At 35.0% G+C, this 64381-nt stretch overlaps 1 protein-coding gene across 1 annotated transcript; it reads right to left on the reverse strand.

The window, feature by feature from the left end:
• Positions 1–27837: 27837 nt before the first annotated feature.
• On the reverse strand, positions 27838–57247 carry LOC148949743 (zwei Ig domain protein zig-2-like). The gene is made up of 9 exons (XM_089093084.1): positions 57160–57247; positions 48041–48175; positions 46314–46368; positions 43609–43650; positions 40829–41022; positions 38995–39187; positions 35986–36203; positions 34234–34356; positions 27838–28074 (listed from the first exon to the last, which is right to left on the reverse strand). Exons 2-9 carry the CDS (start codon positions 48143–48145, stop codon positions 28063–28065), a joined length of 942 nt encoding a protein of 313 aa, XP_088949210.1. The 5' UTR covers positions 48146–48175; positions 57160–57247; the 3' UTR covers positions 27838–28062.
• Between the last annotated feature and the right edge of the window lie 7134 nt (positions 57248–64381).

The raw sequence follows: 64381 nt of genomic DNA on the forward strand, positions 1-64381 counted from the left end.
TAGTGCCATTTTTAATAGTCGAAAGAGATTGGCGGGCAACTAACCCCCCTCTCACGCCCACCTTTTCCCCAAACACATTCAATCCAAATTCTGGGATAGCCATTTTGTTGAAAGTAGTTGATAGTTCTGGAAATTGCATCTTTAAGCAGGACACTTCCCCCACAGTCTTCAGTGTAAGGGTTATAAGTTATGCCCTGGGGGTATATATGGTTCATATGGAAGGAATCATCGTATAAACTTCAGAGAGGGCTCATTTGATTGGAAATTGAAAGTTCTAGTTCACTTTTCAAGTGTCAAATGACATCGGAGGGTAACCAGCCCCCCCCCCCCACGTCCTTTTTCCCAAATGCACCTGATAAAAATTTTGAGATAGCTATTCTGTTAAAAATAGTTCAATGACCATATAACAAAAACTCCAGTGTCGACACAACCCCCCAGGGCCCGGGGGCAGGCGTTGCAAGTTTATACCCTGGGGATATATATGGTTCTTATGAAAGGGATGCTCGTATAAACTTTAAGGAGGGCTCCTTCGATTGGAAATTGAAAGTTCTAGTTCAGTTTTTTAGAGTCAAAAGAGATTGGAGGGCAACTAGCCCTCCCTATGCCCCCTTTTCCCCAAATGTATCCAATAAAATTTGAGGTAGCCATTTAGTTAGAAATTGTTCAAAATTCAACCCCCCCAGGGCCCAGGGACAGGCATTGTAAGTTATACCCTGGGGCATATATGGTTCTTAAGAAAGGGATGCTCGTATAAACTTTAGAGAAGGTTCATTCGATCGGAAATTGAAAGTTCGAGTTCAGTTTTTAATAGTCAAAAGAGATTCGATGGCAACTAGCCCCCCCCCCTCCACACGCCTTCTTTTTCCAAACCCATCTGATGAAAGTTTTGAGATATCCATTTCTTTAAAAATAGTTCAAAGGTCAGATAAGAAAAGCTCCTGTGTCGACGCAACCCCCCAGGGCCCGGAGGCAGGCGTTGTAATTAATGCTCTGGGGGCATATAGTTCTCATGGAAGGGATGCTCGTCGAGATTTACGAGCATATAGGTTTTGCTCGTAGGGCTCATTTGATTGGAAATTTAAAGTTCTTGTTCACTTTTTAAGAGTCAAAAGAGATCGGAGGGCAACTAGCCCCCACCCCCTAAAAGCATCAGATAAAATTTTGAGATATACATTTTGTTAAAAATAGTTTAAAGATCAAATAACAAAACTTCGGAGTCGACACAACCCCCCAGGGCCCCGGGGTAGGCGTTGTAAGTTATGCCCTGGGAGCACATATGGTTGTTTTGGAAGGGGTGCTCGTATAAAATTCATAGAGGACTCATTTGATTGGAAACTAAAAATTCTAATTCACTTTTTAAGAGTAAAAAGTGATCGGAGGGCAGTTAGTCTCCTCCAACACTCCGTTTATTTTTTTCCCAGAGGCACTTCATATAGAAGGGGTCGTCATATAAACTTCAAAGGGGGCTCGTTCGATTGGAAATGGAGATTTTTAGAGCCCTATTTAAGAGTCAAAAGTGATCGGAGGGCAACTAGTCCCCCCACCCCAAGCCCTTTTATCCAAATACATCTGCTAAAACAATTGAGGTAGCCATTTTTTTAAAAATAGTTCAAAGATCATATAACGAAGACTCCTTGACGGATGGCCATTTAGTTAAAAATAGTTCAAACGTCAGGTAAAAAAAACTCCTGTGTCGACGCAACCCCCCAGGGCCTGGAGAAAGCGTTGCAAGTATTTCTCTGGGGGTATATATGGTTCTTATGGAAGGTATGCCCGCGAAAACTTTGGAGAGGACTGGTTTGATTGGAAATTGAAAGTTCTAGTTCCCTTTTGAAGAGTCAAGAGATATCGGAGGGCAACTAGCCTCCCCTCTCCATGCCCTTTTTTTCTCAAACCCATCCGATAAGAACTTTGAGATGGCCATTCTTTTTAAAAATAGTTGAAAGATCATATAATGAAAACTCCGGGGTCGACACAACCCCTTAGGGCCCGGAAGCAGGCGTTGCAAGTAATGCTCTGGGGGCATATATAGTTCTTATGGAAGGGATTTTCGTATAAACTTCGGAGAGGGCTCATATAATTGGAAATTGAAAGTTCTCGTTCACTTTTTAAGAGTCAAAAGAGATTGGAGGGCAACTAGCCCCCCTCTCCACGCCCTACTTTCCTCAAACCCATCTGATAAGAACTTTGGGAGAGCCATTTTTTCAAAATGGTTGAAAGATCATATAATGAAAGTACCGTGGCCAACACAATCCTTCAGGGCCCGGGGTAGGCGTTGTAGGTTATGCCTTGGGGGAGCATATATAGTTGCTGTGGAAGGGATGCTTTTATAAACTTCACTGAGGACTCATTTGAATGGTAATTGAAAGTTCTAGTTCAGTTTTTAAGATTCAAAAGAGATTGGAGGGCAACTAGCCCTCCCCATGCCCCCTTTTCCCCAAATGCATCCAATAAAATTTGAGGTAGCCATTAAGTTAGAAATTGTTCAAAAGTCAACCCCCCAGGGCCCAGGGACAGGCATTGTAAGTTATACCCTGGGGCATATATGGTTCTTAAGAAAGGGATGCTCGTATAAACTTTAGAGAAGGTTCATTCGATCGGAAATAGAAAGTTCGAGTTCAGTTTTTAATAGTCAAAAGAGATTTGATGGCAACTAGCCCCCCCCCCCTCCACACGCCTTCTTTTTCCAAACCCATCTGATGAAAGTTTTGAGATAGCCATTTCTTTAAAAATAGTTCAAAGGTCAGATAAGAAAAACTCCTGTGTCGACGAAACCCCCCAGGGCCCGGAGGCAGGCGTTGTAATTAATGCTCTGGGGGCATATAGTTCTCATGGAAGGGATGCTCGTTTAGATTTACGAGCATATAGGTTTTGCTCGTAGGGCTCATTTGATTGGAAATTTAAAGTTCTTGTTCACTTTTTAAGAGTCAAAAGAGATCGGAGGGCAACTAGCCCCCACCCCCTAAAAGCATCAGATAAAAATTTTGAGATATACACTTTGTTCAAAATAGTTCAAAGTTCAAATAACAAAACTTCGGTGTCGACACAACCCCCCAGGGCCCAGGGGTAGGCTTTGTAAGTTATGCTCTCGGGGGATATATGGTTGTTATGGAAGGAATACTCGTATAAACTTCATAGAGGGCTCATTTGATTAGAAACTGAAAGTTGTAATTCACTTTTTAAGAGTAAAAAGTGATCGGAAGGCAGCTAGCCTCTTCCAATACTCCATTTATTTTTTTCCCAGAGGCACTTCATATAGAAGGGGTCGTCATATAAACTTCAAAGGGGGCTCGTTCGATTGGAAATGGAGATTTTTAGAGCCCTATTTAAGAGTCAAAAGTGATCGGAGGGCAACTAGTCCCCCCACCCCAAGCCCTTTTATCCAAATACATCTGCTAAAACAATTGATGTAGCTATTTTGTTAAAAATAGTTCAAAGATCATATAACAAAAACTCCTTTACGTATGGCCATTTCCTTAAAAGTAGTTCAAAGGTCAGACAAGAAAAACTCCTGTGTCGACGCAACCCCCCAGGGCCTGGAGAAGGCGTTGTAAGTATTTCTCTGGGGGTATATATGGTTCTTATGGAAGTTATGCTCGCGAAAACTTCGAAGAGGGCTCATTTGATTGGAGATTGAAAGTTCTAGTTCCCTTTTAAGGAATCAAAAGATATCGGAGGGCAACTAGCCCCCCCTCTCCATGCCCTTTTTTCCTCAAAACCCTCCCATAAGAAATTTGAGATGGCCATTCTTTTTTAAAAAGTAGTTCAAAGAACATATAATGAAAACTCCAGGGTCGACACAACCTTCCAGAGCCAGGAGGCAGGCGTTGTAAGTAATGCTCTGGGGGCATATATAGTTCTTATGGAAGGGATTTTCGTATAAACTTCGGAGAGGGCTCATTTTATTGAAAATGGACATGTCTCGTTCCGTTCTTAAGCTTCAAAATAGATCTGAGGGCAACTAGCCCCCCTCTCCACGTCCCACTTTCCTCAAACCCAACCGATAAGAACTTTGAGAGAGCCATTTTTTCAAAATGGTTGAAAGATCATATAATGAAAGTACCGTGGCCAACACAATCCTTCAGGGCCCGGGGTAGGCGTTGTAGGTTATGCCTTGGGGGAGCATATATAGTTGCTGTGGAAGGGATGCTTTTATAAACTTCAATGAGGACTCATTTGAATGGTAATTGAAAGTTCTAGTTCAGTTTTTAAGAGTCAAAAGAGATCTGATCGCAACTATCCCCCCACGCCCCTTTTCCCCAAAATGCATCCGATAATTTTTTTTTAGATAGCCATTTTGTTAAACATAGTTCAAAGGTCAGATAAAAAAAACTGGTGTCGACACAACCACCCAGGGCCCGGAGGCAGGTGTTGCAAGTTATGCCCTGGGGGCATGTATTGTAAGCCATGTCATGGGGCCGTATATGGTTCTTATGAAAGGGATGCTCGTATAAAATTAAGAGAGGGCTCATTTGATTGGAAACAGAAAGTTCTAGTTTCCTTTAAAGAGTCAACAGAGATTGAAGGGTGATTAGCTCCCCCCCCCCCCCCCGCCCTTTTTCCCCAAACCCATCCGATAAAAATTTTGAGATAGCCATTTTGTTATAAATAGTTCAAACATCACATAATAAAAACTGCGAGGTTGACACAAACCCATTTTTTCGCTTTTATATTGTTACTTTGATAACAGTTTTGATACTTCGATGAACTTGATACTGATACTTTGATGATACTTTGAACGAATTTGATTTTTTTAAAAAAAGCTTGATTTTGAAATAAGGAATTTTTCAAAACTTTAAACTTTTTGCAATCAAAAACAGCAAAAATTAATTAAAACAAACTTTCCGAGAAATAATTTTTTCAAAGAAAAGTAAAGGTCATTTTAAAATTAAGCTCATAAGATACAAATATCTGTTAAAATTCAAACTCAAAACGACCAGAAATTACTATTAAAGAATAAATGAAACCCAAAACGAACAGAAATTAGAAAAAACAATCATTGTAAAAAACATACAACAAGTAATAATATAAATGAATAAATAGATCTTAAAGTGAGTAATGCTTATTTTGAATATGAAAATAAAGCTTAAAACGAAAAAAAAGTATTTTGCTATTGAAGTATGAATGAACAGAAATTAAATAAACAATCAATGCAAAACATACATAAAATAGATATTAATGTAAATGAATAGATAAATCTTAAAACGAGTGAAACTTAAATTGAATATGCAAATCAAGCTTGAAACTAACAAAAATCACTACAAACAAGTGTTTGGGTATCCCCTCCTTTTCTCACTAAGCAAGTCTAAAACCTACTGCGTCATTGACGCTTTATTGAAAACTATATGCGTCTTGAACAGTCTTGGAGAGTATAAACAACATCAAGTTTAATATTTGATATATAATGATATTAATTGTTGAAAGATCATCAGTTCAAGATTTTATTTCACTGTAATTTTTATTTTTATTTTCAATGCTGTAATAACTGGAAAAGAAAATATTTGTGATATAATTCGTTTTCAGTGAAGCGCCAATGAGGCAGTAGGCTTTAGGTTTTTATCATAGGCAGCGCAATCGCGCTGCCTAAGTAAAGAACGATGCTGGAACAATGTATTATTTATTTTTTGTTTTTTGTTTTCTTCAATACCAGGGCACTTCGTATCGAAGGAGTTGTCGTGGAAACTTCGCAAAAGGGCTCATTCGATTGGAAATTGGAGTGGCTTGTGCCCTTTTTAACAGTCGAAAGTGATTGGAAGGCAACTAACACCCCTTCCATGCCCACCATTTCCCCAAACACATCCAATTAAAAATTTTAGATAGCCATTTTGTTCAGCGTAGTTGATTTCTAGATATAAATTATGTCTTTGAGGAGGACACTCCCCCACAACCCTCAGGGCAAGGGTTATAAGTTATGCCCTGGGGGCATATAAGATTTTTATAGAACGCGTTGTCGTAGAAACTTCAAAAACAGCTCATTCAATTGGAAATTAAAAGGGCTAGTGCCCTTTTAATAGTCGAAAGTCATTGGAGGGCAACTAAGTCCCCTCTCACGCCAACCTTTTCCCTAAACACATCCAATCAAAATTTTGAGATTGCCATTTTGTTCAACATAGTTGAAAGTTCTGTAAATTAGGTCCCTGAAGATGACAAACCCCCCACAGCCCTCAGGACAAGGGTTATAAGTTATGCCCTGGGGGCATATAAGATTTTCATAGAAAGCGTTGTCGTAGAAACTTCAAAAAGGGCTCATTGATTGGAAATTGAATAGTCAAAATTAATCAGAAGGAGAATCCCCCCCCCCCCGAGCCCATCATTTCCCCAAACATTTTCGATTGACATTTTTATATGGCCATTTTGTTCAAGGTAGTTTTAAGGTCTGGAAATTATATCTATGAGGATGACAACCCTCCCTCCATAGCTCTCAGGACAAGGATCGTATGTTATGCCTTTGGCGCATTTAACGTTTTTATAGAAACTTTTGTCGTAGAACTTCCAAAAAGGGCTCATTTGATTGGAAATTAGAGGAATGGTGCCTTTTTCATTAGTCAAAAGTGATCAGAGGGCGAATGTTTCCCTCCAAGCCTATCACTTCCTCAAACACTGCCAATCAAAATTTCGATACAACCATTTTGTTAAGCCTATCATAAAGGTCTTGAAATTATGTCTTTGAGGATAACAAACCCCCACCCCCCCGACCTCAGGGCAAGGGTTGTAAGTTTTGCCCTGGGGATATATAGGGTTTTTACATATAGTGCGGCCATATAAACTTCAAAGGGGGCTCTCTGTATTGGTAATCAGACGCTCTAGTGCCCTTTTTAAGAGTCAAAGTGATCAGAGGGCAGCTACCCTCTCCCCCCTACACACACGTCGTATTGTCCCAAAATACGTTTAATAGAAATTTTAATCTATTCAAAACAGATAGCCATTCTATTCAAAATAGTCTAAATCATAGGCAGCGCCCTAGCGCTGCCTAAGTAAAGAACGATGTGGGACACAATGTGTTTTTTTGGGGTTTTTTTCTCCATACCTGGGCACTTCGTATCGAAGGAGTTGTCGTAGAAACTTCAAAAAGGGCTCATTCGATTGGAAATTGGAGTGGCTAGTGCCCTTTTGAATAGTCAAAAGTGATTGGAGGGCAACTAGCCCCCCCACGCCCATCATTCCCCAAACACATCCAATCAAAATTTTGAGATAGCCATTTTGTTCAGCGTAGTTTATTTCCAGATAAAAAATATGTTTTTAAGGAGGACACTCCCCCACAGCCCTCAGGGCAAGGGTTTTAAGTTATGCCCTGGGGGCATATACCGTAAGGTTTTTATAGAAGGTGTTGTCGTAGAAACTTCAAAACAGGCTCATTCGATTGGAAATTCAAAGGGCTATTACTCTTTTTAATAGTCGAAAGTGATTGGAGGGCAACTAGCCCCCCCCCCCACGCCCATCCTTCCGCCAAACATCACCAAACAAAATTTTGAGAGAGCTATTTTATTCTGCGTAGTTGATTTACAGCTAGAAAATTTGTTTTTGATGAGGACACTCCTCACAACCCTCAGGGCAAGGGTTTTAAGTTATTCCCTGCGGGCCTATCAGGTTTGTATAGAAGGCGCTGTCGTAGAAACTTTAAAAATGCTCATTCGATTGGAAATTCAAAGAGCTAGTGCCCTTTTTAATAGTCAAAAGTGATTGGAGGGCAAGTAGCCCCCCCATACACCCATCATTCCCCCAAAAACATCCAATAATCATTTTGAGATAGCCATTTTGTTCAGCGTAGTTGATTTCCAGATAGAAAACATATTTTTGAGGAGGACACTCCCCCATAACCCTCAGGGCAAGGATTATAAGTTATTATAAGGTTTTTATTGAAATCTTTGTCGTAGAGACTTGAAAAAGGGCTCATTCGATTTCAAATCCAAAGGGCTAGTACCCTTTTTAATAGTCGAAAGGGGTTTGAGGGCAACTAACCCCCCTCTCACGCCCACCTTTTCCCCAAAGCCATCCAAACAAAAATTTTTAGATAGCCATTTTATTCAACTTAGTTGAAAGTTTTAGAAATTTTAAGGATGACAACCCCTCCCCCCCACAGCCCTAAGGGCAAGGGTTGTAAGTTGAGCCCTGTGGGCATATAAAGTTTTTATTGAAAGCGTTGTCGTAGAAACTTCAAAAGGGTTCATTCAATTGGAAATTGAAAGGGCTAGTGCCTTTTTGAATAGTTGAAAGTGATTGGATAGCGACTAACGCCCCTCTCAGGCCCATCATTTTCCCCAAACACATCGAACTAAAATTTTGAGATGTCCTTTTCATTGAACGTAGTTGAAAGTTCTGGAAATTAGGTCTTTTAGGATGATAACCCCCTCAGAGCCCTCAGTGCAAGGGTTGTCAGTCATGCCCTTTTTAATAGTCGAAAGTGACTGGAGGGCAATTAGCCCCCCGCACGTCCATTATTCCCCCAAACACATCCAATCACAATATTGAGATAGCCATTTTGTTCAGCGTAGTTGATTTCCAGATAAAAATATATTTTTGAGGAGGACACTCCCCCACAAACCTCAGGGCAAGGGTTTTAAGTTATGCCCTGGGGGCATATACCGTAAGGTGTTTATAGAAGGTGTTGTCGTAGAAACTTTAAAACAGGCTCATTCGATTGGAAATTCAAAGGGCTAGTACCCTTTTAAATAGTCGAAAGTGATTGGAGGGCAAATAGCCCCCACCCCACGCCCATCATTCCCCCAAACATATCCACTCAAAATTTTCAGATAGCTATTTTGTTCAGAGTAGTTGATTTCCAGCTAGAAAATATGTTTTTGAGAAGGACAGTCCCCTACAACTCTCAGGGCAAGCGTTTTAAGTTATTATAAGGTTTTTATTGAAATCTTTGTCGTAGAGACTTGAAAAAGGGCTCATTCGATTTGAAATCCAAAGGGCTAGTACCCTTTTTAATAGTCGAAAGGGGTTTGAGGGCAACTAACCCCCCTCTCACGCCCACCTTTTCCCCAAACCGATCCAAACAAAATTTTTAGATAGCCATTTTATTCAACGTAGTTGAAAATTTTGGAAATTTTAAGGATGAAAACCCCTCCCCCCCCCCCCACAGCCCTAAGGGCAAGGGTTGTAAGTTGAGCCCTGGGGGCATATAAAGTTTTTATTGAAAGCGTTGTCGTAGAAACTTCAAAAGGGTTCATATTGGAAATTGAAAGGGCTAGTGCCTTTTTTAATAGTTGAAAGTGATTGGATAGCGACTAACACCCCTCTCAGGCCCATCATTTTCCCCAAACACATCGAACTAAAATTTTGAGATGTCCTTTTCATTGAACGTAGTTGAAAGTTCTGGAAATTAGGTCTTTTAGGATGATAACCCCCTCAGAGCCCTCAGTGCAAGGGTTGTCAGTTATGCCCTTTTTAATAGTTGAAAGTTACTGGAGGGCAATTAGCCCCCCCCCCCCCCCACGCCAATTATTCCCCCAAACACATCCAATCAAAATTTTGAGATAGACATTTGTTCAGCGTAGTTGATTTGCAGATAGAAAATATATGTTTTTGAGGAGGACACTCCCCCACAACCCTTAGGGCAAGGGTTTTAAGTTATGCCCTGGGGGCATTTAAGGTTTGTATAGAAGGCGTTGTCGTAAAAACTTCAAAACAGGCTCTTTCGACTGGAAATTGAAAGGGATAGTGCCCTTTTTAATAGTCGAAAGTGATTGGAGGGCACCTAGCCCCCCCCCCTCTCCCCCGCGCCCATCATTCCCCCGATAACATCCAATTTAAATTTTGAGATTGCCATTTTCTTCAGTGTAGGCTAGTTTATTTGTAGATAGAAAATATATTTTTGAGGAGGACACTCCCCCACAACCCTCAAGGCAAGGGTTTTAAGTTATTTACTGGGGGCATATAAGGTTTTTATAGAAGGCGTTGTCGTAGAAACTTCAAAACAGGCTCATTCGATTGGAAAGTAAAGAACGATGTGGGCACAATGTATTTTATTTTTTGTTTTTTTCTCCATACTCGGGAATTTGGTATCGAAGGACTTGTCGTAGAAACTTCGAAAAGGGCTCATTCGATTGGAAATTGGAGTGGCTAGTGCCATTTTTAATAGTCGAAAGTGATTGGAGGGCAACTAGCCTCCCAAGCTCATATTCTCCCAAACAAATCTAATCAAAAATTTTAGATAACCATTTTGTTCAGCGTAGTTGATTTCTAGATAGAAAACATGTTTTTGAGGAGGACACTCCCCAACAACCCTCAGGGCAAGGGTTTTAATTTTTGACCTGGGGGCATATAAGATTTTATAGAAGGCGTTGTCGTAGAAACTACAAAACAGGCTCATTCGATTGGAAATTCTAAGGGCTAGTGCCCATTTTAATAGTCAAAATTGATTGGAGGGCAACTAGGCTCCGCCACACGCCCATCATTCCCCCAAACACATCCAATCAAAATTTTGAGATAGCCTTTTTGTTCAGCGTAGTTGATTTCCAGATAGAAATATGTTTTTCGGGAGGATACTCCCCCACAACCCTCAGGGCAAGGGTTTTAAGTTATGCCCTGGGGGCATATGAGGTTTTTATAGAAGGCGTTGTCGTAGAAACTCCAGAACAGGCTCATTCTATCGGAAATTCAAAGGGCTAGTGCACTTTTAATAGTAGAAAGTGATTAGAGGGCAACTAGCCCCCCCCCTCCCGCGCCCATCACTCCCCCAAACACATCCAATCAAAATTTTGAGGTGGCCATTTTGTTAAGCCTAGTTGATTTCCAGATAGAAAATATGTTTTTGAGGAGGACACTCCCCCACAACCCTCAGGGCAAGGGTTTTAAGTTAAGCCCTGGGGGTATATAAGGTTTTATAGAAGATGTTGTCGTAGAAACTTCAAAACAGGCACATTTGATTGGAAACTCAAATAGCTACTTCATTTTTGAATAGTCGAAAGTGATTGGAGGGCAACCCCCCCCCCCCCCCGCACCCATTATTCCCGAAAACACACCCAATCAAAATTTTGAGATAGCCATTTTGTTCAGCGTAGATGATTTACAAATAGAAAATATGTTTTTGAGGAGGACACTCCCACACACCCCTAAGGGAAAGGGTTTTAAATTATTCCCTGGGGGCATATAAGGTTTTTTATAGAAGGCGTTGTCGTAGAAACTTCAAAAAAGGCTCATTGGATTGAAAATTTAAAGGGCTAGTGCCCTTTTTAATAGTCGAAAGTGATTGGAGGAATATAAAGAGTTTACTAAGCCGTTCTGAAATGCTAGATAAACGAGAAAGTTCATGACATCTATACATTCTCTATATCTCTGCATCTTTACAGTTGCATTTGACACTGTTATACTTCTCTCGTAATTACCAAAAAGTATTTGCTAAGCAGTTCTGAAAGGCGAGATAAGCGAAAAATTTCAAGCAATTTCTACAATCTCTATATCTCTGCATGATTAACGGTGGCATTTGTCACTGTTATACTTCTCATGTAATAGCTATAAAGCCTTTACTAAGCCGTTCTGAAAATCTAGATAAGAGAGAAAATTCAAGAGATCTATACACTCTCTACATACCTACATACTTGAAGGTTGCATTTGACACTGGTATACCCCTCATGTAGTTGTTATAAAGCATTTACTAAGCTGTTCTGAAAGGCTAAATAAACGAGGAAATTCAAGACATCTATACACTCTCTAAATCTCTGCAGACTTGAAGATTGCATTTGACATTATTATACTTCTCACCTTATTGCCATAATGCATATACTAAGCCGTTCTGAAAGGCAGGATAAGCAAGGAAATATATATTCAAATTACTCTTCAAACCATTTCTACATTGCCCTGCTTATGAATCAATCAATCAATTTATTTAAAGGAAACAGAGAAAAAAATACAGAACCATGGACCCTTGCAAAGGCTCTTTGGCCTGTGAGAGTGGGAGTCTAAATACTACATTAAATAATAACACTTATAATAGGTGATAGTACACTTACATTAATTACATTAAATAAAAGCACTAAGATATTAAATTAAGTAATAATTACATTAAATAATGGTACATATAAAAGAAAAAACGATTTGAAAAAGAAAGATAGGGGGGAAAAGAGAAGGGAGGAGAGAATTAACTCTCTAGACAAAGGAGGTCGTCAATTAGCTCTTTTTTAAATCGTCCAAAAGAATGATAAAGCAAATTTTAAGTTGTTTTGAGTTGTTTTCATCCTTCCGAAAACAACTCAGCAAACTATTTACGGAAATTGTGTCAAAAGTATAAGAATATCGGATGGAATCTTTAGGTGTGACAAAAAGATGCTGTGATGGAGTGTAAAACTGGTTAGTGAACAGGGAAATAAAGAAATAAACATAAAAATATAGAATATAAATACAGAAATAAAGAGAGAATGAAGAGATAAAATATAATTATTTGTTTAACAAACAAGTTTATAAGCCGGTTTATAAAACAATATCGAATCACAAACTGTGGACCTGGCAAAGTCCCTAATGCTAATCCAAATAATCCAAATGCAACCAATCTTTTTTGCCAACTATGCTGTCCAATATAAAATCTAGATTATGAACAAACTATTCCAGTTGTCAGTCGAACACAATGTTAGGATCTACATTGTCAGAGGAGGGGCATAACTGATGAAAAGAGAAATAAAGAGTCTTCAAAGCTGTCTATAAAAATATACATAAAAGATCTAAACAAAACGATAAATGGCGCAACGTCCAACACAAAATGTCTAGAGTCACTCCATCTATGACTACTTCACTCCCCTGTAAAGAATCCCAAATGCTTGCTAAGAAAATTTTTTGTCTTGTTTCTTGCATCCAATATATAGTGAAAGAATACTACAATGTCCAATAATATTTGGAATCCTTCAAAAATATATACCGTTTCCGTCTGAGGTTTTGTTTGCATGGCTCGCTGATTAATTTCCTATAAAATAAACAACACTCAGTGGATGAAACTGAAGAAAACCCTTGTCTGAAAAGCTCGCAAAAGTACACGTGGCTGTTCTGGTATAAAAAAATATAAAAAAACTAAAAAAACTACTAAAAGATAAGAAACTGTCTTATCTCCTACCATTTGTACTATTTGAATAAGCAATGTCGCAAATTCTTATCGCTCCAAATTAAGATATAATTCGACCGATTCGATCGAACTTAAAAGTGCCAAAACAGTAAAAATGAGATCTATTTGTTTGAATAGTTTATGTGAAAACTTTCACAACCATATATTTCTTGATACAAACATGAAAAATCGATAATTTAGTTTTTGAAGAAAAAGGCCCCAGTATACAGTTATGTCGTTTTTGATGATTGAGGGAAAAAAAAAAAACGCCAGCGAAAAATCAGCAAAAAAAAGCTAGAAACTTATGACACTTAACAGCCTGAGAAGGTCTAAACAAATTCATTTTAGAATTTTTACGGACAAAAAGGGTTGTCAAATTCAACTTTGCTTACTCTTTACTAAGCCTAACTTATTTTACAGACTATAAAATTCAAAATACCCTCATCATTTTCTCCATCTTCTTCAAGGCCACCTGCAATTTCAACTGCATCTTGAGATTTGATGAAGTGTTCTTCTTCTTCTGAAAAACAGTACCTAGAATCCATATTAGACTCCTTTCAGCGTCTAACAGGTTTCTTCTGAATACAAAGTCAACATATCAAAAACCAAGAGCAAAAAGCTCCTTTTTTTGCCTTCAACATCAACGCAATCTTGCTTTTTATACTTTTCTTTTTTTTCCTTTTTTTTCTTACTCAAGCTGCCTGTCCCCAGCAATTTAAGGACTATAGGCCACTGGCGCCAATATCGCTCTTTAGATCCTAAGGATGTCTTTCTTGCCATCTATAAAGCGAAATCTTCTATAATAGAGAACGTGAAGAGTATCCTATAATGTTACAAAGCAATATTTTCTTTTTCTTATTTAAAAAGACAACTGTTCATTGAGACGCATAGGTTTCTTCAACAAAAGGTTTGGCAAGAATCATTAACGTTAGAAAAATGGCCATGCCAGCGTAGTATTATTTTTCTTTTTTTTACATAAGAAAATTTAAATAAAATAAAATAGGTAATACAAAAATACAATAAAGACAACATTCTGGAGGTAATGTAAATTCTAAAAGTTTTCCAGTTACGGATTTTTCTGTAATTCTTAATTGTCCTTTGTCAGTTTTAAAAAGTCAATTTTTTTCTATTTTATTGATTAATGCGTCAAGTAATATGAAGCTAAATTTTAAAGAAAAAAATACATTTTAGAGGATCTTAATTAAGTTTAAACTTTTCTTCCGTGAAGCATATGTATTTTTGTCTTTCATGAGATGAAATTTCTTCTCCAATTTTAAGGTATGACTCTAAAATAGGAGCCCTCCTCCAAAAATGTTTTAAGGGACGATGGGAGGTTTGAAAATAAGGAGGTTTTTGTATTAAATTAGTAAATTATTTCACTTTGGTATTGCGACATAGGAAGTTTCCGACTTTTTCTTCTATAAGCTCAGGGCTTGCATCAAATACAAAATGTTGTAAAAATCTTCCTAAATTTTGAGATATCTTCCAGCACTCACTTTCCTTCCTTGCTTCCTTGCCTTTCCCAAATTCCTAAATTGCAGGCTTCCTAAAAATAACACACAATAACTACAGCACTAGTAAGCCTACATTGACCTTTGGCTTTTTACATTTGGAAATGCAACAACACTAAAAGGTAAACTAGCCCATTGACTATATATATATATATACATAAATACTAATTTTAGTGATGCACTTACTTGTTATCACCATTTTAAAACTGCGATTCTTTGTCAGTTGCGGGATCACCAGTTAGTAACACTGGTATACAAATGTTTGAATGACGGTGCACTGGCATATTTCGTGGAGTATTTTCTACTAATTCTGGTTATCATTCTTATCATGCTAGGAACATGCATAAGCTAATATATGAGAAGGGAAATATAGTGAAGTCAGCCCAGGTGTTTCGTCACTCGAGTGTAACCCTCTGAAAAAGCCTTCCGGACAGTATTGGGGACTCTGTGTTCGTATCTTCATGCAGATCCAAGGTCGTAAAGTTTCTCGTTAGTCGAGCTGCAGATTTTAATTTTTCATTAAAAACTAAATTCATGATTTTTATAATATTTGAATCGTGATTTTTTGAATCGCAAGCGGAAAGCACTTCAAGTTCCATTGCATTAGTTAGTACGTCTTGATTTGAACCGATAAATTTTTGCAGCCCTACTTATTAGTATAAAATATAAACTATTATATAATACAAAGTATAATAGTATAAAATATAAACTATTATATAGTATAAACTATAATAGTATAAAATATAAACCATTATATAATATAAACTATAATAGTGTAAAATATAAACTAAAATAGTATATAAACTATTAGTACAACTAAGCATTAAGAGATAGGGCATTTTTTTTTATCTTTTAGCTTTACAATACCAAAACAGCCGTATGTGCTTTTGGCGAACTTTTCAAATAAAAAAAAGCATGGATAAAGAAAGATAATCCTCTTGAGCGTTTACGAAATTAGTACCACTGTTAGATTAATTTGAATATGTGACAGCCACTCCTTCCTCCCACACGCTTGCTTACTTACCACCATCAGTCATTGAAAAAAAAATTCACATTTCACGGTACATAATAACAATGTGTTTGATTTTTTATCCAAGGCTGATTTTCAAAGGCCTATACGCATGATTTACCTATGATCATTTTAATCATTAATATGACCTATGCACAAAGTGCTGCTGATACTGAGAAATAGAGGGACAAATAGGAATGAGTGATTAGCAAACAGTAATAAGAGACTTTTATGCAACAAAACTAACGTCAAGCCTAGGCTACAAGGAAGAAGATGAAATATTAATTTTTGGGCTGCGATTCCCCGTGATTTCTAAACGATTGAAATGGATAATGTGTTTGATTGTAAATTTGAAGATGTAGAAGAACTTTCTTCAAAAAAATGTGCAATCCTTTTAATTTGACTTAGTAATGTACACCACATATGATACACCTATATAATTGTCAACACCACATAGTTGTCAACACCACATATATCAAAATTATATAGGTAACTTGTCACCACGCAAACCCACCTGAGACCACGCCCCTGAGGCCAACACAGGACAAAGCTACACTAGTTTCTTGGATCAATTTACCTAAACAGTCCCCGAGGGAGAAGGCCTCGGTATAAGTGGGATTCAACTGCAATCTCAGAATTTTGGCTTCCCTTTGAACTGTTTTCCGTAATTCAACTAAGCGTGTAAAAAGGCTTATGAGAAAAGCTGTTCACTAAACATAAGCCACTTTACATATATAAATACCAAGGACATAAAAATAATAACATTTTCTTCCACTTTATATTGTGAGTTTATATTTATGAAATTATGAATTTATATTGTATATAAATTCATAATTAACTCCCCAGTATATAATTAACTCCCCAGAATTTTGGGGAGTGTCACTTTTTTGTCAGTGTTGCCACGTTAAACCATAAAAACAAAAAAAGTAAAGCTAGTACATGAAACTAGACACCACTTTTTGTCCGTAAAAAAATTGAAAATAAATAATAGCCTGTTAAATCCAAAAGTCAACTACGCCTTCAAAGAAAATTTACACCTCCTCAGGATGTTTACTGTCATAAGGCTCTAGCTTATTTTCTGCTGATTTTTCGCTCGCAGTTTTTTTTTCTTGGGCCCCCCACAATCACCAAAAACTACATAACTGTATACTGGGGCCTTTTTCTTCAATAATTAAGTTCTCGATTTTTCATATTTTTATCAGGACATTTACGGCTGTGAATGTTTTCACTTAAACTATTCAAGCAAACAAATTTCATTTTTACTGTTTTGGTACTTTAAGTTCAGTCGAATTAGTCAATATATCTTAATTTGAAGCGATAAAAATTTACAACATTGCTTGTTCAAACAGTACAAAAATTAGGAGATGAGGCAGATTTTTTTTATCTTTTAGTATTTTTTTGTAGTTTTTATTTTTTATTTGTTTTTTATACCAGAACAGCCGCGTGTACTTTTGCGAGCTTTTCAGACAAGAGTTTTCTTCAATTGCATCCGCTGAGTGTTGTTTTATTTATAGGAAATTAATCAGCCAGCTCTGTAAACAAAACTTCAAAATGATAAGGTATTTATTTTCTAAGGATTCCAAATATTATTGGAGATTGTGGTATTCTTTAAATTAAATAATATCCGAAGCAACAAACAAGACAAAAAATTTTCTTAGCAAGCATTTGGGGTTCATTACAGGAGAGTGCAGTAGTCATAGAGGGAGTGACTCTAGACATTTTGTGTTGGATGTTGCACCATTTATCGTTTTATTTAGGTCGTGTATGTATATTTTTATAGACCGCTTGGAAGAATCTGTATTTCTCTAATCATCAGTTATGCCCCTCCTCTGACAATCTAGATCCTAAGATTGTGCTTGACTGACAACCGAGAAAGTTTCTTCATAATCTAGATTTCGAATTGGACAGTATAGTTGGCAAAAAAGATCGTCTATTTGGATAAGGGACTTTGCCAGGTCCACAGTTTGTGATTCAATTTTTTTTATATAAACCGGCTAATAAACTTGTTTGTTAAACAAAAAATTATATTTTTATCTCTTCATTCTCTCTTTATTTCTGTATTTACATTCTATATTTTTATATTTATTATATTTTTATCTCTTTATTTTTCTGTTCATTAACCAGTCTTACACTCCGTCACAGCATCTTTTTGTCACATCTAAAGATTCCATCCGATATTCTTACACTTTTGACATAATTTCCGCGAATAGTTTGCTGAGTTGTTTTCGGAAAGGTGAAAACAACTCAAAACAACTTAAAATTCGGCTTTATCATTCTTTTGGATAATTTAAAAAAGAGTTAACTGACGACCTCCTTGGCCTAGAGGGTTAGTTCTCTCCTTCCTCCTCTTTTTCAACTCTATCTCTCCTTCTCTCCTCCCCCCTCTTTTTCCCCTATCTCTCCTTTCCAAATTGTTTTTTTGTTTTGGTTGTGCTGTTATTTAATGTAATGAGTGCTTAATTTAAGGCTATTAGGGCTTTAATTTAATGTAATTAATTTAAGTGTGCTATTATCTGTTATTATTTAATATAACATTTAGTCTCCCACTCTCACAGGCCAAAGAGCCTTTGCGGGGGTCTAAAATTCTATAATTTTTTCTCTGTTTATTTAAATAAACTGATTGATTGACTGATTGACAAGCAGAGCAATGTAGAAAGGGTTTGAAGAGTGATTGAAGGTATATTTTCTCGCTTATCTCGCCTTTCAGAACGGCTTAGCAAATGCTTTTTGGTGATTACTTAAGAAGAATAAGAGTGTAAAATGCAACTGTCAAGCATGTAGAGAGTGTGGAGATGGCTTGAATTTCCTTGCTTATCTCGCCTTTCAGAACGGCTTAGCAAATTCTTTATGGCAATTACGTGAGAAGTATAAGAGTGTCAAATGCAACCGTCAAGCATGTAGAGATGTAGAGAGTGTTGATATGGATTGAATTTCCTCGCTTATCCCGCCTTTTAGAACGGCTTAGCAAATGTTTTATGGCAATTACGTGAAAAGTATAACAGTGTCAAATGCAACCGTCAAGCATGTAGAGATGTAGAGAGTTTGGAGATGGCTTGAATTTTCTCACTTATCCTACCTTTTAGAACGGCTTAGTTTATGCTTTATGACAATTACGCAAGAAGCATAACAGTGTCAAATGCAAACGTCAAGCATGTTGAGATATAGAGAGTGTAGAGATGGCTTGAATTTCCTCGCTTGTGTCGCCTTTCAGAACGGATTAGCAAATGCTTTATGGCAATTACGTGAGAAGTATAAGAGTATCAAATGCAACCGTTAAGCATTTAGAGATGTAGAAAGTATGGAGATGGCTTAAATTTCCTGGTTTATATCACCTTTCAGAACGGCTTAACAAATGCTCTATGGCAATTACGTGAGAAGTATAACAGTGTCAAATGCAACCGTCAAGCACGTAGAAATGGAGAGAGTGTGGAGATGGCTTGAATTTCCTCGTTTACCTCGTCTTACAGAGCAGATTAGCAAATGCCTTGGCAATTACGTAAGAAGTATAACAGTGTCAAATGCAAGCTTCAAGCCTGTAAATATGTGTAAATAACATGTAAATGGCATGCAAGGATTCCAAAGCCGAATTTTAATTTGTTTTCATTCTTCCGAAAACAACTCAGCAAACTATTTACGGAGATTACGTCAAAAGGGTAAGAATATCGGATGAAATCTTTATATGTGACAAAAATTTGCTCTGACGGAGTGTAGAGCTAATTAATGAACAGAGACATAAAGAGAAAAAAAGATAATAACTATAAAAATATAGAATATAAATATAGAAGAGAACTTGTTGTAAACTGATAAAGAAAAAAATCCTTTTGAATAGTATTGGTTTGTGTTGGGTTATACATACTCAAAGTCGAACAGTAATGTTCGGAGGGAAAAAAGATGTATACTCCAACTTGAAACAAGGATTTAGGAGGAATATTAGGAAAAGAACTTGTTGTGAATTGATAAAATAAACCTTTGAATAGTATTGGCTGGTGTTGGGGTATACATACTCAAAGTTGAACAGTAGTGTTTGGAGGAAACAAGATGTGCACTCCAACTTGAAAAAAAGAATTTTTGAGGAATTTATAAAATAAAGAGTTTTGAATAGTATTGCTTGGTGTTGGGGTATAAATAAAGTTAAAACGTAATGTTGGGAGTGAAAAATTATGTGCACTTTGCACTCCAACTTGAAAAAAAGGATTTAGGAGGAATATTAAGAAAAGAAATTTTAATAGTAGGCCTACACATACTCAAAGTCGAAGAGTAATGTTGGGAGGGAAAAAAGATGCGTACTCCAACTTGAAAAAAAGGATTTAGTATGAATGCTTAGAAAAAAACTAATTGTAAATTGATAAAATAAATCCTTTTGAATAGTTTTGGTTGGTGTTGGGGTATACATACTCAAAGTCGAAAAGTAATGTTGAGAGGGAAAAAAGATGTGTACTCGAACTTGAAAAAAAAGGATTTAGGAGGAATATTAAGAAAAGAACTTGTTGTAATTTTATAAAATAAATCCTTTTGAATAGCATTGGTTTGTGTTGGGGTATACATACTCAAAGTCGAAAAGTAATGTTAGGAGGGGAAAAAAGATGTGTACTCCAACTTGAAAAAAAGGATTTAGGAGGAATATTAAGAAAAAATCTTGTTATGAATCGCCAAAAGAAATTCTTTTAAATAGTATTGGTTAGTCTTGGGGTATCAAACAGTTCATGGTAACGAACTTCATAGTTAGAGCGACCCGGCTCAATAGTAACCGAAACTCAGTTTTTTTTTTTTAAATACCAATAGATACATCAAAAGAATTATATTTTTATGCAGATTTAAATTTATAAGTTTCGTCAAGTTTAGTCTTACCCATCAAAATTTACGAGCCTGAAAAAATAGCCTTATTTTCGACAAAAGGGTGAAACAACCCCTAAAAGTCATAGAATCTTAATGAAAATTACACAATCAGATTTAGCGTATCGTAGAACCTTACTGTAGAGCACAGTTTATATAATTATCCAGTATGATCATTCCCTATCTCACCCATTATAAAAACCCGGACCGGGGTGCGAGTGCTCCGGAGAACGTTTTTGCAGATAGAAACATAAGCGGCATCAGATCTTTTCACGGGTAGACAAGTCAGACGCGAAACAATCGGAAACAAGTGGAAATCTGCTATTACGACTAATGCACTATGTAATCATTTCTCATTGATAGACGCAAACACACTGATCCATAAGTGAAGAAAGAAGTGGGAGGCGCTTTTTGTTCGCACCGAGAACGAAGACCAGAAATGATGTGCGATAAGCTTACTGGATAATTATATAAACTAGGCTGTAGAGGTTTCAAGCTCCTATCTGCAAAAATGTGGAATTTTGTATTTTTTCCAGAAGAAAGATCATAGATGAGGGTTTAATTACTTTTTTTTCTTCAGGGGTGATCGTATCGACCCAGTTGTCATAGAATGTCGTGAGAGGACTCGTTCGACGGAAACTAAAAGTTCTAGTGGCCTTTTTAAGTGATGAAAAAATTGGAGGGCAACTAGTATCCCTTTATTCAAAGAACCGCATTTTCATGTACAAGCTATGCTTACCGTTCAACCATCGGAGACTCTTGACCATTCTAGAGTAGCCTACAGTAATTGATTTCTCGAGCATGTACCAAATAATTCTTAAATTGAGTACCAAAAACAAAGGGATTGATTTTCTCGTATAAACCATATATGACTTAAAACGTTTATTTTTCAACAAGAATTTTATATTTTATTTCTGTTCTCAGTTCAGGATCGCTGAAGTTATTATTTAAACTGCAAAAAATGTTTATGATACCTGAGGAATAATTTGAATCTTTTAATTCAAACTAGAAAAATTACAATAAAATTTTGAAATTGGTTTTATTTTTGTTAGGTTCTAACTACCCGACGCGGGGTTTAATGTGTGTTCCCATACAAAAAAAATCAATTTTTTTTATTATAGTTTTCTGTTCAGAATCGCTAAATTTATAATGTAAACTTCAAAAATATTTAAGCTATCTGAGCAATAATTTTAATTTTTTAATTAAAACTAGAAAAATACCTGACAATTTTAAAGTAAGTTGTATTTTTTACTAGGTTCTAGTTACAAGACGCGTGATTTAAATAATGTGCATTACCGTAAAAAAAGTTTTATTGCAATGATATCACAAGAACGAAAGAACAAACTTAAGGAAAAGGAAAGATATGAAAGTCGAGCCAAACAGGTCGCTGGCAAAAAGAAAGAGAACTATGAGAAAAATCAGGTTATTCTCAAATTGATTGCCAAAAACAAATATAAGCAGGATGAAAAAGCAGCAGCTCTAATCAGTTTTAAAACAAGTCGAGTGTTAAAACGACACAGAGATGATGAGATTTATCGCCTGTATACTATCAAGTCTGCATCAATCCAAAAAAACAAAACATCAAATACAGAGATAATGAAGAGTGTCGCCAAAACTACATCAAATCAGTCTCTAGGAAACAAAGAAACAAATACCGGAGTTATGATTTGTATCGTAGAAATCACATTGAAAAGGTTACTGTTTACAACATTTTGAAAAGATACAAAGGCATTAATCTTTCTCGTAAGGAACAGATGAGAAAAACATCATACAAAGTCGTCAACTTCTACAAGAATTGTTATAGAAGCCAAAGATTGATGAAAAAACATGACGAAACATTCTCATATCACTCAACTCTGCCTGAACTTGCAATGAGATCTACCCAAAAGAAAGCGAGAAGTTATCCTTAAAAAAAGATACAGAAAAGTCAGAGTCAAGCACAAACCAGCTCCAAGTCTTTTGATGTCCTTTTTATAAGCCAGTCCAAGCATAATTCGACTCTGGCTGTTAACAGGCAATCCAGTTTACTTGTAAGAAATTATAGGAAAATATGGGTATATAGGTCCAGGACTATAGCAAATACAAAGTCAGATTTAGAAAACTTAATTACTATCTTTGATAGGTATAAAAAAGCAATAATAGAGAGTATTCAACCATTGAAATTAAACTACTATTAGAAAAATCTAACGCGCTCATTAATGTAGCTTAAAATTCAGAAGCAAAGTTACATGCAAGCATCCAAAAGCAGTGTTCAAAGTTTTTGGAGCATCTACCAAAAACACATTATGTCCCTGATGTTGAAGAATTCCCCCTCGCAATGGAAAATGTCAGGGAATATTTTGTGTATAATGAAGCATATCATCTCGAATCCGTGTATAATACATACTCAAAGTCGAACAGTAATGTTGGGAGGGAAAAAAGATATGTACTCCAACTTGAAAAAAAGGATTTAGGAGGAATATTAAGAAAAACACTTGTTATAAAATTGATAAAAATAAGTCCTTTTGAAGAGTATTGGTTGGTGTTGGGGTATACATACTCAAATTCGAATAGTAATGCTGGGATGGGAAAAAGATGTGTATTCCAAGTTGAAAAATGGATTAGGAGGAATTTTAAGAAAAGAACTTTTGAAAACTTATAAAATAAAGCCTTTGAAAAGTATTGCTTGGTTTTGCGATATACATAAAGTCGAAAATTAAAGTTGGGAAATGACAAAAGATTTGTACTCCAACTTGAAAAAACAGATCTAGGAGGAATATTAAGAAAAGAGCTTGTAGGAATTTATAAAATAAAGGATTTTGAATAGTATTGCTTGGTGCTGTGGTATAAATAAAGTTGAAATGTAATGTTGGGAGTGAAAAAACATATGCACTTCAACTTGAAAAAATAGATTTACGAAAAATATTAATAAAAGAACTTGTTCTGAATTGAAAAATTAAAGCCTTTTGAAAAGTATTGCTTGGTTTTGCGATATACATAAAGTCGTAAATTAAAGTTGGGAAATGAAAAAAGATTTGTACTCCAGATTGAAACACGGATTTAGGAGGAATATTATGAAAAAAAGTTGTTATGAATTTATAAAATAAAGTCTTTGAATTATATTGGTTTGTGTTGCGGTATAAATAAGGTTAAAAAGTAATGTTGGGAGGGGAAAAAGATGTGTACTCCAAGTTGAAAAAACGGATTTAGGAGGAGTATTAAGAAAAGCAATTGTATTGAATTTATAAAATAAAGCCTTTGAATAATATTGGTTGGTATGGGGTATACATAAAGTTGAAAAGTAAAGTTGAAAGTTAAAAAACATCTGTGCACCAACTTGAAAAAAACAGATCTAGGAAAAATCATAGCCAGCGCAATAGCGCCGCCTAAGTAAAGAACGATATTGGCACAATGTAATATTTGTTTTTTTTTTTCCCTTTAGACCAGGGCACTTCGTATCGAAGGAGTTGTCGTAGAAACTTCGAAAAGGGCTCATTCGATTGGAAGTTGGAGTGGCTTGTGCCCTTTTTAATAGTCGAAAGTGATTGGAGGGCAACTAGCCCCCCCCTCCCCCAGCCCATAGTTCCCCCCAACACATCCAATCAAAATTTTGAGATAGCTATTTTGTTCAGCGTAGTTGATTTCCAGATAGAAAATACATTTTTGAAAGAGGTCACTCCCCCTCAACCCTCAGGGAAAGGGCTTTAAGTTATGTCCTGGGGGCATATAAAAACGATGTTGGCACAATACATTATTTATTATTTTTTTCCTTTAGACCAGGGCACTTCCTATCGAAGAAGTTGTCGTAGAAACTTTGAAAAGGGCTCATTCAATAGGAAATTGGAGTGGCTGTGGCTTGTGCCCTTTTTAATAATCAAATGTGATTGGAAGGCAACTAACACCCCTTCCACGCCCACCATTTCCCGAAACACATCCAATTAAAATTTGAAATAGCCATTTTGTTCAGTGTAGTTGATTTCCAGATAGAAATTATGTTTTTGAGGAGGAAACTCCCCACAGCCCTCAAGGCAAGGGTTGTAAGTTATGCCCTGGGTCATATAAAGTATTTATAGAAAGCGTTGTCGTAGAAACTTCAAAAAGGCTCATTCGATTGGAAATTCAAAGGCCTAGTGCCCTTTTTAATAGTCGAAAGTGATTTGAGGGCAACTAACCCCCCTCTCACGCCCACCTTTTCCCCAAACACATCCAATCAAAATTTTTAGATAGGCGTTTTATTCAACGTTGTTAAAAGTTTTGAAAATTAGGTCTTTAAGGATAACAACCCTCCCCCCCCCCCACACACACACAGCACTCAGGGCAAGGGTTGTAAGTTATGCCCTTGGGGCATATAAGGTTTTATAGGAAGCGATGTTGTAGAAACTTCAAAAAGGGCTAATTTAATTGGAAATTGAAAGGACTAGTGCCCTTTTTAGTAGTCGAAAGTGATTGAAGGGCAATCACTTCATGATTGCCCCCCTTCATGAAAGTGCTAGCAAAATGAATGAACTTTTGTAGCTTTTACGAGTTCAGAACGAAAGAATAGACCAGAAAATTAATGTTAAGAAGACTATGTCACTAAGGCTAGGAATAAATGAAGATGAAAAGGTAATGATGGGTGGACAGCTTCACTTACCTAGCCAGTATTATAAGTAATGACGATGGGTGTAGTGAAGACGCTAAAAGTAGAATAGTCAAGGACCAGGGTTAATTTTCACAGTTGAAGAAAATCTTGAAGAATAAGAAGATAAGTCTGCAAACCATAATCAGAATATTGGAAGCTGCAGTGATGACAGTGGTTAAATATGGTTCTGAAGCTTAGGCGCTCCGAAAAGCGGAGGAAGATTTGCAAGATGTTTTTCAGCGAAATCACCTACGGATGGTTCTGGATACCTGACTGACAAACAAGGGGACTAATTTTCGCTCGATGAAAAGAACGACAATTTTTTAAAGAACTTTAGTTTTATTTTATACTATTCTACAAATTTTTGTATGTTTATAACGACAAATTATTCTATACTATCGGCAATCAAATTAATTGTAATTGCGGTTTAAAATATTTAGCACACACACTCATCTTCAGAAAAATTTATTATAACTATCCGAAGTATTTGTGACGTCATTCATATTAAAAGTTTTTGGAAAATTAAACTATGGAAAAAATCGCAATGAAAAGTCCGACCAATCCAAGAGTCGGCCCCGTCACCTTCGTACGAATTTTCCCACAGTAGTAACTTCTCGAGATCGTTTTTTCACACTAGAAAATTTTAGTATCTCAATTTCAGGAAAAAATATTGTGCCTATATATATTTATAGGAAATATATATATATATATATATATATATATATATATATATATATATATATATATATATATATATATATATATATATATATATATATATATATATATATATATATATATATATATATATATATATATAATATATATATATATATATATATATTACTGAAGCAAGTCCGATTTCTACCCCCCAATGGTCTACTAAGCTTCAAACGTTTCGTTTTCTTTTTTAAGGCTTTTGATTATATGCAAATGTTTTTGCAATTGTTTTGCAATGTTTTGCAAATGTTTTTGTTTTACTCTTTAAGCAATTTAATGTCTTTTCATAAAGCCGCCTTTTCAAAGATATTAACTAAAAAAAACACTGAAAGTAAGGAGCGACATTAAAACTTAAAACGAACATAAATTATTCTGTATATGAAAGGGGCTGTCCCCTCCTCAACGCCTCACTATTTTGCTTTTATTGTTTTAAAAAATAAAGTTCCGAGACAGAGTCAAAATTTAGCGTAAGAGCGAGGCGTTGAGGAGGGGACAGCCCCTTTCATATACAGAATAATTTATGTTCGTTTTAAGTTTTAATGTCGCCCCTTACTTTCAGTTAAAAAAACTTTTTTTTTTAGTTACTTTCTGAACGTTTTTGAATTAAGTCAGCTTTGATTTTGGCTCACGTAAATGAATAATTAAAACGAAATTCGCATATTAGTTTTCCTTTTTTTGGCTAATTTGCTTTCTCGAAATTTTTTTTCTGACGTAACTTACGAATTAACTTACGTAAGGAATTTCTATATTCGTATGTTTTTATTACGTATACTAGGGAGTTCGCTCTCTAGTCAATACCTTGCTGTTTACGCTAAAGTTTGAATTTTGTTCGAATCTCACACCCCTGAAACACAAAGGCCGGTTAATTAGAATAGATAGCTCTTTCTAAAGCACTAAAAAACTTTAGCGTAAAGAGCGAGGTATTGACTAGGGGGCGAACCCTCTCATGTACGTAATAATCTCTGTTCGTTTTAAGTTTTAAGGTGGTTCCTTATTTTCAATTGAAAAAAACTTGTTTTTTTTATTTAATTTCTGATCGTTCTTTAAATAATGCTGCGAAATCTTGTGCCCCCTTCATGGAAATTTTCCTTTCCCCAAGGAAATATCCCCCATGAAAAGATCCTCCCCCGTAACCCCTACTCCGACCCCGACCCCCACAAGAAAAAAATTCTTCCTGAAAACACTTGCATACTTCCCAATAACCAACACTATATTTAAAAAATGGGCAAAGTTTGTAACTTTCAGCCCTTCCTCTGGGGAACTGTGGGGATTAAGTCATACTCAAAGACATATTAATTAGATTTCCGACTATGCTGAAAAGAATGGCTATCTCGAAATTTTGATTGGGTGACTTCGGTAAAAAAATGAGTGTTGGATGGGGGGAAGTTGGCCTACAATTTTTTTGGTCAATTAAAAAGGGCCCAAGAGCTTTTAATTTAATATCGAATAAGACCTCTAATGAGATTCTTGAACTACTGAATGTATACGTTCATTCCTGGGAAAAAGACAACCAAATCCCATAAAAACAAACAAATAAACACGCATCCGTGATCTTTCTTCTGGCAAAAAAATACAAAATCCCACATTTTCGCAGATAGGAGCTTGAAACCTCTATAGTAGGGTTCTATGATACGCTAAATCTGATGGTGTAATTTTCATTAGAGTTCTGTCACTCTTAGGGGTTGTGTTCCCCCTCTCTTTGAAAATAAGTCAAATTTTCGCAGGCTCGTAACTTTAGGTGGGTAAGACAAAACTTGATGAAACCTATATATGTGAAATCAGCACAAAAAGCTGATTCTTTTGATGTATATATTGTTATCCGTTTTTTAGAGTTTCGGTTACTATTGAGCCGGGTCACTCCTTACTTACAGTTCGTTACCACGAACTGTTTGATTTGATCATTGAAGCAAGTCGGATTTCTAACACCAATATTGTCCGCTAAGCTTCAAACTTTTGGCTTTCCTTTTTAAAGTTTCTGAATACTTTTAATCCCTTGTTAAAATATATACAAATACTTTTGCTATTACCAGTTTTTGCTCTTCTCTCTAAGCTCTGAGCGTCATTAGCTTCAAATTCCAGTTTAGATAGTCTTACTACTTCTTTTTCTAATTGAAAACAAAGGTTTTGGAATGCAATTTTTCTTATTAATATCCAACAAAATATACAACTACGATAAAACTTAAAAATAACTTAAAAAAATGAGGTAGTAAAAAAACTAAAATACAAAATTATATAAAAAATACAGTGTACGACTCTGACAAAGTAAGACATCTTTGAGGAAAATAGCTGACTGCATTAAACTGAAATCAGGAATAGATATAACCTTGTTGCTTTGGCATGAGTTCAACTTCTGTTAGCTTTCAGGCTAAAAAGAAAGATAACATATAAGAAAAAACTTTTTTTTCGATACTGTACAACCTATATAAACAGGGAAAGGGGCAGTTAAAAACATAGGGAGAATTACGGAAAAAATAGGAAGAAAACAAGACATAAATAAGAAAACAACATGTCATATAATATTTGGGTAAAATCGTGGAATGTAATAAGAAAACGACTGAATTAAATAAAATATATTGAAAAATATGAGGAATCCAGAAAATTTTGGTAATTCAGAAAAAAAGGATGAGGGCTTTCCCTACGTACATGGCTGTTGATCATCAACTTTTTTTCGATATTGTACAACTTATATAAGCAGGGCGGGTGGGGGTAGTTAAAAACACAGGGAGAGTTAAGTAAAAGTAAAAAAAGAAAAGACAGAAATAACAAAACAACAGGGCATATAATATTTGGGTAAAATCGTGGAATATAATAAGAAAACGACTGAATTTAACAAAATTTATTGAAAATTATGAGGAATCCTGAAAATTTTGGTAATTCAGAAAAAGGGGTGAGGACTTTCCATACGTACATGGCTGTTGACCATCTACTACTTTCCCACAATATTGCATAAACTTAATTTGCTTAGAACATTTTTTTTTTATTTGTAGCACAGGATCTTTAGATAGCACTAAAATAGGTATTATGTAAGTTATAAATTTACATTTTAAAGAATATTTTTGTTACAGTAATTCCCATCTTTTTATTGATATGATCTCTTTTCGATACTTCACTAAAAACTGGAGGAGGGCCAGCGTCCCTGGGCTTTATTTATTAAACTTAGTCCCACAGTTCCTAGCATACAGAGTCCTTAAGTGACTTTATTCAGTTTCCTTTCAGTTTTACCTAGTCCCATTTGTTCATTCGATGGGACATAACAAATTTGTATAGATTAGAGTCTTAAGAAAATAAAGAAAAATAAAAAATCAATTAAATAAAAATAAATAAAATAAAAGAAAAGAAAAAAAATAAAGAAAAAAAAATTCTATATTAAGAAAAAAATAATATGAAATCTACTAATAGAGTTTTTATAAAAAATCTATATAGACTTAACTTTAGTATTTTTCCATAACTATATAAGGTGCCTATAATCTATTTATATCCCAAATATCTTAAGGTTTAATGCGTAAGACCATGGTTCGATTCCTCACCGGAAATGTTTTATTGTAAGTTTTAAGGTATCTGTTTATGTTTCAATTTTACCCCCGGTCAAATTCTGTTGTTTCATAAAACTAATTGAAGACCGGGGTAGAACCTTGGTCCCTATAATGTCTCTTACCTCACTTAAGGTCCAATCTACACAAATATTGAAGAAAATAAAAGAGCAGAAAATAAGAACCCAATTAAACTGCATAAAAAGTTAAAATTTCAATCAAAGAGAAGAGAGGCGGTACTGTCCTATGCTTTCATATAAAAAAAAATTACTTTTATTCGACTAGTTTATTTATGTTATGTTATGTTATGTTATTTTTTTTATATTTTACCCAATCCAATCACAATGAGATTTTCTAGATAGATAGAACTCCGCCTTTTAAAAACCTCAATGGTTTTTTCCTTTCAATCAATCAATCATTTATTACCCACAACTAACAAAAAGTAGTACAAGTGGAGTACATAATAATAAAAAAGAAAAACAAAACAAAAAAAAACTCAACAAACACTAGCAATTAAATTAAACTACGAAAAGAACTGTAAAAGACCGTGGTCAGGGCCAAATTTACAAAATGCATCTGCAGAAAGCTTTTTGTGTAGGTCACCGAGCTTTTGAGTTACATCCGTAACATAAAAATTATTAACTAGATACCGATTTCTAGTCCATGGCGGCAGAGAAAGAAGAAATTTGCAAAATTTGAAATAAGTAACTTTAATCTTTTTTATATCCTTTAGCTTAAGAACAGAATGCACACCTGAAAAATAAAGCACAGAATGATCAGAAAGAGTCGAGAATAAGCGCTCAAGATCTCTTCTGTTATATTTTCCACGGTATGCTACAATTTTTGAATAACTGAACTGAAGTTTTTTTACATAATCAGTAACAATCTGTTTATAGAAAAGATATTGAGAAATAGAAGAAAGAATAACACGCCGCTGAGAGGAAGGAACAGAAAGTACGGAGAATTTATCACAAATCCGAGAATTTAACAACAACATATAATAGTATTAGAATTTACGCTTTTAAAAATTTCAGGATAGACCAGTATTTAAGAAAGACTGAAAAATTATGGAAACCATTGCAGAAAGAGCAGACTTAGTACGACTAATCAACAGAATGTCCTCGGCATAGGCAATGTAAGAAACATCAGTAGAACCAGAAAAATAAGTGCCTTAGATCTTATCCAGAACAGTAGAAATAAAAATATTTAACAGGGTTGGTGATAAAACACCTCCCTGCCTAACACCAAGAAGCAGTTTAATAGTTGTTTCTGGAAAAGATTTCAAGCGGAGGTAAGAATTAGAATACCAAAACCGCAGAAGGTAAATAACCGAAAAATTAACACCAGATGAATCCAAAGAAAAGGCAAGCTGGTTAAGAACAACAGAATCAAAAGCCCTTGAAAAATCAAGTGTACAGAGATATACGCCTTTACCCTTAGAAGAATTAGAAAGTAGAATAGAAGAAAGGACACGATGAGCATGTTGGCACCCCACACCAGGTCTGAAACAAAGTTGATTTTCACCAAAGAAAGAAACATTTCGAGTTAAATTAGGTAAAAGAATATACTCGAAGACCTTGCTAATATTGCAAGAAACAGAAACTGGACGGTAAGAAGAGCAATCTGTTGGCGGTTTACCTCTTTTTAAAATTGAAGTCACGCTGCCATACAAAACACTTTCCGGGACGACAGAAGATGCCAAGCACATTTGAAACAAAAGCGCAAGATGTGACACAAGTTCAGCACATTGGGGAGTTAGATGCATTTTAGAGATACAATCAGTATCAATAGATTTCGACTTCAGATGATTCAAAGCATTCAAAACTTCACAACGCGATATAGGCAAAACAAAGCGCTGACTTAGAAATCTAGGGACAATTTTAACAAACGCTTCACCAAACTTTCTATGAACAGAATAATTCAAAACGGAGAAAATCTTCGAATAATATGCATGCCAAGAACTTGGTGGAATATCAATACTACTTACATCAGAATCTTCTGTTTTACTTGAATTAATTACATTCCTCCAATCCTTAGGTTAAGATGGAAAATCAAGCCGTCGGTATTGTATACTTTTTGGATACTTCTTGAGTTCTAATTTAATTTTCTGTTTAATAAGGAAAACATTACCAGACCTAGTCCAACCAAAATCTGTCCTAACTTTTTGCCAAAATTTAGCTTTGTTTTTACAGGCCTTAAGGTTAGGGTCAAGTGACCAAAGAGGCTTTTGAGTATTTTTTCGGATTCGCTTAACTGGGACAGAAATTTTTTCAGCTTCTTTCATAGCAGAGAGGATAGAATGATAATATCGGTCTATTTCATATTTAGCATAAATAAAATTCTGACTACACTGCAAAAGCTGATAAGGAACATAAATCGTACTTAAAAGTGAAGCCAAAGTTATAAGATAAACAGAAAAATTCGCATCATTCCAAACAGGCTTATAAAACCATTTAGAACGTACCCCACGACTCTTAGAAATACTCCCAGAACAAACAACAGACTTTGATAAACAAAAAGACAGCGGAAGGTGATCAAGATCATTCTGGTCAAAATGAACCGTAACTGGCGAGCAGACAAGAGCTGCAGAACAAATAACGTGATCAATGTCTGATTTACTACCTGAATGGTGAATATACGTATAATCATGGGACTTCCGAACAATTTTATAAGCCGGGAGAGAATCAAAAAGCTGACCATTCCTTACATTATCAGAAACCAGATCAGTATTAAAATCACCAGCAATAACAAAATGCAACCCGTTATCCGATATCTTTTGAATTCAAGTTTTAAGACCATTACAAGCACAAGATGAATTCTGAAGTGAACGAATGGAACGATCATTATATGGCAGATATACATTAATTAATACAACATTACCAAGACGCCCTGCAAGAAAAGAGTCATCTGATTGGAAAAGCACAGGACTCGCACCAGAAATATTTTTCTTAAAAACACACGCTAAGCCACCAGAATGGCGGCCACCCGTAATTTTAGCTGGAAGCACAAAAACAACGTGATCACTGCTTCGCCTCAGAAAATTTTCGCTAAAGGCAGTCAGTAAATGTTCTTGGAGACAAACAACGTCGTAATTAACATACAGATCATCAATAAAAAAGTCCTTATCTCTCGTACCATTAATATTAAATGAGACTATACTTATGTCCAGATTCATTTTTCAGAATATACGTTATAAATGATCTTCTTAATCACAGGGCTTCGTAGCTGTAAGACGGATGAGATCCCCCACGGTAGGCCCATTTTAGAGATTCCATACAACGATCAGTGTTCGTAGATAAATGAGGTCCAGCACAACGAACGCACTTGGGAGCGCTACTAGTACATGCACTTTCCAAGTGTCCAGGGGAACAACACTTGAAGCAACACTTTGGCAATTGCTTGAACTCATAAACACGGAAGTTTTCATACCCAATCTTCACACCGTTTCGCAGAAATGATCCTTTAGTAATCGCGTCTGCAAATTCAAGCTTAACCGATTTGCTTGTTCCAAACCGACTAGACCCGATTATACCAAACTGGTTCCGTAGCATTTCAAGGTCAAAATCAGACGGGACTTCTCGAATAACACCAGCGTGTTTTTTAGATAAACTTTCACACTAGAACCAGGTAAAGCTTCCTTAGCTGATTTGCAAAAATCTTCAGCTGCAGATTTCTCAATATTCACCGTCCACCGCTTTTTAGTCGCTTGCACTCTAGACACCAGCTGATGTCCAGAAATTGAATCTATTACTGATTTTCGCTTTAGCGGGTCACCATGTTCAGGTGGGGGATCGGAGATCAAAATTGTAGTATGCGTATCACACGCAGCAGGTTGGCTAATCACAGGTATTTGAGGAAAGTTCAGATTGTACGAATCAATCTTGGCAGAAACTAGCGAAATCGCTTGTTCAAGGCTCGTAAGCTTGGATGTGACGTGTGTAAACGCTGTAGCAGAGATAACAGGGACTTCTGTTGGTCTTTTGATGACAAAACAAGGGAGCTGTTTTCCATCGGCATCACATTTCTTCATAAAGTCTATAATATCTTGCAGGTGACTAAGAATTGCATTAGTGCCCCTTCTGACAGGGGGATCATTTTCATTCACAAAACTCCATAGCTTTGCTTTCTCTGACTTAACAGTTTCAAAATCTTTAAAAAATTCCACTCCTTTCCGTAAAATAACGGCTTCATCAACACCACTTAAATTTTCAAAAACAAAGTTCAATAGCGGTGAATACAAAAGCTCGGAAACGCTCATCTCGTTATAAATTCACTTCAAAAATAATTTAAACCAACAAACGCGAAGTACACGTGATGGTCAGGCAACGAGCGCTGAATAATAGTAAATTAAGTTCATTAAACCTAAACTTGCCACACAGGTTTGTTTATAATCCAGGAGAAAGCTATTTTTTCGTCTGCATTGATATAATCCTTTGCAATAGGTTTGAATCCAAAACAGGTCTTTTCACCATGAACTCTGAATGAACACTGATGCATTCATCAGTGCACTTTATGATGCACTTTGTAATTGATGCACCGAGTTTTTGTCTATTTGCACTCATTCTAGCCTGATTGGTTCTTTTGTGTGAAATTTTGAGCCAGTAAAAGAACGAAGCGTGCCAAATTGCAGCATTTTTATATTTAAATTATCTGTTTGTGCACTACAATTGACGTATATTTCCTGCAAAGACCTACCATAGAAAAATGCAACGTATCTTGGGGGGGGGATTCTGGAGACCCAATTAAATAATCTCCTAGAGCCATCGTATGGCTCAAAAAGAATAAGAATACCCTGTAGTTAAAAAATAATAAAATAAAAAATGATAACAAAATCAAGCAACTTGAAAGATAAAAAGACAGAACGCTTGAAAAATAAGAATAGTCTCTCTGACTTAGCACCGCAAAGGATATAGAAAGACCTGAACAAATAAAAGATTAGCATAAGTAAACTGCTAGAATAAATAAGATATTGAAAGTATGCAATAGCGACTTACAGCAACTGGGTAGAGGAAAGTGAATTGTTTGTCTTCTCCACATTCATTTCTTGCTCTGCAGTAATACCCACCCATATCAGACCATTCAAGGTTTTTCACTATCAAATCGCCGGAATCAAGTTGCTGAAATTAAGAAATTAATTTTAAGTTATATTATTAAACTTTCTGAAAAGACAGCTATATAATCAACAGAGATATTTGCTCATGGCTCAGATGGCGGTTTTTTTCTCACTTTCTTTATTATATTTTGTTTCTCTGTTGAAAAATATTTTTGGATTTTTTTTCGTATCCATTATTCGAGATGCCGGGTGAGGCACCCGTGTCTGGTCCTGCAGCAAGCACGGTTATAAGTAAGTCCCCCCCCCCCAAAAAAATGACTCTTTGTTCAACAAGGCTCTGATCCTCCTGAACTACATTGCCCTACTAATAGTACTCATGAGAAAAGCATAGCAAACGGTTTTGTCAATTTTATCAGAAATTTCACAACGTTAGATACGACTAATGGTCATGACTGCGACGAAGTAACAAAATATTCCAAATAGATGTAATATTAAAAATATTTTAAAAGATTTATAAAAAGCCAGCAATAAAATCGACTGGAATAATTGTTCATGACCGAGCTGGTGATTTTACTTTTAATTTCTTATTTTCCTTTTTATATTTTGCTTCTCTATTAAAAATATTTTTGGAATTTTTTATTTATTTATTAACAATTTGGGTTACATAAGAACACACATTCTCAAATATTCCTAATATTTATTATCACTAGTGAATAACTGCATGTATGAACCCCCCCCCCCCAAAAAAAAAAACGACGCTTTGTTCAACAAAACTTTTTTTCTTTTTGTTTACTCCACAGTTTTTCCCTTGTATTTTGTAAGTTGTGAATACATATCATTATATCATTATTACTTCGATCCTCCTGAACTGCATCGCCCTACTAATCTTACTCATGAGAGCAGCTTAACAAAAGGTCTCATCAATTTTCTCAGAAATACGATACGACCTATGGACATGGCATCGATGAAATATCAAATATTCCAAAATTGCTTCGTACTTTTATTATACGCCTACGCCTTTTATACGTACTTTATTATACGCCTTTTATTATATCCTACTTTTTATTATAAATAAGTTTTAACTTTTCTCTCCAATTTGAAAGTTACTGTGAACTAATAATTTATTTGTAACCCATTATACAATATGTATAAATAGTGGAGTAACACAAGAAAAAGGACATAAAAGAAGAAAAGAAACATAGATATGAGCATACTTGAAGACATCAATTTACATATACTTACATAAATTCATTAACGAACATTAATTAACATACAATCATACGAAGAAACTTTCCTTAGACAAGTCAAAACAACCGCACAAGAGAGCGAAAGGACCTAACCCCAGGCAAGCCTCTTCAGTTAACTTTGAATCCAACTTATCCAACGACACCAATAAAAATAATAATTGATTTTTGACAAAAAAAAAGGTGATAAAAAAAGAACACATTCAAAGAAACATTCCCTTGACGGTATTTAGTTAAAAAAAAATGCAAATCAGATCCTTTATTTAAATAAAAAAATACAACACAAGACACTCAATTAAAATAACTTTAAAAAAGGATAAAAAGAACAAAAGTCAAAGTTGCGAGTGCAACGCATTGCGGTGCAACGCTGATCTTGTTGGGCCGCGTTAAATTTTTCTGTGGAGGTGTATCAAATTAGAAGGCAGGGAAACTCAAAAGTGAATACTTACAATGTATTTATTTGTATATATTGAAAGAGGTTCTGAAAGAGGTTGATCTAAAAGAGGTTCATTCTCTTCATCAAACCACTGAATTTCTACATCAGGTCCGGTAGCTCTGCATACTAGACGAGCATCTTTTCCAGACTCATGTACATACGTTCCTGACCACATATGAATTCTTGGTTTAATACATTCTGGCTTGCATTTTTTTGGATCAGGACCAGGGCCTAAAAGAAAGTATGTCTGAAGAGCAACCATAGAGAGTTTACTCGTAAACGATGTTGTGACTCATCGTTCTTTTTTACTGGTGTCACAAAACAACCAATCGCGTTCTAAAACAGTGGAGTCTCACCAGAAATTTTGTTTCGATAAAGAAGTAAATTTGTTCACTGCGCTATTTTATTCAATAGAAGTTGAGAGCGGTATCTAACTATAAAAAATTCCTAGGGGCAGTAAGTGGCAAAAGTGAATAAAACAATACTCTAATGCTAACCAGCTTTAACTTGGTCATTTCGTAACAGTCCAAACCTTCAAATTTTTACATTAACCAACCTTTTTCCATACCATTGCCAAAAGGTATGGAAATTTTTAAGACTGGAAGCTGGCATATTGAAAAGAATAATCACAAACACCATCTAGCATATGGAAACTTTTTTTGACCCATAACTGTTCAATTGTCATTTCAGGTACTCAGGAGTATTGTACCAGTTAAGCCGTCAAGCTTAAAGTCAATTAGCTTACTTAGCAATTGCGCGCTTCCCACCTTGATTTTGAAAACACCTTTTTTTTGGTATTTGTACTGAAAAATACCCTTTTTCGTATGCTAATTGAAAAATCTATAGCACAAAAAAGTTAGTCCTCCTCTAAAATTTTGGATAATATACCCCCCCCCCCTACATTCCCATAAGTTGTCGTTTTTGTGTCATCGCGGGTCTGCTTCTGGATTTCAAAACCTCTGTTTGTCAACCCTTATTTTTTCTTTTTTTATGGCACCCATCATTACCCAAATTTGCATAACATTGCAGAGGTCATATTGATAGTCAAATATTGAAGTTTTAATAGAATTTTAAATATGTGTATGATTCTCCAAACTGTCACTATACCAATTTCGACAATTATATTTCGTCTTTTTTTTGTTCTAAAACCTCTGTTTGTCGACACAGCTATTTTCTACTGTGTGATTAGTCACCATTTAATTTTTCAAAACCTTCTTTCTTTTTTGTTCAAAAACCTCTGTTTGTAAACACAGCTATTTTCTACTGTGTAATTATTCACCATTTCATTTTTCAAAACCTTTGTTCTTTTTGCTCAAAAACCTCTGTTTGTCAACACAGCTGTTTTCTACTGTGTAATTATTCACCATTTTATTTTTCAAGACCTTTGTTCTTTTTGTTAAAAAACCTCTGTTTGTCAACACAGCTGTTTTCTACTGTGTAATTATTCACCATTTTATTTTTCAAAACCTTTGTCAATATTTCACGGGTGGCTCTTGAAGCGCTAATCTTTGTGGTAAAATTTTCCATTTTATTTCGGACCAATAACAAAAAGAAGAAGCTGTAGAAAAGAACAATTTCAGGATACTGATTGATAGTTCAATATTATTATTTATTATCTTTTTTGTATTTATTTGGAATGTTGTGTTTTGGCCTTAATTCTTTAGATAAATAATAAAGAACTGTAACTTTTAGGGCTCCTTTAAAGATTCAAAATGGAATTTATATGCGTAATGATTGTATTTTTGAAAAGTGCGTTAAAAGATATATCGATTGGTATGTTCATCTTTTTGCTACCGTATTAATCAACAAAACGAAAAATTTAATGGAAAATTGCGTTCAATATAACTTTCTGCAAAGTCTCATGTCTTTGAAGTTTAATTTAACATTTAACTAGAACCATATGCTGTACTCGAAGCTGTATTCAGGATTTTCGCTCTAGAGTGGGATGCAAAAAAAAAAACACTTCAAAAATTTGCTAATATGCTTTTTTCTTACTTTTTACGAGTCTGACAAATATTTCGGGAGAATGGTCAAACCTGGTACCCTCACCCCCTGGATACGGCCTTGGCTGTACTCTAAAACTTGAAAAAGAAATTAAGCTACGAGTATGCATTGTTGATCAATAATGTGACTGCAATTTTTCAGAAGATTTCGGAACTTTCCCCTTTCAAGAAGGTCAAGAGTGGTCAACTTCACTCTTTGTTTTAATCAGGAATACTTTTTTATAAAAGTATTTTCTGAAAACATCTATAGAAGCAGCTACGTTAGAGATTGTTTTAATCAGATTGTACAAGTATTGTCTGGTATCATTCCTAGATTGGGGTAGCCTACTTTGGAAGACAGTGTTTGTTACGTTCTTCTAGCGTCTGCATGTTATATATATATATATATATATATATATATATATATATATATATATATATATATATATATATATATATGAAATGCAATGGAAACTCTTTGGAAAATTACGTTCAAATACTTTTCTGCAAATTCTCAAATGCCTTTGAAATTTATTTTAATCTTTAACTAGAACCACATGTTGTACTCAACCATATGTTGTATTCAGGATTTTCGTTCGGGGAGGGAGGGGGGAGGGGTAAAAATGCATCGGAAATTTGCTTATATGCTTTTGTGTTACTGTTTTACGGGTCGGACAACAATTTCGGAGGGGGGGGGGTTCAAATCCAGTACCCTCAGCCCCTGGCTGTACTATAAAACTTGAAAAGCCTTGGCTGTAGTATAAAACTTGAAAAGTATATTAGGCTACTAGTATGCATTGTTGATGAATAATGTTACTTCACTTTTTCGAAAGAGAGCTAAATTGGTTTCAATAAAATTCAATTTAATTGAAATGCAATATCAGTTAGACACAGCGATTTAGAAGATTTCTTGAAAATGACGGCAAGATCAATAATTTACGAAAATAGTCTATTTGAATTAGCCTAATTTCAGCCAACACTTTTAGCTATTTGATCTAGTAAAATACAAGAAAGCTTTGCAGCCGTGTTTAAATACGTACCAGTAATTCTAACATATGTACTAGACACAGTTCTATCTTTTGTAGTTTCCGCTACACAACTATAGATTGCTTCATCATCTGACGTGGCACAATCAATAAAGAATTGAGATCGTGTGCTTGCCAGCCCATCACCAGACGTCAGATATTCGTATTGGTTGATTTGGTTCGTAGCTATTTCATTGTCTGATTCTTCCTATAAAAGATAAAGCTATTTTACCAACGGATTTTCCATTAAAACAGTCAAGTCTAGTTCAAGTTCAACGGGTTTTTTGAAAAAAATAAAACAAATAAATCGTAAATAACTAAAACATCTCAATCCATTCCTGGATGCGGTGAAGCACAATTGATCTTAATAATCATCAATCCAAATAATTAACCAAATAATTTCCTGCTCCTTCCCCCTGGTGAAACCACCCCATCATAAAAAAAAATTAATGAATAGAAAACATACTCTTTTGTAACGCTTATACATGATTTTTTACTCTTTTTTTAAATAGCGCAAGGGAGCTCCTATCTCGCTAACGCAGGGGAGATTCCATATAATTGCACATGTTATATTTGAAGCAAAATTTGATCGTAAAATCGGGATGATTCATAAATGCAGGTTCTAAGACCCTTGTGGACATCCACAGCTACAGTAAGCTATGATGTTTTCCAGCCTCCCAGGTTAAGCATTCGTAGCGCAACGTTCAAGCAGTTCTTTGAGGAATGATCATCCCTAAGACCCTTGTGGACTACAATATGTTATGATGTTTTCCAGCATCCCAGGTTAACCTTTCGTAGCGCAACGTTTAAACATTTTGGAAGGGAATTCTCTTCCTTACGACCATAGCTACAATAAGTTATAATGCATCCCAGCATCTAAGGTTAAGCTTTCGTACCGCAACGTTCAAGAATTTTTTGAAGTGAATTCCTCTTCGTCATGTGGACATCTACCGCTATAGCAAGTTATAATGTTTTCCAGCATCTCAGATTCAGCGCTCGTAGCGCAACGTTCAATGAATAATGGGAGGGAATTCCCCTTCTCTAAGACCTTTGTGGACATTCACGGCTATAGTAAGATATAATGCTTTCCAAAATCTCACATTTAGCTTTCGTAGCACAGCCTATGCAAAATTTTTTCAAGGTTTTGGGTTCTATCTTTAGCAACATAAAGCGCCACCATATAGCAGCATGTCACTGAAATTGTGCCACAACGCCTTCAATAAAGTGTGATGAATGTCTTCATTAAAGCCTTGGCTCTTGAAAAGAAAATGATTTTTGAGGTCACCAGGGAACTAAACCAGGTCGTTGAAAGCCAGGACTAGACCCTATGACAATTTGTTGCGAAAAACCACAAAAACTGCATTTTGAGGTAGCAACGTTCCTCAGAGGTCCTGCAAACCAATTCCGAAAAATTCAGTCGAGATGAAGGGTTAGCCATCGGTTATCCATTCTCTTGTACACCCTTCTTTCCGTTATCTCTAAATTATTGGACACTCCCAATTAATTTACTGGGGGGAGGAGTGCGGGGCGGGTTTGAGGGACAATTTTCCTCGGAGGTCTTGCAGTCTAGTCCCAATAGGAATTCAGTAGAGAGAAAGAGTTATCATTCTGTTACCCCTCCTCTTATTTACTTTTCTTTACGTTACTTCTTCACTCATTTCTCTCTAAAAAAAAAAAATTAGCAGAGAAGGAGTGAAAGATTTATTTAACTATACTTTCTTTGGACTATGATAACCGAAATACAAAAAAAAAAAAAAAAAAAAAAATCTTTTTGGCATCCATTTAAAATTTACTTTAAAAATGGTGTGGAGCTGGACCAGGTTTGAGGGATTAAATAATCAGTAATTACTTTAGAGATGGGTTGGTCTCCATTTTTAAGCCAATAAACTGACGGCGGAGGCTGACCTGAGACATCACAGTCAAGGACTAGACTCCCGTTCCGCCTCACAACATGTCGGTACTTGAGTTTATTGTGAATTTTAATAAAACCATTACGTTTCAAAATATTTTCGCCATCTTTATCTCTTTCCTCAGATGTCAAACCTAAAAATAAAATGTTTTCTGATAACAACGTGCGGAAATTTTAAGTATTTTCGAATTAGTTCAAAGACGCAAAAATTGGATACAATAAATCGCGAACTGAGAGAAATGTCAGCTCGAAAACTTTTCAAGAAAAATGCGGCTAAAGATTTTGAACGTTCTTGTTCGAACGATCCGTAGCTCACCTAACAAAATTGTAGGAAATCAGTAGATTTTTTTTAGGCTGTTAACGATAGCGGAAATAAATAAGCGGAATAGGATAATTTCACTCCCAGGAAAAGTGTTAACATGACAGCAAAACTGACTTCTCTGTCGCTATCCAAAAGACGATTATACCGCATAGCCACACAGACTATTCAAAAAAGCGGAAAAATAACGCTTAATGGCAGAGAATCTCCAAGAATTTTGGCTCCTTATTTAACAGAATAGTCTTGCTCTCAGGTCACGCAGCAAAAATAGACATATATTTGTTTACCTCGATGTCATTTAGACAGTTGAAACAGTCTCAAATTTATTTTAATAAATAATTTTTAAAAGATTGTCCGAAATATTAAAGTATAGACAATCCTCACATTGTAAACACAATCTAGTTGCAGATATTCCACCTTAAATGTCTTATTTCCACTCCTATGAACGTTAATCACTGGGGTCCGTCTAAGACGGTCCGTGTCTCTTATTGACACGGATAGTAAATAAATTCTCTTAAAATTTTGCTTGACAGTTATAGCGTTCAAATAAACTATTAAATTACAGTTTTCTGTTTTTATATTTATTAACAAAAACGATCGGTTTTCGCTTGAATCTTCAAAATTAGTCAGTTTCAGGATTCTAGGAATAACTCTTAGGTAGAAATAGTAGAACCAGGGATGGCCTGAAATTCTAAAAGTATAAGAATCCCCACACATAGAAAACATGATCTAATTGCAAGACATCCCACCTTAAATGCTTTATTTGCACTCTTATGGACGTTAACCACTTGGGTCTGTGTAAGATGGTCCGTGTCTCTTAATGCTAAACTTCCAAGTTTAATCCTTAAAAACGAAACGGCAAGGGTTCGGACTCTCAGCTTAAAATGCAAAGAGTATGGAGGTGGATAAATTGGCCCTTAGAAGTATTTTTTGCTGTAGGTTGTCTCGCAAATTTTCGGTTGTTTGGATTACTAATTTCTTAGGATTTCTAATTTCTTATTTTTACGCTTTTCTGAACTATCTTTCTAGGATTTTTTTAGTTACTGAAGTATCTGAGGGAAAATATTGTATTTTTAGTCGATTTATTTAGGGAACAATAATAATAATAAGTTAGTTCCAAATCCATTAATACAACAATAGAAAACAATAGAAAACAATAATAATAATAAGTTAGTTCCAAATCCATTAATACAACAATAGAAAACAATTGAAAACAATAATAATAATAAGCTAGTTCCAAATCCAATAATACAACAATAGAAAACAATAATAATAATAAGTTAGTTCCAAATCCATTAATACAACAATAGAAAACAATAGAAAACAATAATAATAATAAGTTAGTTCCAAATCCATTAATACAACAATAGAAAACAATAGAAAACAATAATAATAATAAGTTAGTTCCAAATCCATTAATACAACAATAGAAAACAATAGAAAACAATAATAATAATAAGTTAGTTCCAAATCCATTAATACAACAATAGAAAACAATAGAAAACAATAATAATAATAAGTTAGTTGCAAATCCATTAATACAACAATAGAAAACAATGATATAGCAGTGAAAAGTCGTTATATAACTTTTTGTTCACTGTTATACTACTGAAAAAGCGTAAACTGCGTAATATACACACATGAGTTCGGTTTGACGTTATAAAGATGTCGCTACAAGCGGTTAATAGTATATATTAGCAGTATTTAATAGAAGTATGTTTCAAATTTGCAAAATATCTACTTCCCCCATCGACTTGAAATTCAGTATTAATCCGCAATTACAATTAACCGACCCAGCAATAGCTCTATTAAAACATATTTCGAAACACAATCGCAAAATTAGTTTTCATCCATGGTATCCCCTTCTTATACAGAGATATTTAAAGTTGAATGTATGTAAAAGTTGTTCAATGCTTTATATATGTTATTTACTAATTGTTTTAATAAATGTTGTGATGTCTCTTTTTTTTCTTTCTCTTATACCTTTTTTTGTCGTTTTTTCCATGTACTCCGTCTCTGTGTACTTTTTTGTGTTGTATGACAGGTTAGAAATAAATAAATAGTGGATAATTATGTGCATTCGAGTGACAAACCAATGTTTAAATGTTGTACAACCACTTCCACCTGAAATTGGGTCGCTTTTCTTTTTTTTTAAATGTTATTAAAACAACAACAATTTTGATCCAAACACCATAATTTCGTTTTCCTTTTAGATTCTTTTCCTTTTAGTGCCCTCTACTCATTTCTGTTTATTTTCTCTCTTTTTGGTCTTTAGATCAATCTCGAGGGAGAGGATTTTCTCTCAACCACACAATATTTCTCACTGATAGCCGTCCCCATACCCCATATTCATTCAAATCCATACCCCATAATTTCGTCTCTATATAGTTTTTCAACTTACTATTCGACATCATATTTCCATCATCATATTTTCCAAAAGCAGCTTGAAATAAGAATGAATGATAATTTAAAATATAGAATTATCTTGACAAAAATAATAAGATTAGTGGTTTACTTTAATACAATTATATTATGAAACTTCCAAAAAATATTTTCAATTGAAAAAAATCCCTCTTCTATCCAAATTCTTAATTGGATGAGGGTTCAAAACCCTGAAATCCCCTTTTTACCTTTCTCTAGACCCATTGTGATTAATCAGTTCTTTTTTTGTAGTTTATTTTAGTGCCCTACTTTGAATGCTTTTATAAAACACTTCAAAATGTTACTTATATGATGAAACGAAGCGTCACCAAAATGTTGTGAAGTGTTTGCTTAAAAATGTAAAGTAAGAAAAATCGATTTAAAAATAAATACTTGAAAAAAACACTGCTGGGGTGGGAGTAGAATCCAAAATTTCCCGGTAAGAAGCAACAGCTTCTAACCTTGGACCAACAAACAAAATTGACGAACTTTACATAGCTTTTGTATTGCAAAATTTACCGCTCCATAAAAAAAAAACAATTAAAATAATAATTAAACGCGGAAGATTTTTTGTGCGTCAAACTTATCGCTTGTTTTTTTTTCAACCAATTATTAATAAATTAGAATTTGGCGGCCATATCAGAGGTATATGATTGAAATCTAAACAACGACCTGGAGAAAAATCCTAATTTGTTTTTCCTAAGCCTTTACGAATTTTTTCTAAAACTTTTTACTTTTCTAATTTTCTTAGAAAAAATTTTCAGCGCAGTATTTTATCGTCACAAGCCTACGTGATGACTACTGTGTTCCAGAAACTTCTCTAGAGGAGGTACAATAAGCGGAAACAATATCTATAAACAAAAAGACAGCCAAAGTAATTCTACAGTTACAAAGTTAGATAAGCAGCTAAAATGAAGCTCTACATATTCTTAGGTAAAACATAAACATTAAACTAATAAGTCTTCCGACAAATGTCGAATGCTCATACAATTTTACTTAAGCTGAAATCAATAAGTAATTTAAAACTCCACTTTATCCTAAAAGGCTTTTATATCATTAACCAGGGACGCGCAGCGAATTCTTTTTAAGATATTTTTGCTGATGATTATACTTAAAGTTCTTCCATGCATGCTGACCTCACGATGGATATTTGAGGGAATCTACGATGCATCACTCTTTCAATATGATTGCGTCGTTTTGTATAAGTGCTGCCATCTCACGTACTAAACATATTCCGCACTTTGTAAAGTTAGATGCCGCTTAGCGACGCAAAATAAAAAATTCTGGGAAAACTGAGAAGAATTTTAGTGCATTAAGCTATTTAATTTAAAACGGGTTATTAATTATTTCTGTAATATAATTAGCTGTTTGAATATTATTTTCCAATTTTCAATAATTTAAATTTGAATTTATTTGCATATTGTTTAAAATATTCAATAATTTAAATTCATCAATTATATGGAACACTATTTTAACTGGGGTATTTACAAACTGGGGTACTGGGCTATGCGGATCAACCTCTTGGTAAATATTGGCACATCCATCTGTTAAGGAGCTAAATATAAAATTCAAGTGTTATGGCAGAGGAAAAAAAAACTCCACTGATGATGCTTTTTTATTCCATATTCAAACTTACAACGGTCCGCACGTTTAATGGTTCCTTTACAAATTACGGAAATGCATCCGGGAATCCATCCGTATCTTTTCGAACGATAGACCAGAAGACAATTTTAAGGCAAATTATTCAAATACATGCATCGTGTAGATGAGGACAAGATCTAAAAGAAGAATATTGGCTAATTTAACTCTCTTCAGTGCTTATACTGCAAAAGAGGCACAGAAGACAAAAATAAAAAGTAGTTCAGTCTGAAACAACAAAGATTTTAATGTTCCAAAGTCATGGTGTTATTCATTTAAAAACCTTGCCAAGAATCCGTCCTAGTTTGATCAAATCGTTGCAGAAAGCTAGAGAATTTTTCAAGCACGAAAATGGACGGAATCTCCGCACGCTAAATTCGGACGGATTTCAGCAATGCGTAAATGAACCATAAACTGTCGAAAGCAACTTAAAATTGGACTAATGGAAAACAAGATATGTAACGCCATCTATGTACTAACCGCCAATGCCTGGTATAAACATACCCTAAGAGCCATGGTAATTTCAATGGATATAAGTTTTCTAAATAGCTTATGATTCGGTTTAATAAATTTCATTTTTAATTGTGTAAATGTCATGTTAAAAATTTATTCTCCAAAACTGTTTAACGTCTAACCCCATTTATCTTTTTCGCTAATAGATAAAACAAAATCACATAAATTTCAAGGATAATAACTTGTATTTCCTTTTTGGAAAACTTAATTAGGGAGAAATCACATAGGGCCTATTTTTTCAAATTTAGTCTAAAAAAGGCAGTGTTTAAATTATAGAGTCCTAAAAATTAAATGGTAAATTTGTTCTTTTTTTTTGCGATTCATCAGTTTAGACTACCTAAAAAAAGGTGTCACCGAAATAAGCTAAGACGTTGTTCTGAAAATCCCGCTATTATCTAAGCACGCAAAAACACAGATTCAGAAGTAAATGAATATTGCTTATTTGTGAATGATATTCTGCTTTCACATTGCTATGTATGAATTTAGTTTGCAAAACATTCTGCTAAACATATTTTTGAAAAAAAGAAGACTTACCACTCCTTTGTTTTCTAGCTAGCAACTCTTCCAATCGTGCATACCCTTTTTGGTCCTAAAACACAGAATTAATAGATTAATTCAGAAAATTTCTATCAGCTAAAAAGAGTATTTTTCAATTATTTAACACAGACCTTCTTCATCAGGTTCGGCTTAAAAAGTAAAGTTTGGTAAAGTTAACCTAATTTAACTGTCACTAATAAAACTATGAGCGATTATTATTTATGTTCGCAAAAATCAATTATAAATTGTTAGTTGCTCAAGACATTCCATGCCAGGCGTTCATTAATTACTTTAAAGCTAGATTCTGAAAGAGTCAAATTTTGCTTTGCGCAGAACAATTTTTCATTGCTATATGAGTATGCTTAGTTCAATTGTGTTTCCGCTTCTAAGGCTGGAAAAAAAATATGCTTGAAAAAGCTTCTTGTTAACGCACTGGGAAAAGTTTGCTATTGGCATTCCTTTTTAAATAGGCAGTCAAAGGTTAATTAGTTATTCTAACCGTGAGAAAGATTTGTAAAAGATTTGCCCAATAAAAATGAGTAGGGTTTCACTATCACGGGATACTCATTTATCGTGAAACTTGGCATATATATAGTATACAACTTCTTCATTGGAAAAAACACAATCAAATACCAGTTATACCCGGGGTTTATTGGTATGAGAAATCTATGGGATCTTCAATCTGTTACTTCAATACACAAAATTTGGGGAGGGGGGGGGGGCAAAATGTATATTTCAAATTCTGGCGTGGGGCGATTTTTGTTTTTTTCATTTTTTTCAATGATTTTTTTTTACACAAAACGACATTTTTTCAAAATCTTTGGGGGAACAATTGGGGGGGGGGCAAATTGCCCTATCCCCCCAACTGATGCTTTTGTATTGAATAAATATGCGATTGAATAGCAGCCTACTGATACGCTTTGAACGATAAATTGGCCTTCCTGGAAATTAAAGGGTCTGTACTTGACACTTGCATAAGCTAATCTGTGCTCTATTTATTCTGCTGATATGTTTATACCTGAGTGAAAGGGAGTGACATCCTCCTTCATAAGAGGGAATTTTTTTTTGTTTATTTTAGGTTTTAATACTGATCTTTAGTTTCAATTTTATAAATGATGTTTTATTAGCAAAAATACAGCTATTTCACGACACGTAAGCAAGAAGCTTAGTTTTTACAAGAAATTCTGACTTTTTTGCAGAAAAAGAAAAAAATGGAAAGAAAAAAAAAACGGTCATTTAAACGGCCATTTAAGTAAACCAGATTCACCTTGGGCGGGATGGGGTGCAAAGTAAAGTGAAGTCGTAAAATAGTCGTAAACTAGGTAACTAATTTATCTAGTTACCTTAATAAACTAGGTAATCTAGAAAGTAATCTACAAGTATACGATGGACCTAGTATACGAAAACTTTGCAAAAGAGACTATTTTGCATATGTTGAACTTGAGGTAGTTCTTCCAATATGCCTGAATTTTTTCGATTTTCCCCAAATTTAAACCAAAGAAAATTGGTCTCTCTATAAATACCCCAAAAATTAACGTTAACAAAAATTAATGATTTGGATTTTGCCCTTTCATTCGTAGGTTAATGTTCTGGAAGATCTTGAAGAAACCAATTTTCATTACGAAAAACTTGTGGAAACCCCGAATGATTCGGGGAATAATGGAAGAAGTAGCTTAAATTGAAAGCCCTGCATAAAACTGCAAAATTTAGAATTTTACACTTACCCGATAATCAGCCAGCTTTCGGCTTGATATGCTTCTTGGAAAAGCAGATGATGAAAATAGTGATAAAAGAAGAACGAATGCAGGAAAACAGTATTTAATTGACATTCTTCAAAGGAACTAACTGGTATTTGAAATCTGAAATAATCAAAAAAAGAATTAGGATGCACTGGAAGTTACCAAGTCTACATCAAACTGTAAGACTTGGAAGTCCCCGTAAAGAGACTTAAAAGACAATGCAGCGATAAAAAGAATGAAGGAAAGGAAAAAAAAGCGCTAATAAAAATAAGAAGAAGAATAAGAAAAAAGTACAGAAGTAATATTTAAGATAAGAAAACAATGATCAGTAGTAGCAATAATAGAGTAGAAATAACAGGGGCGTATCTAGGGAAGGGGCTGGGTGGGGGTTTGAAAGCCTTCCGAAATGTTTGTCCGTCTTGTAAAAACGTAATAAAATGCATAAAAACGTGTTTCAAGTTTTATTTGTAACCCCCCCCTCCCGAATAAAACCACGGAGACGGCCTTGAGTAATTATAATTAGAATAATTCGAAAATGAATAATAACTAGAAAAAATATTATAAAAAATAATAAAAACAAGAAGAAAAACATAGAAGAAACAATCAGAAAAATTAACAGAGAAAATAGAGTGCAACAAATTACCAAAATAATTTGCTTAATTAGTGCATATTAAAACCTCCGCAGAAAAGAAGGGGAGAGGAAGAAACAATTAGAAAAATTAACAGAGAAAATAGAGTGCAACAAATTACCAAAATAATTTGCTTAATTAGTGCATATTAAAACCTCCGCAGAAAAGAAGGGGAGAAGGGGAGATTATTACCTGTAAAAACAATATTGACGTACTTTTTACTATTAATAAACTTGAATTACTGATATTTCTGTATGGAAAAACCTAATCACATATATAGGAAAAGAAATTCTTGAAGAACCAAGGACACAAAAATAAAAACATTTTTCGCCCCTGGAAGCATTTCTAGGTCTTTCCATACTTGAAAACCAGGTCTATCCATAACTCCCCGGAAAATACCCCCCACAGAAAATACGCCTCTCCTGGAAAATACTCCCCGCGGATAACACCCCCCCCCCCGGAAAATAACCCCCGCGGAAAATACTCCCCCCGTGGAAAATAAGGCTTTGCAAATTTGAGAATTTAGTTTGATTTTTTTTTTCCGTCGGGGGAAGGAGTTTCGGTACTTGTGTATTATACGCGACTCACTCAAGTTTACGCTTTGTAAAACTCGAGAACAAAACCGGTTTCTTCGTTAGTTTCTTTCAGGTTAGCACGAGACAAGAAAAAGACTAGTGACATAATAGATGGGAAATATATAATTTGGGCTATGTATTTGCACATAAGGGGGGGGGGGACCTTGCTCTTTACGCTAAAGTTTTAATTTTTTGTCCAGATTCTTTAAGAACGATTCCTCAAACACAATGGCCGTTTAATTATAACAATAAGCTCTGTTTTAAAATTCTATAAAAAAAACTTTAGCGTAAAGATCGATGTCTTGAGGAGGAGGCAACCACTTTCATATACGTAATAATTCCAATTCGTTTTAAGGTTTGATGTTGCTCATCACTTTCAGTTGAAAAACTTGTTTTTTTTATTTAATTACTTACAGATAGTATTTGTTAAATTTTTTTAAAGGAAAAGTAAAGAGTCTCATTAAACCAAAAATGAGCAGAAATAAAGTCAAATAATCTTCAAAGCAAAAACTATTGAGTCTAGAAAAAAAAAATAAAAAGATATATTTTTTATATGAAAAAGACTATGTCAATAAAAAATGAACGGAAATAAGTATAAAAATCTTTTTTCTAAGAAATAAGTTTGTCAGAGAATAGTAAACTGCCTCGTTAAGCCAAAAATGAGTAGAAATGAATTCAAATAACTTTCCCTGCGTAAAACTACCACAAATCACCATAAATAAATGAATTAAACCCAAAACGAACAGAAATTACAATAAATAACCGATTCAAACTCAAAATAGCAACAATTAGCATGAGTAGGGCTGAACCCCCCCCCCACCTCCTCAAGACCAGAACATAATTTGCACTTTACTTATCTTGAGGAGGAGTGGGGTTGTCAGCCCTACTCATGTTAATTTTTGCTTGCTTTGAGTTTTAATCGGTTATTGATGTAATTTCTATTCTTTTTTGATTTAATTCATTTATTGTTGGGGATTTGTGGTAGTTTTACGCTTGGAAAATCATTTAATAATAATAATAATTTATTTATTACCCAATATAAAAAAGAAGCGGAGTACATTAAGAACAAAAAAAAAGAAAAAAAAAAGCAAACTCACACACTTAACAATTATTTACATAAAACGACATAAATTATGGTGCGTAGTAAGACCTGCAGACAACAACAACTTCCCCGCAAGCACAGTCACTTTTTCCCGTAAATCAGGGAAGCCGAATCGCGATATTAGATGCCGGTTCCTGAACCATGGAGGGAGGCACAAAAGGTACCGAGAAAATTTAAAATAATAAGTCCGGATAGATTTGAATTTATTTCTACTTATCTTTGGCTTAACGAAGCTGTTTACATTTCTTTGACAAACTTGTTTTGTAGAAAAAGTTTTTTAAATAAATTTCTACTCATTTCTTATTGACATAGTCTTTTTCATAGAAAAAAAAATATTTTATATAATTTTTTTTTATTAGACTCCATAATTTTTATTTTGAAGATTATTTCACTTTGGTTTTGCTCATTTTTGGTTTAATGAGGCTCTTCACTTTTCTTTAAAAAACTTGTTCCGTAGGTTTCCCATTAAAAAATATTATCTATAAGTAATAAGATAAAAATAAAACAACAAATTTTTCAACTGAAAGTAAGGAGCAACCTCAAACGTTAAAAGGAACAGAAATTATTCCGTATATGAAAGGGTTTGCGTCCTTCTCAAGACCTCGCTCTTTACGCTAATTTTTTTTATAGTATTTTAGAACAAAGCTTATTGTTCTAATTAAAAGGCCATTGAGATTCAGAAATCGTTCTTAAAGAATTTGGACAAAAAGTCAAAACTTTAGCGTAAAGAGCATGGTCTTGTGGAATGGGCAACTCCTTTCATGTACGTTATAATTTCTGTTCGTCTTAAGTTTGATTTTGCTCCTTACATTCAGTTGAAAAAACTTATTTTTAAAAATTTGATTTCTGATCGTTTTTAAATAATACAAGGAAATCCGACTCTCTCTCCGTGAAAAAATCCGGTACTTGTGCGTTATACGCCACTCACTCAAGTTTACGATGTGAGCAAGGTTTTGTGGAAGGGGCAACTCCTTTCATATGCATAATAGTTTCTCTTCGTCTTAAGTTTGGATGTTGCTCCTTACTTTCGGTTGAAAAAACTTATTTTTAAAATTTAATTTCTGATCTTTTTTAAATAATACCGGGAAATCCGGCCCTCTCTCCATGAAAATTCCGGTACTTATGTATTCTACGCCACTCACTTAAGTTTACGATATGTAAAACTCGAGAACAAATCGGTTTCTTCGTTACTCTAAAAACAAAGTTGGACTGTATATTTGCAAATTAGGGGGGGGGAGGGCGGGGATAAAGTATAGATGGTCTGTATGCAAAATAAATTAGGTACAATTATTCTAAATATTATTAAGTAAGAATCGCTTTCTGACTTCAAACTGCTCAAATACTTTGCCCTCCCCCTTATGTGCAAATATACAGCCCAAATTTATATATTTCCAATATATTCTGTCACTTGTATTTGTCTTGTCTAGCGCTAAGCTGAAAGGGACTAATAACGAAACCGGTTTGTTCTCGAGTTTTACACAGCGTAAACTTGATTGAGTGGTGCATAATACATAAGTACCGAAATTACTTCTCCCAACGGAAAAAAACTCAAATAAAATTCTCAAATTTGAAAAGCCTTATTTTCCACGGGGGGGGGGGGGGGGGTACTTTCCGTAGGGGGTATTTTCCGGGGAGGTGTTTTTCGAGGGGTTGTATAATCCACGGGCATTTTCCGGGGAGGGGGGTGGGTAATTTTCCAGGGGGATTTTATACGGGGGTGTTTTCCGGTTTTTGTTTCGGAGGGTATGGAGGGTAATCGCTGGGGGGGGGGGGGTAAATGCCTAGAAGCATATATATATATATATATATATATATATATATATATATATATATATATATATATATATATATATATATATATATATATATATATATATATATATATATATATATATATATATATACACACACACACATATATATATATATATATATATATATATATATATATATATATATATATATATATATATATATATATATATATATATATATATATATATACATATATATATATATATATATATATATATATATATATATATATATATATACATATATATATGAATGTGTGTGTATAAATATGTTTTGTACTCTTCCACTTAACCAGTCTATATAGTCAGATTCCATTTTCACTGTCCTTTGTACTTGTGACCTATAATGGGGAGTCCCCTTCGCTCAGTACTGAATAACATTCATCATTCAAATAAAGCCCAAAGGGATGTGTTATAAGCGTTCGCTCTAATTTAAAATCAGGTCCGTTTCATTGTGTCTTTCAAAATCAGAATGGTGTACAACAGGTAAATGAAATAGCCGAACTTGAACTATCATGAAGTCAATGCTCTCATGAAGTAATTGCTGTCTATGAGATATGACCAGTAGTTCGTCACTGATCCAGAGTCTAGTTCTTTTCTTGGGAGGGGAGGGGTTACTATAGGGGAAGAGGAGGTCCAAATTTTTGGATATAAATGGCTGCGATTTGACTAATAAGACATTTTATTTTTTGATACTTCTGTAAAAACCGATGCATAAGGTAATATATTTTTTTTTGGAGGGGGGGCTTTCACCTTAAGTTCATGCCTGAATAAGTATCAAAGTTTCCCCCGTCATATAAAATCCCTTAGTATAAACGATTGTCTCCCTACAACGCTTTTGAAAATTACACGTGCTGATACATTGCAAATGATGAATTTTTTGCATATCCTGAAAACAAGAATCATGCTGTGTGCGAGTTATCGAAAAAATACAATTAACAAAGCGAACGGGATCGCTTGCAAACTATTTGCGCAGGGTTGCCACCCGATGAAAAAAATCACTAGAATTAAGTGATTTTTTTATTGATATAACAATTTTCTTCAAAAATCTAGTGCCACAATAATCTTCAATAATCTAGTGAATAATCTAATCATTTATGTGCTGATTTAGTGATTTCTTTTCGTTGAGGCAGTATAAAATCACTAGAAATAGTGATAAATCACTAGTGGTGGCAACCCTGGATATACGTGTAATGTATGCAAGTAATAATTATAAAAGGCACGTATGCATACATTTACCTCAAGGACGAGACATTTTGGAACAGGTGTAGCTTCAAAAAAAAAAGAACAATTTGGCGAATATTATGAAGAAAATGTAAGAGCTTTTAAGAAGAGTCGTCAAAATCTCAAGATTTCCATGGGGGGGGGGGGGGGGGAATAATATTACAGAGGTTAAAATTTACCCCTCTGTAGAAAATAATGAGGTTATGCCCTTTGTCTAAGAAACCACATACATTTTTTTTTAGTTTTGAGAAGCAATAGGCTAAAAGTTCTCTTAAGATAAAAACAGAAAAGCTAATATATATCGAATATAATTAATATTTGAGCATTGATAATATTAGTATCGTTATTATTAAATTATAAAGATCCTCCAGTGCCAGTGATGGCGCATAGCCCGTCAACAAAAGTTAATGTTTCAGTTGCTGGGTAATTTTTAAAAGGAATATGTAGCGAACTTGACACCCAACTTCGCGGCAGCTCGAATGGAACCCTGGGCCCAGTTTTGCTAAGCTGAGATCAACCTACTGCGCTATCATAGGATATTATTATTATACTACTATTATCATTAAAAATATTGGTAATATATTGATAATTTATCTAGATATTGTTTTGAAAATTACTCTCCTCATAACCAGAAAACAGCTCCTTCATCAATAAAGGTACTTGAAAAGTTGATAATTTTCTACTTTCGAAAAATTTAATTTTTGCGTCTCCACCAATTAAACTCTTCCTCCTTCCTCCTTCTTAGGAAATTATGCAGTCCCCTCCCATTGGGAAAATTTATATCCCAGTCCTTTTTTCTAAATAAAATGCCACGTGCAGCCAATACAGACAGTAGGTAACCTCTTGTCAATAGGTGTGGCTTAAACTTTAAAACAGGCCTAATCTAAATGACCATGGAGAAAATTTTTCTAAGAAAAATCTTATCAACTTTGAAAGAAAAAACGAAGGTTTGTCTAGACATACGGTTTCTAATCGTTGATACCCTAACCACATTACTCGGCCGTTTACATTTGGTAATAAGATATGTTGGTAATGTGGTAATCTGTAGAATTGTCTTGGAAATAAAATAAAGTTTTAAGTATTTCCGGTAATTATTTTTAATTTTCTTGGTCATCTTGCTGGCAAAGGTTTTGTAATAGGATACAAGCTAAAATGCAACAGTCTTAAAAGAATCAGAAAGGGTAAAGAACCTGCAAATTATGAAAAAAAAGCATTTGAAATTATAGAGAAAAACCCACAGTCCACTGAAAAAATAGGATACTAATCAGCAAATGTGCATACACGGTCGAAATCTAAGGATATTTTTAAGGGACCAAAGCCAAACATAGAGAGGTGTCTAGATTGTAGGCAGGGTCGTATCAAGGATTTTTTTCCGGGGGGGGGGGGTCCAGGGTTTACAAAAGTATTTTTTCGAGGGGGGTTAAGAAAAAACTTTAAAAAACACATGAAAAATTTGTTACGTTTTTACGCGTCGGACAAACATTTCGGGGAGGAGGGAGAGGGTTTTCATCCCTTACCCTGGATACGGCCTTAATCATAGGTACCTGAAGAAATCTTTTTCAGTGACAAAACTGCACACTTTTTCTCTTGAAGAAAAGTAAAGAGCAACAATACTACCACTGACAATTCACTGCAGCATCGAACAATTTGAGGCCAACATGATGGCTGCGCAAGCCCCTCCCCGCCCCAATTTATTCAAAGCTTCAGTCTTTACCCCCTCGCACGAGTATCCAATTTCCTTTAAATCCTTCCTTATGATGTTTTCCCATCCCATTCGGGAATGATCTGATTTTTGTTTGGCCTCTGATGGTTGGACAAAAGGAAAAATCATTGGCAATCTGTCATCCTTCATTAGTAAAACGTACCCTAGCTATCTGAACTTTTCTTCCGTTGTAGCCCTAGAAAGTGGGATCGAACCTCATTTTTGTATAGCCTCTGAGTATTAGACAAATTTGCAGTTTTTTAGTTATATTTTTGGTGTTTTAGGGGAGATAAAAAAATGCCAAGCCTAACTCTCTTAAGAATAACCATCATCCCGGCTCGAGCCTGCCCCACTGAAAGGATGGTATTCACAAAAGAGGACTCAGACAGTGGCATCAACCGGGGGGGGGGATTGTCCCCTTATATTTTGAAAAATATCTTCCTCGGGTATTCTAGCTGCAAAGGGCCTATTTTTATATTTCCCATGATGAAATTAAAGAAAAAAAAAAACAACAAGATCCCCCTGGATTTGGAAAAATATATTTTGCCCAGCTACATTCTCGTGAATTGATACCCCCAGGCTCAGAATTGCTCATTGGGCAAAGTAAATATATGTGTACAAAGGTCCAATCTGCACAAAAAATTAAACATATAATCGCGAAAATAATTATTTCTAAATTAAAGATTAGTCAAAGTAGCCCTTATCTTTATTACTTCAGCATCACTGCAACTTGTTTAAATTAAATCATTCCGCAGATCTTGCAGAAATACTGCTTAAAGCCGCTGTTCCGGGAAACAATTCCGACGGGATGGGGGGGGGGTGGACGAAGTAACTATACCCTTGTTGCCACGAAATTCTGGCAGACCTTTCAAAACTTTATTTATCGTGGTTGCCCACACAGACGGCAACCACCGGGGCGTAGCTCAGAGGGGCATAGCTCCAGCAGTTTTATTAGGGGGAACAAGAGGCACCACTGAAACGAAGGCACTGCCAATACAGAGCAAGCCACTGTCCATAGTAAGCAAAAAATTTTACAGACGTGTTTAATGAAACTGCCTCATGATAAAAACGTATTTAATGCTATCCATGGATTGTAATTATTATTTCAGGTCATCTTAATTTTAAATGTTTATTGGGAAAAGGAAAGGTCAAAGTATATTCGGGTCAGGTCAATATTCCGGTCAGGAATTATGTTTCCCCCTCTAGATTTTTGAGAAACAGCATTTAAGTCAAAACAAGGAAAAATAAGAGCTTTTGTTCTCAATTTTGAATCGAAAAATTTACCCAACAATACCTAAAAGCGCCCGAGCCACAGAATATACCGGAGAGTCCGGATATACCGGATATTTATTCCACCCACAGAATATACCGGAATTTGTTCCGGAGAGTCCAGAGTTCGAAAAAAACACTTTGAAGTCGATGAAAAATATGGGGATTCGTGGTAACAACCACGAATATTTCGTAATATTGAAGAGGCAGATCTACTGCTTAAGGCCCTGTTTGCGCTGAATAGGCATGTACAGGTCTACTAAAACTAGTTTTTTTAAGCTTGTAAAATTAGTCTACTAAAATTATCTTTTCGATATTACGAAATAACAGCATTTTGACCCAAACCCCTCAATTAGTTAAATGGGTACTTATATATTAGCTGCTACCCACGTGATATATTGTGCGAAAGGAAACTAGTCAAATGGGCATTTGTCAATAGAGAACTGAATCGCAAACCTTGCTTTGTCATTGCGTTTACAATATTTAAATTATTGTTTTTTGGTGTATAGGGGGAAAACAGGTACCTAGGTTAGGTTACGTGTTTAATAAATGCTATGCTTTGCCCCCACCCACCTAATGTGGAAATATATAGCCCAAATTTGTTTCTAAAACTATTATATTTTGGTTTATTTCATTAGCATTAACCAAACTGGATTTCTCGCGTGGGTACCAGCTAATGCCTAAGTACCGTTAAATGTTATGACGGGTAGTTTACTCATATTTTTACAACTCGGTAAAAAAAGCTTTTTGCAATGCTTACTAAATTAAGAAAAAGGTTCAACAAATTACCTTGCTTTGGTCTAGCAATATTAATCCATACGCCTCTGCTTTAAAAACCTTTGTTGTACCTTCTTTACTATCGAGTTAAATACTGATTCTAAATAAGGTGATTTAAGAAAACACCCTGGCCGATATCTCAGTAGGCGTGTCTTCCGTAATCTCTTCACCAATGAAATGCTTTGTTCTCCCCGAGGCTGTTACAAGGTCGAGTATTTCTAGGTGAAACTAGTGGTAGATGATCCCTAACAGTGTCTCGGAGATTTTCTCTCCTTTCATTTTCATTTACATTTGGGAGAGCACAAGGAATAGAGCGTTTTACAATAATTACTTAACGCGAGAAAAAAAAAGACTTTAAAAAGACGCAAGTCAATGAATCATAAGTATTTTCGAAACGGATTCTTCGGTCAATACGGGTTTGTGTAACGTAAAGGCACGCGGGTAAAAATCTATTTCAGGAGGGAGGATTCCCACTGATGCAATTTCATGAAAAAAAAAACAGCTGTGCTTGCGTGACCTGTAAAATTTCTTCCATTTTTTGCTGCAATTTTATGCGTGACAATGGTTCAACCATTGTCATTGTTTTAACTGAGCCGTTGAAAATCGCATCCGTTATTGTGAATTCAGAATTGAAATCTTTGAAGAACCAAAAATTGCAAGTAGCCGAGAAATTAATCATATTCATCATAAGTTTCCATTAATGGGGGGATATTTCCAGGGAAATGAGTATATAAGACAATAACTATATTTTTCATTAAACGTAGCTGGTCTAGGCCTATATAGGTTAGCCCTTTGAATGTTTTTATTGACCTCTAGAGCTTGATTTAGCCTATTTTCTACGCATATAATGGTACTTGTGCCGAATCCAGTAGTCACGCGAGAATTGTATTGAAGATCAGATAGGCATTTTACCGCGTAATGCCTAGACGCTGTATAAAAAAAGGTTTTCTCACTCCGGGAACTATATTTAAACTTTAGTTTTTTGGGGTTTAGGGGGACTAAAAGGTACCTGAGTTGGGTTGATTAGGTTAGGTTAGGTTACGTATTTAATATATGCTCTGCTTTACGCCCCCCCCCCTCATGTGCAAATATACAGCCCAAATTTGTTTCTGAACTATTGTTTTTTCATTATCATTTTGTTTTATTTCATTAGCATTAACGTGACTTCACATATCGCGTGACTACTGGATTCTACACAAGTACCCGTATACATTTTACATATCTCATGATATTGTTTTTTGCGTTGAAAGGCTGCAGTGATCAGTTTCTGTGCGAACATTTTTGCGATTTTTCGACATCCTCTATCCGTTAAATAAAAGTTCAAATAGGGATAAAATCCTTTTAATCGACAGTGATAAATTTCCCAAAAATACTAGATATTTTGGTCACATATGCAGTGACGGTCCAGGGAAATGAGTATATAGGACAATAACTATTGTCTGATGATCAGTTTTACTACTGATGAATTCGTATCGAAGGAGTTGTCGTAGAAACTTCAAAAAGGGTTCATTCGATGGGAAATTGGAATAGCCAGCGCCCTTTTTACTAGTCGAAAGTGATTGGAAGGCAGCTAACACCCCTTCCACGCCCACCGTTTCTCCAAACACATCCAACAAAATTTTAAGATACCCATTTCGTTCAGAGTAACTGAATTCCAGAGAGAAAATATGTTTTTTGAGGAGGTTACTCCCCCACAACCCTTAAGGCAAGGGTTTTGTAGTTATGCCCTGGAGGTATATAAGAACGATGTTGGTACAATGTATTATTTTTTATTTTTTTCCTTTAGACCAGGGCACTTCATGTCGAAGAAGTTGTCGTAGAAACTTCGAAAAGGGCTCATTCAATTAGAGATTGGAGTGGCTTGCGCCCTTTTTAATAGTCGAAAATGATTGGAAGGCAACTAACACCCCATCCACGCTCACCATTTCCTGAAAAACATACAATCAAAATTTTGAGATAGCCATTTTGTTTAACGTAGTTGAAAGTTCTGGAAATTAGGTCTTAGAGGATGACAACCACCCTCACAGACCTTAGGGTAAGGGTTGTAATTTATGCCCTTGGGGCATATACTGTGTTTATAGAAAGCGTTGTCGTAGAAACTCAAAAAGGGATCATTAGTTTGGAAATCGAGAAGCCTAGTGCCCTTTTTAATAATCGAAAGTGATTGGAAGGCTTGACATTTTTATAGTAGAGATCGATGTGGGCATAATGTATAACTTTTTTGTTGTTGTTGTTGTTTAACAAAGGGCACTTTATGTCAAAGATGTTGTCTCAGGAATTTGGATAGAACTTTTTTAATTGAAAATATAGGGGGGAGATGTACTTACTAGTACTCGAACGTGATAGACAGGACACCAAACACACACCCAAGCCCCCTCACTCCATTGCCTTTTTTTTTATAAAGTATACGTTGCCTTAAGATTAAATCAAAATGCACTGTGTTTATGCTAATTCCCAATAAGGTATTTCAGCAGTATTCAAGGAACAACTGAGGGTATTATGTTCAAACTTTCAGGGCTTCTTCTGCTCTTAAAATTTGACCAAGTGAAAATAGCGTAAGTGTATCCAAGCTATCAAAGAAAGTAAACAAATTTTTTTGCGAATGTTATCAAGTTTTCCATTTCAGGCCAACTAGAGGAGGTATGAAACTAAATTAAACGCTACTATTTGTGTCCATTTTTTTATAAGGGTCTATGTTGTTAAATTTTGCTGAAAATTGTTTTCCCGCATACAAATAGCAGGCCAAACTATAAATTCTTAAAAAAACGAAAAGATTAAAAGTATTATTTTCTTTTTTCCTGAAAAGACTATATCAATATAAAACGAATAAAAATTATTTAAAAAACCTTTTGCACAAAATAAGTTTTTAAAAGAAAAGTAAAGAACTCCATTAAACCAAAAATGAGCAAAGTTAAAGTCAAATAATCTACAAAGCGTGAAACTACCACAAGTCAGCATCGATAAATAAATGAAACCAAAAACGAACAGAAATTATAATAAATAACCGAGTCAAACTCAAAACGAGCAGAAATTAACATAAGTTGGGCTCAAAACCCCTATGCCTTTCCAAGGCCAGGACATAATTTGTACTTTACTGAAAAAAGTACGAATGAATATGCATTGTCAGTTTAATAAACATATACTGATATTTAGCAATCAAAATGTTATTATTATTTCATTTATTAAAGTTATAAAAGTAAAAATATTTATATTTTTTCAGTAAAGGGAAAATTATGTTCTGGCCTTGGGAAGGCATAGGGGTTTTGAGCCCAACTTATGTTAATTTCTGCTCGTTTTGGGTTTGACTCAGTTATTTATTGTTATTTTTGTTCGTTTTGGGTTTCATTTATTGATCGATGCTGATTTGCGGTAGTTTCTCGCTTGGTAGATTATCTAGAGCTAGTATAGAAATATATCTATAGAAATGAATTACATGTTTTTTGCACAGTTAGCAGAGCACACTGAAGTTGAAGTAGCCTTAAACTTTGACTTGAAACGTTATAACTTGACCACTTCTTTCAGAAAAGAATTCCGGAGGGTTATTCCGTGTTGATAAGAAAAGAGGGTGCAGTTTAGTTCCTCCTGTAGTGTAGGGCGCAGGAGCCCTATGGTGAAGGTGCAGGTTTGTTCTCCCTTATAAAACAACTTATTTCAGCAGATACAAAGAAGAAGCTCATTTGCGGCATTCTGTGGGACCCCAAGGTCCAATACTAGTATCAGATCCCGCGAGTGGCAGTTTACGCTCGTCAAGATCTGGCTGTACCGGCCACATGTGCTCCAGCTAAACGGCTTTTTAGCTCGACAGGACTGATAGTGAATGCAAAAAGATCAATGGCTCCAGGCAGAGCGAACAAACTCACTTTTGCTACATCAATTGTAACTGAAGTGATGTAACTGCTGATTTAAAATTGTTGGTGTTGTTAAGCCATGGTATCTGACTTGTATACAGTGTTTTTTCGATGTTGTTATTTGTTGTTGTTTTGTTTTTTTTCACTTCCTTTTCGTATGTATTTGATGAACAGGAGATGTTTGAACTTCAAACTTTGAAAGTTATACACACATTAGCCCAAATCATTAACAAGCAGGAAATGACTAAACACGGTATTTTATAGGAACAATGGGATGTTAAACATAAACACAACATAGGTTTTCCTGGGTTTAGTGGCAAAAAATGAGAATTCTACTTAGTCTGATCAACGGTGAACATAAGCACTTTCCGAACGGCCCACAAATTCCTGTTTTGTCATATTGTTCTTGTATGTTTTTAGCCAACCATTTAAAAATCCTTACTAAAATCGAGGTTGAACGTGCTTGGTGAAGTGGAATTTTTATTATTATTTGTAATCAGAAAAATTGGCGCGCCTTGGCGCGCCACCGGTCTAAAATTGGCGGCGCACCGCCAAAAAAATTTCGGCACGCCTCGCGGCGCGCCACCGCCGATACTGAATCACACATTCGCCGCCGTCACTTCGGCGTGGCGCGGCTTCGGGGACTAGTTGTCACATAGAGTAAATTTGTAGTATTTTTTGTCAAAATAGTGACTTGTGAGTGAAACAACACTTTTTAGTGCTTACTGTTAAAGTGACGTAAATTTCAAATTTTTTTTTATAATTTTTTTAAAGTTTATAACCTTTATTTATTGCTTCTTTGTTAGTTTAGCTAAAATGACCCATACATTTATAAGGGCAGTATTTATTTGCAGAACTTTTTGTAGTATTGCAGTACTTTTTTGTCGCTAAGATAGTGAGCATAACAAAGTGAAAACGACAACCCTGAGGGCATGTCTGACTTTATTTACAATGTATTAGAAGCAACAAATATCTCTAACATATTATAGGCATGATTTTTGAAGAGGGCCTTGGCTAGAAGGGATGGGGCAAAACAAGAGGAAAGGGGACAGGGTTCCAAAAGAGTTACAAATATTAGCGAATGATATTTGGTAGATTCACTTTTTTGATGATCTATACTTGTTAGGGGGGCCTGTGGAAAGGGGCCCTAAAGACCCGGCTTCGTTCTCAGTAAAACCATTGAGCTATAGGTAAAGGTTATGATGGTGGTGGCGAATAAACAATTGTATTCATGTCCGAGGGAGGGGGTGGGTGCTTCGAATTTCCCTGCGGCTATCTGATTTGAGCTAATGCGTTCTGATGTTTAGAAAAACAAATGGATACATGGGTAGCGAAAATAGCTATTTAAATCCCAAATCTTTTTTTGCTTAAAAAAAAGAAAAAAAAGACATAGATGCGCATTAAAGGGAAATCAATAATACGCCTGCAACAGGATTTTATTTTTTTTTTCACATTTTCCTTGTCCAAATAAGATAAGCCATGTTAAGTTCAGCAACTTGAAAATGTCAGCACTACTTTGCGAATTTTAGAATAAAATGATCAAATGTTTCAACATCAAGTTTCATGTTTCTTGGAATTCTATTTTAGGTGATACTAAGTTTTTTCAATTGAGGGGAAGAAAGACAATTAAAATAAGCAAAAACATGAAAAACAAACAGGGGGGATCGAACTTTGAATGGACGTGAATAAACTCTTGCTGTTGCTAATGCCTGTCATATCACATTAAAATCATGGCCTCTTGGCTCTTGCAACATTCAGGCAGTTAAAAAAAAAAAAAAAAAAAAAAAAAAAAATCCAATTCATCATTGAAAATGAGTTACCCTTCTTGACGAGACATTCAGTTTTTATATCATATTTTGTGACAAAAAGATATAAAAAAGTTCTTACACAAATCTATAAAGATAAAAATAGTTGACAAGTTAGAATTTTAAATTAGATATTTAAGAAACTTGAAATGTGTTTGGGCGGTTTACCGTCAACTTTTGGATCTTGGTTGGCTAATGATGCTAGACAAATAATTATCCAACCGAACACCAGACCAAAAATCGAAAAAAAAAAAAAAAAAAAAAAAAAAAAAAAAACGCACACTCAGAAAACCCAGAGGATCGAACCTTGGATACATGTGAATAAACTTTTTTTGTTGCTAATGGCTCTAACATCACGTAAACACCTGTTTTTTTTTCGAAATATGTCCAAATCATCATACGGTTCGTGGTAACGAACTGTAAGTAAAGGCCAATAACAATAGAAATATCAATTTTTTTTCTACAATAACACATATACCAGAATTATCCAGTTTTTATGGGGATTACAAATATATCAAAATCATCTCGTGCAAAATTACCCATTAGAAGTCATGAGCACAAGAAAAGTTGCCTAGTCTTAGGAAAGGGAAAAACATCCATAAAAGCTGCTCAATGTTGATGAACGTTGCAGCCCAAAATCCAGCATGATCAAGAATCCTTTATCGGAGGTTTCAAGTTCCTGTGTACAAAATTCGAGATTTTGACTTTTTTTCTGAAAAAATTGGTCCCACGGACCATCGTATCGAACCTGTTGCCGTAGACTATTGGGAAGGGCTCATTTAATTGGATACGCTGGCTAAATTTCTTATATAAGAAATGTACTGCTAAGATGCCAACAAAAGACCAAAGGTTAGCAAATAAATGGTCTCATTACACAAAAAAAGAAAACAAAAATTGTGTGATTGTTTCATTCTGTGGTTGCACTGATCCAAATTCACAATTTCTACTTTGTTAATTTGATATTTGTAAATTGACACCACTCAGTGACGAAATACATTTGAACAACAAATTCTCCCGCTTAGATGTATAAAATAAAAAAAGTGTTTCAATTGAAAGTAAGGAACAGCATTAAAAATTAAAACGAACAGAAATTATTGCAAAGCTTATATGAGGGGGTTGCCCCCTCCTCAATATCTCACTCCCTACGCTAAAGTTTTTTTAAACTTTTAAATCACCTTATTATTCTAATTAAACGGTCCTTGTGTTTCAGGAGTCATTAGTAGTATAGGTCCTTTGGATCTGAGTGGGCCCATATCCTATTACTTTAAGCGTAGCCCTATCCGATTACTTTAAGTGCATCCCTATCTTATTCCTTTAAAGTGTCATGTACTACCATCATTTCTACGACTATTTGGAGTTGCTATTCCCTCGTATCCAGCCAAAAACTTCTAAGGATAGTCTTAACATTTTTCGGAAACAATATATTCTGGGTGAAACTCTTCAATCCATACAAGTCCACACATAGTGTTGTCTCAATTTCCTGTTGATTAAAAAAAAATTTGGAAATGTATTCCAGATATTCTTTCTGAAACAATGTCATCATTCCGAGCGGCCAATACTCCATTATCTCAGCCAAATATT

The sequence above is a fragment of the Artemia sp. Qi Xiang Cuo genome, chromosome 8 (genome assembly GCF_049724085.1).
Source record: "Artemia sp. Qi Xiang Cuo chromosome 8, ASM4972408v1, whole genome shotgun sequence".
NCBI classification, from domain to species: domain Eukaryota; kingdom Metazoa; phylum Arthropoda; class Branchiopoda; order Anostraca; family Artemiidae; genus Artemia; species Artemia sp. Qi Xiang Cuo.

What these genes read in the sequence shown, in the direction of transcription:
- LOC148949743 (XM_089093084.1), bottom strand. Translation starts at nt 48,145, where the DNA reads ATGTCAATTAAATACTGTTTTCCTGCATTCGTTCTTCTTTTATCACTA. An exon ending in TACATATGTTAGAATTACTG is followed by an intron (nt 36,204 to 38,994) that starts GTACGTATTTAA and finishes ACTTTCTTTTAG; the next exon opens with GCCCTGGTCCTGATCCAAAA. An exon ending in TATATACAAATAAATACATT is followed by an intron (nt 34,357 to 35,985) that starts GTAAGTATTCAC and finishes TCTTAATTTCAG; the next exon opens with CAACTTGATTCCGGCGATTT.